The sequence below is a fragment of the Peromyscus californicus genome, unplaced genomic scaffold, assembly GCF_007827085.1.
Source record: "Peromyscus californicus insignis strain IS unplaced genomic scaffold, ASM782708v3 Scaffold_24__1_contigs__length_46423439, whole genome shotgun sequence".
Taxonomy (NCBI): Eukaryota; Metazoa; Chordata; class Mammalia; order Rodentia; family Cricetidae; genus Peromyscus; species Peromyscus californicus.
In genome coordinates, this window is record NW_026294535.1 from 2,378,296 (window position 1) to 2,450,384 (window position 72,089).

Here is a 72,089-nt window from a genome sequence, read left to right on the forward strand (position 1 = left end):
CAACGAGCTTTTCCTTGATATATAAAACCACCAGCAGATGTCATGACTGATCTGTTGTGACTCTGCTGGAATGGTTGTAAACTGTTCTTCATCATCTCCTATGAGCAAGGACAGGTATGATGTTTGTTTATTTATCCATGCAGTGAAGACCTATCATGTGTCTCATCTGTGCCCGGCCTTAAGGGAACAGAGATGAGAAAAATAGTGGCAGACCTTACTGTTACACTGAGGAAGGAAGCTTGTTCGGTGAGTAGCTACCAACACTTGTAAGTTGGGCAATGCTGTTTAGTGTCTATGACACTAGGCAGGTTGAGTAAAGGACACAGAGCACATGTAGTCTGAGGAGATAGGGGAGGTCTCAAGGAAAATGTTCTGGTAAATTCTGAAAGATTCTGAGTTATTTGGATTAAGAACCAAGGACGGTCTTTGTTCTTTTTTATTGAGAGAGCAAGAGGAGAACAACCCATTGCTCATGGAGGCTCTGAGCTTGTGAGGAGAGGACCATTGCCCGTGGAGGCTCTGAGCTAGTGAGGAGAGGACACATTCATTGCTCATGGAGGCTCTGAGCTGGGCTTCCTAGGCTAGGATCCTCACTCAGCTGTCTACTAGTTACTCCCCAGTCTCCCCACCTGCTCGTCGGGGAGGCTATCAGCACACGACCACAGGGACTTTCACCAGGGTCAAAGGAGTTAGTTCATGTGAGCATCTGTCTAGCACAGGCACTCAGCATGTGTTAAGCTTTATTGTTATTTACTGGAATATTCAGTGATGTTATTTGCCCTTCAATTCCTTTTCAAATTGAAAGATTTTCTGCCTATGAATTAGGATTTTGCTAAAAAATATATTTCAAACTCCCAAATTTCATTTAAAAAAAACACTTAAAAATTATTTATTTTATTTTCATGTGTATGAGTGTTTTACCTGCATGTATGTATGTGCTTATGTATGTGCACCACATGTATGCCTGGTGCCCAAAGGGGCCATCATATCTTTTGGAACTGGAGTCATAGATGGTTGTGAGTCACCATGTAGATGCTGGGAACTGAACCCTGGTCCTCTGCAGGAACAAGTACTCTTAATGACCGAGCCATCTCTGATGCTTTGGATTTCCTTTCTGAAGCACCGACTCCCTTTGGTCTTGATCGCTGTGTGTCTTGTGCAGCAGGTACGTGAAAGCCTGGCCAATTTCACAGGACAACAATAGGTAATGGATAATATATTGTATTTCATATATTGAAACATGTTTTTCTAATCCCTTAAGAGTTCTCATAGATTACATGACCACTTCAATAGAAGCCACGTCCTTGAGTCTTAATGGTAGACTCATTTTAATGTTATTGGAGCAGAAGATGGTTGTAGGGTATTATCGTTTTATATCCAATTAGTTTTAATTGCAATCTTTTATTCTCACTGGACAACAATACAGTCTCTTCAGTCTCAAGTCTCCACACCAGCCGCTGTCACTAACCTCCCTCGGCTGTTCAATGACGCTCTTAATGGTTACGTTTTGGGGATGCTTTGAAGTCCCTTTCCAATAATGGGGGAACTAAAAGAGAGGCACAGGACACAATTAAGTGATCTCAGGCTTCTTAGATATTAGGAGCAAATAAAAAGGACAGAAAGAAAAGCAAAGGAAGCCTCTCCCCAATATAAAACTGAAAAAGAATGAAATAGACCCGATAGAAAGGGCTGTGTGTCAGGGCAGTGGGAGTGCGGGGAGCAGACACCACCTTATAATTACAAATGGTTTTTATTTCTTGAAAGTATACTCTGGAATATAAGTGTGGGGGTGCAAAGATGTCACCCACCCCTCTCCTCAGGAAGGTCATGGCCCATATATCTATAACAAAAGACAAGTTAATAAAAATAAAGTGTAGTGAATTTACTTAAAATTTTATGTGACACGAGAGCCTTCAGAAATGAATCCTCTGGACTGGAGAGATGGCTCAGGGGTTAAAAGCACTTGGCCGCTCTTCCAGAGGGCCTGGGTCTGATTCAAGCACATGGCAGCTCACAAGTATCCCTGACTCTCCAGTGTAGGGATCTGACGTCCTCTTCGGGCCTCCTTGGGCAGGCTCACACTGCAAAGACATGCTCAGTCACCACCCCCCTCCCCCATAACACAACAGTGTTTATAAGCCAGGGAAAACCATTTTTATGCTCAATTGAAGTATAGAGTGTTTGTGTGGAAATGTGAGTGGACCAAGTTGTACTCCCGTGGTAACGGACTGTGGCAGACCCCAGCAAGGCCCGTCGGCTCAGATTCATCTAGTTCTCGCTGTAGCTTTCATCCTCTGCACAGCGCTTGGCCCTTTTGGAACCAGGCAAGGTAGGTCTGAGTTTATGCCCAGCTCTCAGAAGGGCAAGGGAAGGCTGTGACTCTCTTGCTTCCAAGGACTTCTCCCTCATCTTCAGTACCCCACCCCACCCGGGGTAGCATTTCCTGAGACTCAACACAGTCTAATGCCCATTTGAGTCTTGAGTATTGTGAGTTTCTACATTCTAACTTACTCATTATGTGAATCTCAGAATTCTTTGATTTTCAAAGTATTCCAGAACTTTCTTCAGGCCATTAAAAAAAATTACAGAGTCTATCCCATTTTTATTCACAGCTGTATACAAATATACACAAAAATACTGTTAAACAGGACTCACGGTTCTTTTTGACTTCTTGAATTAAGGGATGTTTTTGTCACTGCTGTTAGAGTTTCCTATATACAAATTTAGTTTTATATTTAAAATGTGTGTGTGTGCTGTTGATCCACCAAGGGGACCCAGAAAATTATTCCCAGGCCTAAGCAATTCCATCGGACACTACCAATCAGACAGGCTAACTTACTGGGGAATTCCTGTTTCATTATGCTTGGGCAAGGGCTAATATGTGGCATCTACAGTTGGGTTTTATGCAGTTCTTAAGGGATGGGCCCTTGCACTGACTTCTTACTGAGACTGCGTACTTCTCTGGAAAAGGAAATTCTACTGTGTATAAATGTGCCTGTCCCCAGTTGATGAAGCCAAGGAGTCAATAACTGCTGTTTTCAGAAGACAAGTCATAAATCTGATTTCTAGAAATCCCTTCTGTTCTAGATTGACCTGCTTTGAGTCGATTACAAGGTCATTTCCCCACTTGTCATTCTTATCAGTTTGAAATGTCCAAGGTGGTGATTAAAATACGATCCTTGGAGAATATTTGCTCATGTCCTAAGCAGCTCCTCCTTTTGCCTGAGTTCCACCCAATGAACAATTGCTCTGTAGGGAAGCCTGCATGTGCCAAACTTGTAGCTCCTTAGAGAGAGAGGCTGAGACAGAGCCCATAAGGAGCCCCCCATGGTGCCAACAGCATTCACATTCTGTGTTCCCGGACCTCATTTCAAACCAAACCTTTAGTAATGATCTAAAGGAGCCTTGTTCTTTAAGATATGCACATAGTTGTGACACTGCAAACGAAGGGAGACACTTAATGTAAAGTTTAGATTGGAATGCTTTCCTTGGGTTCCGTAGAATAATTGTGTTTATACGTCTAGTACTCAGAACTGTGAAGCCACTTCAAAAAACTCATGAGTGTTTTGCCTGCATGTATGTATGTATGTGTACCACGTGCATGCCTGCACAGGTCAGAAGAGGGCATTGGATCGCCTGAAACTGGAGTTAAAGACAGTAGTGAGCTGCCATGTGGATGCTGGGAACTGAACCTGGTTCCTCTGCAAGATCAGTAAGTGCTGTTAACCACTGATCCATTGCTTCAACCCCTGTATAGTCATTTTAAAAGCAACAAATCTTTGGTTACCATTGTGGTTTTATCTAGTAAATGAGGAGACTAAGGACCAAAGGGAACCAATGGACCAGCTATGAGTCACAGAGCTAGGACATGTGATGTTCCCAGAAAAAATGCTGCACCTGTGCTAAACGTTCTACAAGTCTGACTGATTCATTAAAACTTCAGTGATTGTAAAGAGTTGCAATGTTGCAGGTCCAGGGCCAAGCTTATCATGGCCTATCTTAGACCTCTTAATAGCCATCTACTGTCCATCTCTGTATGTGATCGAACACCCTTTATGACTGGAGGTTAAATCCCCAGGAACCCCAACAGACCCCCAGTTGCTACCAACCCAGGGCTAATGATGCCACTGAGTAGCATCTAAGGCCTTTGTAAATATTTCCCTGCTTTGCTATATAACCTGCCTACTGTGGTTCCCACCACCCTGTCGGTCAAATATCTTGACTTACAACTTTCTTTGTTCTGTAACATACATACAGTCTCATGTAATCACTTCCATGGTAGAACACGGCATTTGGGGTGACCCGAGTCTGTGTTCCTGGGCTACAGTCACTCCTACTTGGTTCCACAATGACCACCTCTTATTCCCTTTGAGGTAAGGGCAGGTTTTTGGAATCCATGGACAAAGTCTTCAGCCTTCTTATCTAACTCAATACCCTTTCTATCTCATTCTGGCCTTTGAACGTTCTTCAGTCGGTGTTGACTAGAGGAATATGACATTTGAGTCACTATGGCTAACGGTCACCACCGTGTTCTGAAGCCTCATAACACTCTCACTTGACAACCTACCAGGAAAGTGTTCGTATTATTCCAGTTTATGGTTGAGAAGATCAAACCACAGAGGATAAATAATTCCCCGCCTCTGCGTCTTAAAGGATGATGAGGCACAATTGAGATTTAAATCAGTTTTTTCTGATTTACTCACAATGCAAATGCTTACACTTAAGATCATATTCAAATACCCAGAGTCATCTTTTCTTGGCAGAGAGCAGATAACACCATCTTTTAAGGCTCTTGGCCTTAAACGATCTTGCTTGATAGGAATAATATTGTTACCAGGTCCCAGGATCTCAATTTCTTAGAATGCTCTTTCCCTGCCTGGTCCATAATGAAGTCAGATGTAATCCTTCTAATTCAATCCCTTCCCCACCCCTAAGTTACTAACCTCCTTATGCCTCTCACACAAAATTCTTCTATTGATTTGGGGGATGGGCTAGTAGCACTAAGGAATCTAAATAGTGATTTTCGGCACCCTGGAGGGGTAGCTGCTGAGGACATCATGTGACAAGCCAGAGACTGTTGGGCAAGACAAGAGTGTGGGGCCTGTCTGGGCTGCCCCCACTCCCAGATCCAGGCAGGCAAATCACCTCATAAATAATCTTCTCCACAGGCTTCGCTGCCGGCTCCAAACGGGCTCGGAGCGTATTTGGCTTGTTTTTAAAGAGGGTGTGAGTGAACGGCTGTCATTTAAAATTGCCCAGAACCCAGATTATGAGAACAGGTGGGCCTGAATTTGGAGCAAATTAAACGTGAGGCTGAATTTAAAAGCCAACACGATGGAGTGCTTGTTTGACTTTAGAAAGGATTCGGTTACTCTTGGGAGTCTTTAAAGCAGGATGTCCCTCACTGCAATTAAAATGTAAATATCTCCGTTCGGCTTTGGTTAGCACATGGGGTCCTTCAGGAGTTTGCTTGCCTTACCAAGTCAAGGCACTCACGTAAAGCAAAAGATAACTGAAAAGATCTGATTGTTTCTTATAAAAACTGATGCCCAGGAAGCTCTTCTTCCTATTTTTTAAATGGCAAAGCTGCTATAGCAACCCCCTTCCTGAGAGAGATCTTGTTTTTAAATACCATGCGATGCTCTTTTCTAAAGCTCACTCAAGTCAAGATGAGGTACTTTGTACAAGTCGGGTTAGCCACTGCTGGACAGCCCTGCACCAGTAGGTGGCGCTCTAAGAAAGAGATTCCCTTACCGTAAAAGCCAACACCTTGAGGCCTGGAAGCAAAATTACACCCTTTCTCCTGCCTCTTCCCGAAGGCAGGGGCTCTACTCTGCCTCCTCAGAGGGTCTCACTTTACCGGGCCTGACCCTCCAGGACTGTACTGTCGTTTGCGCACATTGGCAACCACAATGACATTTCTTTTAGAGCTGTGCGGGAGGGAGGCGAGGAAGAAGGTGTTATGTAAGACCTTAGCTCATAGCCTTTGGTTCCGGAGTCCCTGAATCTGTTAACCATCTCGTGGTGCTAATGAGGATGCCCAGATGAAACGGAGGACCCAGACTGCCCATCTCCTTGTTTCAGGTTTAATGTCTCCCAGCATTTGGGGGGTCAATGGTAGGGCTCGTGGAGAAGGAAGTGGTGGAAGTCATGTGTGGGGACAGAGTGGCCCGTTGTGAAAGGCCTCGGCTCAAGCAGGGCTCATTGGCTGTGAGTCGGGGGTGTTGAAGCCCTAGGACTTCCCTCCTCTGCTTTTCTAGGATTTTCTTTCTCTTCGTCCGGTCTTCTTCTATCCAGGCCCCTAGCAGAACAGATGACAAATGCCAGCTAGTGAGTCAGTCTCGGGTCTCATTTCTGCCAGGCCAACCACCATTTCCCTGCTCAGCCACACTTGGAAGCTTTGTAAGCCCTGTAGCATGGATTCCCGTGTGCTTGGGAGCATCCCAGGAGGAAGGGCATAGAACTAAACGGGGCGGACGAGACCTGGCTCTTAGGAAGGCCGGAGAAAATGAATCCACCACTTAGCACGTGAGTGATGAGGCCGAGGGAGGAAGAACAGCCGCGCAGAGTGAAGAGGGATCTAGAGTGTTCGGACGGACAGCCACTGAGGCAGGGGGAGGCTTATTAGAGAGCCAGTGAGGAAGCTTTGAACTTGAGGGACAGTAAGGAGACCAATAGAGTATTTCTAAATTCCTGTGTGCGTGTGCGTGTGCGTGCGTGCGTGCGTGCGTGCGTGCGTGCGTGCGTGCGTGCGTGTGTGTGTGTGTGTGTGTGTATGCGCACGCCAGTGCTCACGTGGAGGGCTCTGTCACTCTCTGCCTGGAGGCCAGTCCTCAAGCCCCAGATGTTTGTCTCGCCTTCCTGGGGAGATCCGTCCCTCTCCCATCCCCTTACTCTGTACCTTACTTCTGTGGTTATAAGGACTGTAGTTTGCTTGTCAAAGACTTAACAGCCAGCCTCCTCATTAAGTGAATGCATACCATATTTATCTTTCTGGGTTTCCTCACTCAGGATGATATTTCTCTAGTCCCATCCATTTACCTCTGAATTTCAAGATTTCATTTTTCAATGGCTGAGTAATACTCCATTGTGTAAATGTACCACATTTTCTTTATCCATTCTTCTGTTGAGGGACATCTAGGCTGTTTCCAATTTCTGGATATGACGAATAGAGCAGCAATAAGCACTGTTGAGGAAGTGTCTCTATCGTGGTATGAAGCATCCTTTGGGTACATGCCCAAGAGTGGAATAGCTGGATCTTGAGGTAGATCAATTCCCAGCTTCCCGAGGAACCGCCACACTGATTTCCGTAGTGGCTGCACAAGTTTGCACTCCCGCCAGCAATGGACGAGTGCTCTCTTGTCCTGCATCCTCACCAGCACAAGTTGTCGTCTGTTTTATTGATGTGGGCCACTCTGACTGGTGTAGGATGGAGTCTCAACGAAGTTTGCATTTGCTCTTTGCTGATAACTAAGACTGCCGACTGTTTCTTTAAGTGCTTCTGGGCCATTTGTGTTTCCCCTTTTGAGACTTCTGTTTAGTTCTGTCCCCCATTTTTAAATTGGGTTGTTTGTTTTCTTGATGTCCAGTCTTTTGAGTTCTTCATATGTTTTAGATACCAGTCCTCTATTGCATGTGTGGTTAGTAAACATCTTTTCCCATTCTGTAGCCTGCCACTTTATCTAAATGATGGTGTCCTTTGCCTTACAGAAGCTCCACAGGCCTGTTTTATGGAATCAGTTCTTCTCAGAATCCCAGGCCTTTTCAATGTAATGTCATTCTGAAGTTTAATTTTTCTCATTTTCTGCTCCCAACTATGCTATGCCATAACCACCCCCCCACGGCTCCCTCAATGATTGTTGGGTAGATTTAATAACTTTCTAGTTGCCTAGGTGATGTGTATAGTCCTGTTTCAGAGTCTGCATAGGCCCGCTCATTTCCATGACCCTGTTGTCAAACTTGATTGAGAGTTCTGTTCCTGGTCCCACACAGATGACTCTTGGTAGCCCTAGTGAGGTTGGAGTGGAGGGCCAGAGATGACCCTGAGGCAGCCTGTTCCTTCCTCTCCTGAGGATAGCAGGAAGGCTGGGCACAAGTGTTCTGAGACTACTCACAGTGTGGACTCCATCTCTCTTCTCTTCCATTCAGCCTGATTCTATTTGATGGTAGTGATGGTCTTCTTGCAAGCGATGCGCGTGTCTTTCTCTTCGTGTGGCCGGTCTCATCCTTCATCCTTGAGGACGGCTCTCCCAGTTAACACCTCTTTAGTTGGTCCACAGGCCCCCAGACCTGCGTATGGCTCCTGCTCTCCTGTTTGTGTTGGCATGGCTTGAGATCTCCGAATTATGTAAAGTGTTGTGTGTCACCCGGAGGCCACACACGGAGACTGGGATAAGCTTGCCCTAACTTCTTCCATGGTGCATTAGGGCCATTTTGTCCTCTGCTGTTCTACCAAGATGTTTGTCTTTCATCATAGCCAAGTAAACAGCATTCTTTTACCAAAGACCCTGAAATCCAAGGCTGCATCCACCAAAACCCCATTCTTTTTTTTCACAATAGAGAGAGAGAAATGAAAAGTTGATGTGCCATTTCTAGGTTCCTAGAACATTCTCTAAGAGATCTTGCTATATTATGCTTTGCCTTGATAGCAAGACCAACAGATATTAGAGATAAAAAACCAAGTCATTAGAAAAGGGGATGCTCTTCTTATTGGGATAACGTAACAAAATGCCTTAGTTGGGGCAGTTTAAACAGCAGATATTTAAGTTTCCCAGCTCTAGAAGTTGGAAGTCTGAGGCTGCTGTACCAGCATGTTTGGGGGTCCAGGAAGGTCACTTTCCAAATTACAGAATGCTGCCTATCTAAGCCATCTGGATCTCTCCCTCTTCTTGAAAGGACACAAATCCCATCAATAAGACCCAATCTTCATGACATCTTTTAAGCTCAATTATCTTCCAAAGGCCCCATCTCCAATACCACTGCATTAGAAGTCAGGGTGTAAACACAGGGCTTTGGGGGACACTGTTCGGTCTGTGTCACTTAATGTTACAAAAGAGTTTTCTGGCATACAGGAAGAGATGTTCTCTTACCACCAATACTGAACTAACTGACAATAATATTTTTCTTCCTACTTCTCATGGCTATATATCTGATGTGAGGGGGTGATGAGTTCTAGATGAGGTATGTGTGCCGGCTCTGGGCCCTTTCAGAAATCCCTGCATGGGTGTCAGTCACTGCAACATTTAGTAGCTTTTGGAAAGTTCCTTGGGCTTAAAAATTTGGCTGTCTAACGCCATTTGATTTCAGCTTTGGGCTTCAGCTCCAGAAAACAGCCACAGCAACCAATCCATCTTAGAGTCTACTTGCGTATTTGAAAATGCTTTCTGTAACAAATGAAGATTTTCATGCTTCTGCTGGGGCTAGGCAATGAGAAATAGCACAGTGAAAAAAATGAAATTTTCATAATCCTGGATTATGGAAATGAGCCAGTAAACAAATACATAATCTAGATAGAGAGGGGGAACCTGGGAAATGTCACAGTTTAGACTGAGTGCTCTGGGAAAGCCACCACTGAGGAGGTGAGGGTTGAGCTATGATGTGGATGACCATGTGGAGCCACAGTAGAGGACACAGCAGGGCAAATGTACTCAAGGGGAGGTAAGTGTGCTGAGTTCCATCCAGGAGGAGCAGCAGCTCTGTGTGGCCGGCCGAGGTTCAGGGAGACAAGAGGCGAGGTCGGGGTTGTGCAAGGTTTATTTATGGTAGGCTATTTCAAGAAGTGATTTTGTTTTGAAATACGAAGTGTGATGGTTATTCTTGGTTGTCAACTTGGTTGTCTGGAATGACCTACAATCCAGAAATGGAGGGCACACCTGTATGAGATTTTCTGTTTGGTTTGAAGTGGGCGAATCTACTTCTTGTCTGGACCTTTGAGGTGGGAAAACACACACCTTTGTTCTGCATCTTGAGGCATGGGAAGGCATGGGAAGACACACCTGTAACCTGGGCCACACCTTCTGCTGGAAGTCTACATAAGGACGTGGAAGATGGAAGCTTTTGCTCTTTGCCCGCTTGCCCTCGCCTTGCTAGCACATCCATCCCTTCACTGGCAGTGGAGTCGACTTCTTCAGGGTTCCAGAATATACAGAAGACCAGCTGAGACACTCAGCCTCGTGGGAGTGAGCAGCTACTAGATTCTTGGACTTTCCATTCACAGCTAGCCATTGTTGGATTAGCTGGACTGCAGCTAATATATGTATATATATATATACACACACACATATATATGTATATATATAATGTGTTATATATAGTTTCATTCCATACATTCTGTGACTCTAGAGAACCGTGACCAATACACAAAGGAAGCCCATCGCAACTTTTTCAGGTGCACAGGAATGCCACTGAGTGGCTTATTATATAAAAGGTCTCCCCCCAAGTAAGGAGAATGGGCTTTAAGGAGATACGATGGATTGTGGTGGCCTAGAAAGATATGCCTGCATTCTAATCCCTAGAAGCTATAAACGTGAACTTATTTTTCAAAAAGCTTCTTTGCAGACATAGATAAGAATTTCAAAATGAGATGACTCTGGATTAACTGATGGCTCCTGGATCCAGTGACAAGTGTCCTTAGGAAAGACAGAAGCAGAGGTGGCACTCAGAGGAGAGGGCACCATGAAGGTGAAGAAACAGGAAGGTGCAGCCACGAGCTGAGGAAGGCTTGAAACCACCAGAACTGATGGCTAGTTTTTGCCAGCTTATCACTAACCCAAGTCATCTAGGAAGAGGGAAGTTCAGTTGGGGAATTGCCTTCATTCAACTGGCCTGTGGACTCATCTGTTGGACATTATCATGGTTAATGATGACTGCAGGATGGCCCGCCCAACTGTGTGGAGAGCCACCCCACACAGTGGGCAGGAAGCCTGGGTTCTGTGAGAAAGCAGGTTGAGTAAGCCATGGAAAACAAGCCAGTGAGCAGTGTTCCTCCATGGCCTCTTTCTCAGTTCCCAGCTCTGAGTTCCTGCCTCAGTTTCTCTCAATGATGGACTGAAAAGTGTAAGATGAAACAAACCCCTTTCTCCTCAAGCTGCTTTGGTCCTGGTGTTTATCATAGTGACAGAGAGCGAGCCGGACTAGGACACGAAGAGACAAGACTCGGGGAATGGTTCTAGATCAGCGAGGGTCCTCCAGAAACAGGATTGATAGGTGTGTGTGCATGCACGTGGGTGCGTGTGCATGTGTGTTCACCTAGAGCAGTAGTTCTCAACCTTCCTAATGCTTCGACCTTTTAATCCAGTTCCTTATGCTGTGGTGACCCTCAATGATAAAATTATTTCATTGCTACTTCATAACAGTAATTTTGCTACTGTTATGAATCGTAATGTAAATATTTGATATGCAGAATATCTGATATGCAACCCTCAGAGGGTTGAGAACCACTGACCTGTAGGGAATCTGCTAAAGCCTTCAAATGTCACGCACTATTAGCCAATGATGTGTCGAACAGTGTTGGATCTTATGGATCACATGGAGCAAGGGGAAGGGCAGCTTCCACAGCCGCCTGGGCTTGCTTCAGTGCCTTCTTGGTTTGTGCTGTTAGGGTTACTCAGCAGGTGTGGGGGTGGAGGGGCACCCATTCTGAAGAGCAACCTGCTTTCTTCAAAGTTCATCAATTTAATTTTAATCTTATCCAAAAATCATTTCAGGCCCTTAGGGTTGGAACCCGTCGGTAGACTGTCGTAGAGGCAACCGGCCAAAGAGAAAATCCAGGAGAGAGTCAGGACACAAGACAACTGAGGTTTGTGGTCAGTGAGGGCTGCTGCTAACTCTGGTACCTCTGAGAAGTTGAGCTGTAGTTAGGAATGGCGACATAGTAACACTGTGTTCGGCTACTGGAGTGGTAAATGCTCCATCACTGTAGCAAACACCTGAGATGGTTATCAACTGAACAAGTTCGTCTTGGCTCCCTCCCTGTCTTGAAGGTTGAAGTTTATGATCAAGTTTATGATCTTTTGCTGTTGGGGCTCTGATAAGGCAACACATCACAGGGGGAGCCAATGCAGAGCCAAACTGCTTATTTAGTGGCCAGAAAGCAGAAGAGAAAGGGGCAGGGCTCCCTAATCTTCAAGGGTATCCTCAATGATCTAAAGACCTTCCACTAGAGACTGTCTTTAACACACAGGCTCTTTACTTCCTCTCATTATTGTCTTAAGCATTTTATGGTGCCTGAAGCTGGGTACCCCTCCTTGACACAGGTCATGAAAGGCTAAGAATGAGGATCAAAATACAACACATAAAAGCTGGCAGGACACTGATACCAGCACTTGAATGACCCTTCCATGCCCACTCCACTATTCTGGCAGTTCACGTAAATTAATTCTTACAAGCGACTTAGGAGAGAGGGCCTGCTCTTTCCATCTACTTTACTGATAAGAAATTGAAGAACTGGAGATACTGAACGCCTTTCTCAATGTCAGGCAGCTAATGAGTAGCAGGGCCAAGATTTAAGAGTAATATTTGATAAGAGCTTTTAAGTAATACCAATTCAAACAAGCAGGGGCGGACATCGCTGCATGGAGCACTGGGTCACACTGCCTGTCTAGATCAACAGATCCATGCCGGGTCCTTGTGCCGTTGTGAGGAGTTGCATCTTTTATAGACTATCTACATCCATGTTTCTTTGCATGAAAAATGTACCAGTATTTACTTGGATTGATTGCATGAGAAAAACTAACCTCTGTTTGTTTGGGTCTCTTTCATTTAGGTTTCCTACTAAATGCAGCTGAGTCTAGTGGGAACACCCAAGTTGTAGCATGGCTGATACCCCAAATTCCTTTTATGTGGTTGTGTAGCATATCACATTTCCCCCTTGTCAGAGTGTTAGTGCATGAAGAATAGGGGCTGCAACAATTCTGTCCAATGCGGTATCTTGCACAGTGCCTGGTGCACACTGAATGCTCAGTAAATGTTTGGAATCAATGAATAAGTTATGTCTGATTGATTGATTGACAGCTATGACTACAATGAATGTTGTCCCTTGGTCATTTTTTTTTTTTATCACATTTGCATTCTCTGTGCGTTGGCTGGCAAGGAGAAAAGACAGGAGCTCTGGGCCTTGTGGTCATGTCAGTCTAACCTGGCTTAAAAAAGACACTTACGAATGACTCACCAAGCCGAGGAACTGAGGAGAGGTGAATACATTTCCGAATTTTGTGGCTGTTCTTGCAGTCTGGTGTCTGCATTCGGTTTTGCTTTGGCCACCACTTTCCTCCTTTCCTTTAACTCTGTGCCTCCTCTGACACCACCCTACCATCTTGATTTATTCATCTCATATAGACTCTTCCCCTTTTCCTGTCCCTCCTTATTTCCCTGGACACTGTGCCCGGTCCTCTCTGCTCCGATGCAGTGATTCCTCTAACGTAGACAGGCCTGTTTGCTTCCCCTTAATACACCCTGCCTGCGCCCTCCACACCACTCATTTCAACTTCCTGCTGTGATTCATCCAGCAATCAGAACCCTCGTCCAAAATCGGCTCTGTGGCAAGGCTTAATACCCTTGTCTTAGCCCTTCAGGGACAGCTCCTGACGACCAACTAGGAAACTCCAGCCTCTTCTTTGCTGATCCTCCACCAGGGCCAACTCGGCCACATGAGCCATTTTGTTTAACACCAACCAAACTGAACCATTAATCCCCACAGTAATGAATGTGCAGCATGTGGAAAGAGGCGTGTCCCTCTCTGTCTGTGGGAGGGGATACCCTGCCTGTGATACTCCTGTGTTTTCTTCCCATGATGCTGTCGAGAAAGTGGTGGAAATAGATGAGCTGGGGCTGAGACTCACTTCTGCTCAACATCATTTTCCCAGTACCCAGATAGCTGAAGTTGGTGAACCTCAAGATGCCATCCTGCTCTAGAATTTATGATTTTATAAACTCAGAATGACAGGCTAACTTTGAGAAATGAACACAAAGGCAATCTGCTCATCTACCAGGAAACAAGTCTTAGACTTTTCCTGTAAACATTTATTATAAGGTTAATCAGATTCAGTCTCAGAGGTCAGATAGACAGACAGACAGACAGAAAGAGTCAAATAATAGATGACAACAACGAAGAATTCAGGAGCAAAGGACTCAAGCTCCACTGGTGACTTGGGTCGTGCACAGAGGGAGGGGCTGGAGAGATGTCTTGGTGGGCCCTTGCAGAACAGCTGGGTTCAGTTCCCAGCACCCACATGGCTGCTCACAACTGCTTGTAACTCCAGTTTGGGGGATCAGATGCCTTCATTTAGCCTCTGAGGGATCCTGAGTGCACATGGTGCACATACATGGATCAGGCATATATACATATGTATATATACATACGTGTATAAAAAATAAAATAAATATTAAAAACAACCCACAAAGGGAGCTTCTAAGAGGAGGGCTGCTTCTGGGCCATCACGGCTTTCTCATTTCCTGAGCCTTCCTCTTGTCTTTCCTTCTCTCCTCCGACAAGCATATGCTTTGTTTTTACTTAAAGCATCTTGTTCTTTTTCTTGTGTTCAAACCTATTTCTGTAGGAAATTCATATGATGATAAATCTAGCAAAGATTGAGTTCCCAGAACAAGAAAGGATTGTGCTGGCCAATGATGGTCACTGCTGCGTTAGGTGGTCACTTTCTTTCAAGAGTCCTCAGCCTTCTGGCCCAATCCCAGTAGACTGTGGACATGCCATGCCCTCAGTGTTGCATGAACTGGTTCTTCAGCATGCATTCCCCTTAACCCCCACCCCACACTTGTGGGTTCCTTATCTGTGGAAACGTCTGACTAGTGTGGATTTCAGTCATGAATCTTGCCCACAGAAAGCTCGGAAACAGATAGAAGCAGTCCTGGTTGGTTTTTTGCCAAGTTGACCCAAACTGGAGTCATCTGAGAAGAGGAAATCTCAACTGAGAAAGTGCTTGGTCAGACTGGCCTGTGGCAAATCTGTAGGGAATTTTCTTTGTCAGTGATTGACGTGGGAGAGCCAGCTCACTGTGGGTGGAGCCATCCCTGGGCTGGTGGCCCTGGGCTAGTGGCCCTGGGCTGGATAAGGAAGCAGGCCAAGCAAGTCATGACCAGTGGGTGCGCACAGTCCTCCATGGTCTCTGTTCAGTTCCTGCCTCCAAGTTCCTTCCTCGAGTTTCTGTCTCAACTTGGATGATGGACTTTCATGTGGAAATATAAGCTGGGACAAACTTTTTCCTTCCCAAATTGCTTTTGATCATGGTCTTCTATCCTAGAAATGGAAACCCTAATGAAGACAAAACCCAAAAGCTCTGGGCCCCGAACAAAGGGTCAGCCTGTAGAACATTACCCTGGTGAAGAACTTCACACTTGCTGCCTTCTATGGTCACACCAGCTGCTTCCAGCCACCGCCACAGCTGTGCAGAATACGTCAGGCTGCGATTCCATGCTCCTGGGCCCTGGCAAATACTTACCTTGCCTGGGTTAGAAGAGGGCCGGGGAGCCAGGTCCTCTTCCCTTTTTCCAAGTCCTCGAAATGCTCTGTGCTCCTTCTGGAGTAGTCATAAAGAGAGGGACTTTTTAGCTCTGCCTGGGGTCGTTCTCAATGACCTTCTCCCCAGATGGCGCTGTATGGTCTGGCGATAAACACATGATGCATTTGCCACTCTAGCATGTGCACATGCACCTGCATTTGGTCAAACTGCAGTTGCTCTTGGCTACCCTGCCTTCTGGTCATTAGGCTACAAACACTGTGCAGTGTCCGTTTTCACCCCTGTATTCTGCCTTGTCTCGTTTCTTAACAAGGTCTTTGTGTGTTGCACCCAAAGCCTTAGATTCATAGTCTGTGCTTACTCTCCCTGACCTCTCTCCCTCCTGTGATGTGCTTGATGCCTCCCTCTGATCAAGGCTGCTTCTTCCATGTTGCAGGAAACCCAGAAGTCTGTCACCTGACCATGCAGGGGTAGCTGCTGTTCAGATATGGACTTGAGCAACCAAGTGAATCATTGTGCTGTTTGACTAGACTGGAAAAGTAGAGAAATAATAAATTTTAGGAAAAATATTGGGACATAGGGGAAATTAAGAAACTCAGATAGTCTTGAGATGCCAAATGCAGAAATAGAGTAAGCAGTTTGATATGGGAGTTAGGGAAAACCCTGCACTGGAGATGAAACCAAACCATCAGTACATTGATGTGTCTAAAGTTCTGGGCAAGGTGATGTCACTAGGGAGTATAAAAAGAAAGGACTAAAGGTCAGAGGACTGAGTTCTGGGACACTGTGATATCCCTAAGTAGGGAGGATGGCAGGGAACCAGGATGTAAGAAGGCTAAGAAACAGTGAATGGGGTGGAGGGGGGGGCAGGTAGAAGACCAGGAAATATAAGAATTTCAACAACATGGAAACCTACATCAATGCTGCAGACAAGGTCTAGGCCAACGGATGAGGCAACATCAAAGTTGTTTTGTAGTGGCTTTGAAATGATCAATTTTGCTAAATTCTAGAAAATATGAGAGAGGAACGGCAAGTTTAGTCTTTTTCAGGAGTTTGATTAGAAAAGGGGAGAGACCATGGTGGACTCAGGAACGATGTGATCTCAGCAGGATGCTCTGCACAGCCTTGTAGAGCTCCACAGTTTACGCAGCCGGTCCTGTGGAAGAAGACATCTGATGTCTCCACCTGTGCTCCAACAAACATCTGCACCACTTCTGGTGCATTGGAGAAACCCAACTTGGGAAATAACTATTCATCTCTGTCCTAGTAAATGATGATTGACAAAGGGTGTAAGCGAGTCCGTTTTGGGTCCAGTTGGGTCAGGACTCCAGACTTCTTTCCATGGTGTCCAGGGGACTGTGATTGGTAAGAAGATGCCAGTGAAACCATGCGGGGTGAAAATTTGTACAAAGGTGGGTGTAGGTGGATCTGGTTCCGGATGGACTTCCAAGGTAGATTTCCACAGATTGCTACGATATTCTCTCCCATCAGTTGTGGTTTACCTTTCTGCTCATTTCTTAGGCTAAATTTTCAAGTCAAAAATCAGTGGATCAGGTAATATGAATATTTTTAAGGCTCTTGACAAGCTGTGTGCCACTCTATTTCTGCCTGCTGAATGTGAGGATATCATGCCATGAATTTTAAGTGATTACTACTAGAAAACATTTTTAGTGTTTGGAAAGTAGAAAATGGTTCCTCACTGTGGTTTTAATTTTTACTTTAAAAGTTATCAGAGAGCTTGAATACAAGCCAAAATAAGCACTGACCTGCACGTGCAATGAAAGGCCATTTATTGAGGCTGGCTTAATGAGGTAGAGCAGAGGCTCTGAGCTCCGGGGAGCCAGAGGTCTCAGAGGCGCTGCCCTTTCTAGAGCCTTCAGCTTGAGAGGAGAGGAAAAGAGGCTCATGAAGGAGGAGAGACTGAGAGCTTTCTCCAGGAGCTTGTCCTGGCGTACCAGGACGCCATTCCGACCTCGGTCTGGGATTTCCTGAGTGTCCTTCATTCCCCTCAGCGCCTCTGCTGTGAGAGCAAAGTGAGCATGCCCTGGAGCCAGAGAGCAGCGCTGACTGAGGAAACACAGGCCTTTCCCTTCTCCTTCTTCCAGGATGTCGTTCAGATGTCAGTATGATCCATGACTCCACTTTCCCATGCAGGCACCTCCAGCCCCAGCTCCTCAGTGCTTAGCGCACACTCCCTGTTCCCAGGCTAGCTGCTGCAAAGATTGAGTTCCTCAAGAGTGAAAAATGAGCCTGTGTTTCAAAGGTGGGAAAGGAGGAGGGAAGACAAAATTTCACCTTAAAAGTTTTGAAGTCCCAGGTCTGCATAATGCAGAAGCACTCTGCCCCTCTTCATCCAGAATCAAGAGGAGCGTCTGCCTTTGTTCGAGTGCCATTATTTTCACCCCTTAATTGCATTTGGGAAAGCCACGTGATCTCCCTGTTTCCCAGTTTGTAAAATAAAGGGAATAATTGAGTGACATTGTCTTTTTGGTACCTTAATGTCCAACGAATGGGAGTAGGTACGGTTTGCTTTTAACAGGAATACATTTTTTTTTTTTTTTTTTTTTGGTTTTTCGAGACAGGGTTTCTCTGTGTAGCTTTGGAGCCTGTCCTGGAACTCACTCTGTATCCCAGGCTGGCATCGAATTTACAGAGATCTGCCTGGCTCTGCCTCCCGAGTGCTGGGATTAAAGGTGTGTGCCATCACCGCCTGGCAGGAATACATCTTTTGAAATCCAAGATGTACAGCATGGCGTTCTGTGTTTTTTAGTTCTCTATTGAGTTGAAGAGCAAAGTGCAGGGCCTGGGGAGATGGGTAAGAGTGTTTGCTGGGTGTGGTAGTTGGGATGAAATTGGCCCCCATAGTCTCAGGGAGTGGCACTGTTAGGAAGTGTGGCTTTGTTGGAGTGGGTATTCCCTTTGTTGGAGGAAGTGTGTCACTGTGGGGGCAGGCTTTGAGGTTCCCTGTGTTCAGGATACCACCCAGTGTCTCAGTCGACTTCCTGTAGCCTGCAAACCAAGATGTAGTCAGCACCGTGTCTGCCTGCACGTCACCATGCTCCTTGCTTTGATGATAATGGACTGAACCTCTGAAACTGTGCGCTTTTCCTTATAAGAGTTGCCCCGGTCATGGTGCCTTTTCACAGCAACAGGAACCCTGGCTAAGACAGTGTGCAAGCTTGAGGACCCGAGGTCAAGACTCTAAAGCCCACTGAAGAAACTGGCCATGACTGCTCACACCTGAAACTCAACATTGGGTTACAGAGACAGGCAGATCCCTGAGCTCCTTGGCCAGCTGCTCTAAACAGCAAGCTTCCGGTTTAGTAAGAGACTCTGTCTTACAAGAGTAAGGTGGGAAGTGACAGAGGGAGACACCCGACATCCTCTTCTGGCCTCCTTCTGTTTACCAGTGCTTGCAACACACACACACACACACACACACACATGCACACGCACACACACACACACACATGCACACGCACACATGCACACATTTACAAACACACGCACACACACATGCATACATGCACAAACACACACACATACACTCAAAAAAGTGAGAGGTTTTGAAAAAAAAATGTCTCTCTTCACTATTTCCCAGATCTGGAGTGAAGCAAATGTTCATGTTCTAGGTATCTCAAGGCATCTGCATGAGGCAAATTCAGTAACCTTTTGTGATTTCAGTTTCTTCAATAAAATGGCGACGTGAGTTGTACCTACCTCAGGAAGTTGTTAGACTTAATACATGTAAAATGCTTGGCACATGGTAAGCGCTTGCTCCAGATTGACTTGTTATTAAAACTGTCATTAGTTAGATCTAGTTTCAATTTCAAGTCTCTTGTTTGTTTAACCTCTGTGCCCCAGATTTCCCTCATGGGGATGAGGCCAGTGCCATCTAAGTGCACAGCAGTATTCTAAGGACTAAATGAAACCATGTAAGTGAAGTGTGCAGTGATTTGCTTGCAGGGCTCTGCAAACAGTTGCTTAAGCAGTGGCCCTTCATGTGGGTCATAAGGCAGATAATGAAGTGGGTGAATGCGCCCCTCCATGGTCGGGTCTTGGTGCTAGAATCTGGGTTCTATCAGGAGCTGTCTTCCTCTATGGCCCTTTCTTCTCCAAATTTCATCCATGTCATGTCATGCTGCTTTTTCTCACAACACAGATGGACTCTGGGAAGAATTCTGAGCCCTCAGGGGTAACTCTCAAGGACACTGGATGTTTAAAATGACCATGACAGTACAGTAAGTCTTCGGCCACTATCCCAGGAACTTTGGCCACCAGCCACCCAGTAAAGCATTTTCTCCAAGGGCTTGCTCTTTCCAAGTGCTGTTGAGACTGCAGCAGTTTTGCTCTTGAGAAGGCCAGAGTTGAACAGAATCATAATTCAAAATCAGGTGTTTCAGATGACACAGCAGTTAGCACGCTAAATAATGGTGAGCCAACTACAATCCGGTAGGGCTTTGTTTTCTCGTGTAAAAGACCCCCTAGGAGGGCAGAGCTTGACTTGGGGGTACAGGCCTGTAATCCCAGCACTAGTGAGGCGGAGGCAGGAAGATCCGAAGTTCAAGGTCATTCTCAGCTAGACCATAAGTTCAAGGCCAGCCTAGGCTATGTGAGACCCTGTCTCGACAAAAAGTAAAACAAAAATAAGAACCAAAGGAGTCCTGTGGGCCACTATTTCAGAGAAGGCCAGGGAGCCAGGTCACTTTCTGCTCCGTCTTCATCAGTACATAGTCTGAGTCTCAATGTAGCTCCACTGGCCTCCTCTGGCTCCCAGCGATCTAGCTATGACATTGTCGTTCTGGAAAGGGAGAAAACCTAAGAATTCATCTTTTTTTAATGAAGCTCTCCTGAAAAGTATCGGAAGATTTGTACTTATATCCCTAGAAGCCAAAGAGGCTTCCCAGAATAAACCAGAGTTCTGTTACTGATTTTTTAGAAAAGGAAGAGACAGTAAAAGCTGTTAGACCAGTCAGATTCTCTTTCTCCCCTACCTTTGTCTCTCTGTCTCTCTCTGTGTCCGTGTCTCTCTCCAGGGCTGAACCCAAGGCCTCAGGCATGCCAGGCAAGTGCTGAACCACTAAAGCACACCCCCAGCCCGTGGATGGCATTTCTCTTAACCAGCTATGTTCATCATTTATTCAGGGATAAGGAGGTGATGTATCCCATGTATCACTTGGCACTTAGCCATCACCAAAATGAAATGGCGTCCCCGGCTGATTAGGCTTTCTTTTTGTCCTTCAAGATCGAAGGTCTGCATTAGAGGAGATTATATGGTATGCATATTTATATTATAATTTTCTTCTCAAATTCCTATTCATGGCTTAATGTCTACTTCCTTCTTGGTAGTTCTACTGCGTTTGATTTTAGACTCTACCACACTCTTCAAGTTCTCCCATGACGGTCTCCGGCCTGTCTTCCCAGCTGTTAGAGTCCAGAGGTTTTCTTGACCAGGTTACAGCTGTTGACACCAGCAACTGCTCCTTCCATCTCGAAATCATTTGTCTCTGTGGCTCCTGGCTCTTTCATCTCCCTCTTCACTGTGTCCTTCTTCAGTTTTCAGCCCCAGTGCTCTCTGAACCTCTACTTCTTCCAATCTGCGTTTTTTTCTTTTAAAAACTCTGTTTGGTTTCCTGAGGTGTTGTCTCATGTAGCACAGGTTGGCCTCCAACTCATCGTGAAGTAGAGGATGACCTTGAACTCGAATTCTCCTGTCTTCACTGTGGAAGGGCTGGGGGTAGCAAGCGTGTGTCTGCACATGAGGGATGCCTGTCATCTCAGTGACTACGTCTTAAAGATAACACATGTATGTTTCTATTCAAGACTTCTCTCCTGAGTGCCTGCCTTGCAAACCAGAGGCTTAGTAGGCCCCTCTTCTCTGAGGACCCACAGAGTTTGCTAAAATAAGTTCAAAATTAGACTCGTCCTCTATTTCCTCAAATTCATCCCCCCTCCTCCTTTTACACTGAGGAGTTCTTCCCACCCCAGATACATGGCTTGAGACTGGGAAACTAGCCCCTTCCTCATCCTTTTCCCCCACAACCGATGCATCTCAAAATCTCGCTGGTCCTGGTCTCTTCCTGGGTCTTGCATCTGTCTCCATCCCACTTTCCTGTTGTGCAGGTTCTGCCTAGCTTTGGCTTTCTCATGAAACTTTTTTTTAAAGTTGTGGTAAAATAACACAGTATAAAATCATGTTAAGTACAGCGTGGTATACATGTTAAACACCGAATGGGTCTACCACCCAACTGCCGTGCAACTCCTACCAGCATCCAGGCACAGAGCTGATGCCCATGTTGCAAAGCCCCAACTCCATCACTGTTAAACAATACTCCACTCTCCACTTCCCTCCAGGTCCTGCTCACCAGCGCTCGACCTGCTGTCTCTCTGCACTTGGCTTTTCTAGGTATCTTATGTAAGTGACAGCCTTATCAAGTAAAGTGTGTGATTTTGTAGTTTAATTTCACGAGCATGGGATCCTCAAGGCTCCTCTGTGTTGTAGCATTTGTCAGCATTCACTTCATTCTTAAGGCTGAATAGCATCCCACGTTATGTCCACACCTGCCACCTTCGGTTTAGACACCCATCCACTGATAGACACATGGCTTGTTTCTACCTTTTGGCCACTGCAGATGCTGCTGCTATGAACATGGGTATAGGACTGTCTCTCCACATCTCCACTTACAATTACTTTTATTTTAGATTTTTATACATATAAGCAATGTGTTTCTGATGTACTCAGCCCCCCCCACGTCCTTTCTTATCCCTGCCCCATGAGCCCCTTGCTGATTTCATGGCTATGTTTTTGTTGTTCATTTATTGTTATTGTTTTGGGTCCAATGCATTTCATAAGGGTTGTTTATAAGAGTGTGGGCACCTCACCAGAAGAACACCACCGAAGGAAATGTCTCTCCCTCCCCCACCAACCTTTATCTGTATAAATATCAGGGAGCAGCAGGACCTCAGGAGCCCCTTCCTCTCCCATGAAAGAGTGCAAAGACGCCCAGCCTTCTGCAGATGTGTGTAGGTAACCACAGCTTCTGTGAGTTCGAGAATCCACAGCCATACCATGCCAGGAAGTCAGTGTTCCATCCACTCCACTGTCCTACTTCCTCTGATTTTTACATTCTTCCTGGCCCTCTCTCCCCAAGACATGGAGGAGGCATTATAGATAGTCCATTAACAGCTAGACATGCAATAATCACTTATTCTTTTTACATTGAGTCCCTGTAGTCGCCACTGATCACCAAAGCTGACACCAGCACTCTTCTGTGGACACAAACATAGTTAATTAGGAGGCAATTTGACAGGCAGAGCATGTGTAGTCAGAAGTTTTCCTGTGTCCTGCCTATCCTGCAACCGCTTTAGCAAAACAACAGCCATAACTTTCCCACCAGCACCTAGGACGTCCCCAGCCATAGGCTTTAACCAGTTTACAGTGTCAAGGTGAATTTCCTTCAGCAGAGTGACATCAATCTGTTTATGATTCTTCTGTTATATACTCAGGGGCAGAATGGCTAGACCACATGGTAATTTGTGTGCGCGCGCGCGCGCGTGTGTGTGTGTGTGTGTGTGTGTGTGTGTGTGTGTGTGTGTATGTGTGTGCGCACGTGTGTGTGTGTGTGTGTGTGTGTGTGTGTATTGAACTCAGGGCTTCATAACTGCTCAGCATGTGCTCTACCAGTGAGTTATAGCTCCAAGCTGGGTAATTCTACTTTTAGATTTTTGTCTGCTATGGATGTATATAAAGCCTTCTCTCTGCCTTCTCGCACCTTCATATCAAAAGTATTTTCTCCATTGTCAGTCGGGCTTACTTTTTTAAATGCAAATACGATTTGTCACTTCCTTGATTAAAGCTCTTCTTTGGCTCCTGATGAGGCAGTGATGAAGTTCAAAGCTTTACCACAGCGCACAGAGGTCCTGGTGACACAATCCCTTCTCTTGTCTTGCTTCATCTCCAAACATCCTCTCCTGAGTGTTCTGCCTCAAAACCTGACACCCTGCCTTCATCAAATGGTTTAATTAACTCACCAAACTAGCATTTACTGACTGTTACTGTACCAAGGAGCAAAGTCCCCCTCTGTGTGGATTTTCCATGTTGGTGGGCAACAGTGGTGAAATCATGGCTTCAGGTGGTGCAAAGTAAACGCTAAGGGACATGGAGAGGGCCGAGAGAGCTGCGCTCCAGGTAGGGCGGCCAGAGAAGAGCTCTCTGATGGAGTGGCGTGTGGCCAGAGGTCTGAACAGAAGGATAACTCTCTGGAACCATCAGAGGTGGACCGGAGCAGAGGGGCAGCGGCTGCAAAGCTTTGCGAGAGTGACCACAGCAAGAGCGGCAGGGGGGTCAGTGCAGCTGGTGTAGAGCGGTTGATGATGGGGTCAGAGGATACGGAGGACCAGGCCCTGCAGATGGCGACGTCTCTCTTGTGGAAAGCTGTCTGGTGGGGAGGGGAAATGACAAGAGAAGGGGTGAACTATGATTTACTGTTTTAGAAGGACTACTCCCAGTGCACTGTGAAATCCACACCAACGTGGCCAAGAAATGAAGATGCCGGTAGGAAGAGCAGGAACATAATGTAGACAACAGACCGCGGTAGGTAGACAAGGATGGCTGTGGTGGAGACTGTGACGGTTAATTTTGACTGCCAACTTAACAGGACCTAGAATCACCGAAGACACGGACCTTCAGATGTATCCATGAGGAAGTTTCTAGAGTGGGTTAATTGAGGAGGAAAGACTGACCCTAAGTGTGGGGGACACTATTCCATGTGCTGGGGCCCTGAGCCGTACAAAGAGGAGAAAGCGAGCTGAGTGCCAGCATCCGGCCCTCTCTGTGGGCAGCTGTCTTGCTCTCCGGCTGCTGTGACTTTCCTGCTGGGACAGTCTGTACCCTTGAACTGTGAGCCACAGCAAACCCCACCGTCCTGAAGTTGCGTTTGTCAGATATTTGGTCCTAGCAATGTGAATAGTGACTGGTAGGGGCTGGTGAGATGCTGGGCTCGGGATATGATCTGAAGAATCAGGAGGGAGAGGAAGAGAAGAGTGAGTCTGAGTTTGTGACATTCCACCCAAATGGGACAGCCTGGCCCCTTCAGAATCATGATTGTGAAGATCTTCTGGAAATGCAGACCACTATTTATAACAAAACATTAAATCAAACAACAGAATTCAAGCCAGATGTGGTGGAGTATGTCTACAATCCTCGCACTTGGGGAACAGGGGCAGGAGAAATGCAGTGAGTTTGAGGCCAACCTGGACTATACAGTAAGACCCTGTTTCAAAACACAAAGCACAACTGCAAAAATAGAATTCAAATTAATATATCCCCAGTGATCACAAGCTTGCAAATTCCAGAAAACCCACCAAGGGGCCTAGATAGTATTAATTCTATGCTAATTAAAAATTAAATAATCAGCTTTAAACACTGGCAAAATATTACCAGGTTCTTTCAGAATTTGACCATCGTATAGCTCCACAAATTAGCATTCTGGGTCACAGTACATAAGAAAGACACACAGAATATAAACAAGGAACAGAGAGTGAGGAAGGGAGCTGAAATCCCCCACGTATTAAAGGGGTTCACAAAGTCACCCTGCTAGTTACAATGGAGATCAACCTGAAATGCAGCCTGCTGGCTTTTGATCCCTGAGTACAGGTAAATCCTTAAACATTTATTTATTTATTTGTTGTCCTTGCATCTGAAATTATTCTGGAAATGTGTTTCTTATTGCTTACTGAAGCCTCGGTTCTTGGTGATTTATTTAAAATCACCATACTCACATAGACTTGTTTGCATGCAGAGTACACCCTACTTCCAAAGTCGAGAAGATGGGAATGCCTTTTCCTCTTGCAGAGGCAAGCACAACGTGTGAATCCTAATATTAGACCTTCAGATGTGGGAACTTGGCAAATCCCACGTGTGCGTGGCAAATGCTTACTCCACAGTTTTTCAGGGTCTCTGATTTATTCAGCAGGGCGAGTTATTAATAACTCTGTAGTTCTGGGTGAGATACAGTTACCTGCCATGATAAATGTAAGTCCAGAAGTGAAGGGAGAAAAAAACCTGGGAAGTCCCTGCAGCCCTCCAAGATTTATGTTTATTAGACTCCTATCAATGTCATCTTCCTATTATGAAGGTATTTGAGTAAATACTGTAGAACTGGAGAGAAAATCCTCAACAGGGTTGTTGTAAATCTTTGTGGGAAGTTCAGATACTGCAGAGAGAGAACAGGGGCTGCGGGAAAATGCAGACTCACATGCTCCTGTCACTGGGTGCTTGACACAGAGGAAGAGGTAGGAAAGAAAACAGGTTGCAGGCTGGAATTCTGCACATTCAAACACAAGTCCTTGCCCTACAACCCTGGGAACCTTAGTTTTCCAGTCTCCAAATATTTTCATGATGTCCTAAGCTGCAGCAGGCACCAAGTAGCCAAATACCCACAGCCCATTCCCTGCTTCTAAATTTTATTTTCAGATGCAATGTGCTCAGTTAAGTACAGTTGGTTTGCTGTATTCATGGCTCCCATACCAGCAGATTCAATCAGATGCAGTTCAAAAGATCCAGAAAGGAATTCTAGAAAGTTCCGAAACACAAGATTTAGATTTGTCACACATTGAACTCTGTTCTGAATCCACATACGTGAAGGGATGTGTCATCCAGTTCTGTCTCCTCCATCACTTGTTTGAACAATCCCCTCACATCCTGTTCGTGTCCTAGCCCCACGACTGTGAACATGTATTGATTTTTGTCTTGTTCTCTAAGGGTCACCATATAATGCTATTTGCATAGTATTTATATTGTATTAGGTTTTCAAAGTTGCCTAGAGATGATGTAAAATACACAGGGCCATGCTCATAGAATCCATGCCACTGCTAGGCCATTTTATATGACGTCCTTAAGCGGCTGAAGGTGACTTTGGAACCCATTCCCACAGCTTCTGAGGAACAACTGTAGTGTCTTCCCCAGTCTCCCTTGCAGACAGAGGTGGTCATGTGATCCAATTTGGACTGAGAAGGTTCTGGGGGTTTACTTGTTGGGTGGAGACCCTGGGATGCAGGGTGGACTGGCTTGCTTCCCATGAGTAGTTCAGAGTTTGGTTCTGTCGCTGAGTTCTGTAATGGAGGAAGGGCGTCTCTCCAGCACACAAGGAGAGAAAACTTGGGAAGTCCGCTGGGGAAGGCGATGCTTGAACTGGGTCATGGAGAATCTCTGGACTCCTATTTTCTCATTTATGAAACAATTATTGAACCAGATCTCCCATTTATATCTTAAATGTAAAAAATAGCAATTAAGAAAAGCTTACTGATAAATATGAAGACAAAATGGAAAAAGCTACATCCTATCTGGAATTTTAAAACCTGAGAGCATTTAGTTATGGGGCTTTCCATGTGTATCTGAGTATGTAAATTCACCAACTTCAATATGCATCCACAGCCCAGATTCACTCTAAAGCATGGCCTTAAGAGGGACAGATTTTTTTTTGACCCACCTTTCTGAAGATTATTTGTTCCTGGGAAAATCTCAAATTGCAAAAGATTCCAGACAATGAAGAGAACTCCTTTCCTGGAGGTGAGAATGGGGAGGGAGGGAGTTGATCACGAGAGAAAATGAGGGGCTGGGATTAACGTGACACCACCCTGACCAGAGAGGCCCCCACAAGACACATGGGCCCGATTCCTTTTGAACAGAGATGAGAACACATTTTACCCAAGGCTTTCTGTGAACAAAATGTTTTCATGTCCTTTATCTCATTTGATCCTTACACCAACCTGACAGGGAAGCATTATTAATATCCGTGTTTGACAGAGGAGATGGGATCTGCTCAAGGTCAGACAGTGTAAGTGAGAGGTAAAACTTGGCCTGAAATTCTCCAAATTCTGCGTTTCTTCTCCTGTTCCCAAACTGCTTCAAACTGCAGCTAATCTGAAGAAACAAACAAGCAAAAACCAACTGCATGTCCTCAAACAACAGAACCGCCAGTGCGACCATCACACACAGGATGGCCGAGCAGCAACTAGTGTTTTATCCCAGTGACAATAACTCTTTCGGAGACAGGAGGATTGCAAGAAGTAAGTAGAGAGTAAAGGCCTTCCGCTGGTTTGGACAGGTAAACTGCTACAACAAAGCGCTAGCCACTCTTCACTGAATACAAATTTGCTTATCACTTTCAAAGTGCAGATATTCCTGAGTGGATTTCAGCTAAATGGTTATTCAGCAACGAGGGTCTTTTATTTATGACAACACTGTCTTTACACATAACTTACCTAGTTTGTAGTTATGGAAGGGAGGGTAGGTGTGAGACCCCGTGGATTGAGGTCCTCGATTCGTGAGTCCCACATCACTTTTTTTCTCACCCTATTAGACAGAACTAGTCACCTGACTGTGACATAAAGGAAACTAAGGTGGAAAATACAGGTTCCCCCTTCCCCGGGAACTTCTTCACAGGATCAAAGTTAAACAGTAGGAGCAGAGCATGAATGTCAGCGGCCTCTGCTGTAGGCCTGAGTATTGGGAATATGCTGCTTCCCGTCCCACAGAACCAGGGGAGGTCCACTGCAGCACTCTAGAAAAAGAGGTCTTTTTGTACCGCAGACAGAGTCAGACCACCAACATTGGCTCAGACTAAGACTTTCTATCGTTCTGAAGGAAACAGGTGTTTCGAGTCATGAAATACTTCAGGAACATCTGTGTTTTAAAGAAGTGAGCCTATGGCTTGGGGAGAGTTCTAGAAGCATAGCATAGTTGAAGCAGTTTGCCAGCTGTCTTCTGTGGATCCCCAGTACCCATGTTTACCTTGCTCTTCTCTCTGTCCAAGAAAGCTTCCTCATCTTTTCTGCACGGAATGGCTGCTATGTCCAGAGATCCCAGCCAGGATCAGTAAAGGATTTGGCTAGGGACCAAGAGAGGGAGGTCAATGATCAGGAGGTTACACAGGAGGTGGGAAGGGGGTTTCCACCACTACAGGTATCTGGAGGGTGGAGTGGGACTTTTGAAGTCATCCACACTCCTGTAAATAATTCCTCACCTGTGTTGTAAGTAAGCCTTATCAACTCATTGGCTGGACTTAGGTGGACTCATTCTTTAGTGCCTTATCTAGGATGAACACATTTGTTCATGCAGTTCCAGGCTTTCTACACCTTCCCCTGTGGTCCCTCTAGATCCATTCACACTGCTGCTCTTAGTTTCCTTTAAAAAAATCCCTTTTTATTCTATTATGCCATTTATTCCCATTTATTGGTGTTTCTTTTATTAATCTATTACCATTATGTTTTCAACTCCAAGCAGGTGGTCCTTCTGTTTGTTTGTTTGAGACAGCGTCTCAAACTCATGATCCTCCTGCCTCTACCTCTGGAGTGCTAGGATTACAGGCATGAACCACCATCCCAGCAAGAATCCTTCTTTGTTGTTCTCAGTAATATTTTTTATCAGCCTCCAAGATTTGGGGCTTTGCCGGGCGGTGGTGGCGCACGCCTTTAATCCCAGCACTCGGGAGGCAAAGCCAGGCGGATCTCTGTGAGTTCGAGGCCAGCCTGGTCTACCAAGTGAGTTCCAGGAAAGGTGCAAAGCTACACAGAGAAACCCTGTCTCGGGGGAAAAAAAAAGATTTGGGGCTTTAGCCTCTCAGGAATTATGACTCCAGGGCTTTTTGTTCATTTCTGATTATGTGTCTCGAGTTCCCTCTTCTTGTACATACCCTTTGAATATCTGATTTCTCATCACCATCCCCCAGTCACACGGCCTCTCTACTGCTCCCAGGATCTTCTAAAAGAAGAAATTGCTAACAAGGCAAGTGGAGGACTCATCAAATGTTTTGCTGTTCACAGAACGAGCATTTCCATCAGTGAGAAAAAAAAAAGCTGAATTATGAAGAATCTGGTGTAGGAAGTAGAACTTGTTTTGAGAGTTTCTGTGTGTCCAGAGGGATCCAGATGTTCCAGTTTCTGGTCGTTCTCTGCCCCGGTTCTCTCCCCACCCCAATTATATTAGAATTAGGTGTGTTGGCTTCACCTGTTTCTTCTATCTGAGCGTTGTGCTAAGTCGTCTCTCTTCTCCAGCTGTCTCCGTCCTTCAAGGAAGGTGGCGTCCTCCTCCAGTCCTTTCTGCTGGCTCTGCTTCTTTGATCATGCCTCGCCGAGAGGCAACCTTCTTCCCACATCCTCTCTTCCTGAATCCATTCATCCTTTCATCCTCCTCTTCTTTTTTCCTCCCAAGAGGCAGCAGAGGACAGTGGTAAATAATGGATTTTTTTTTTAATTAGGCAGAACAAGGCGTGAGTCCCAGCTCTGCTGCTCTCTAGACTGAATGGCTTTGGTGCAGGGACTGAACCTAATCTTCCACATTTTTAAACTTGTAAAATGGGTCAAAATGAAGACTCTCAGTTTGAGAACCAAAGGAGACCAAAATATACAATGTGTGGCACATAGCGAACATTAAATAACCTCTCGTCAATTATTATAACCCCGGCTATGTCACCCACATACTAGCTTTAAGCCGTTTTTTACAGTGGGACTTGAGGTCTTTGAGTCTCTTCTCAAAGACTTAAGCAAGAGTGTTTTGCTTACTTATTGTCCACTGCTGCCTGTCAATCTCTTCAGGTTACGACTCCAAACAGGTAAGAGTTGCTTCATATGTGTGTATATAAAGTCAGATCAACCTGATATTTATGGGGTAGTTTATAAAGAGAGTGGCAGGCAGTGCTCACAGATGTTTTACAAAAGAAAATGTTAATGCCAAACACAGAATCAGATACAGCAGTGAATAACTTTGATTTTAATTGGTATATATTCATTGCAGATGATATTGAGTTTCAGAAGGACATTTCTATTATTTAAGATTTATTTTATTTTTAATTACGTGTATAAATGTGTGTCTCTGTGTGACTTATGTGATTGCAGTACCCATGGAATCCAGAAGAGGATGTCAGATCCCCTGGAGCTGAAGTTATAAGCAGTTATGAATCACCTGACATAAGAACCTAAACTTGGGTCTTCTGCAAGAGCAACACACACTCTCAAACCCTGAGCCATCTCTCCAGCCCTCGCAAAGACATTTTTATACTAGTATGTAAAAGTACTTTGAGCACATTCCACTTCTATGCTTGGGATCTGTAGTGGTTTGAATGTGAGTGGCCCTATAGGTCCATCTGTTTGCATAGTTGGCCTCCAGTTAGGAACTGTTTGGAAAGGATCAGGAGGTGTGGCCTTGTTGGAGGAGGTGTGTTACTGGGGGTGGGCTTTGAGGTTTCAGAAGTCCACATCACTCCTAGCTGGTTCTCTCTGTCTCCTACTTATGGATAAGGGTGTAAGATCTCAGTGCTGCTCCAGGGCCATGCCTGCCTGCTTGCCTGCTGCCATATTCCCTGACATGATGGTCATGGGCTTACCCTCTACACTGTAAGTCCCAGATAAACTCTTTCATCTCTAAGTTGCCTTGGTCATGACATCTTATCAGAGCAGTAAAGAAGTAGTTAATGCTATTCCATTTGTGTCCTTCACAATCTTCGATTCTATTCTTATTTAAATTCCAATTTGTTCTCATCATCAGACCACAGGCTGTCTCTTCTAGAAAGACGGCAGTTACAAAATAAGTAACCATCAGCACTTAAAATTTAGATACTAAGGATGGCTTGAAAGCATGGCATTAGAACTCTCTCACTTATCAAAACCTAGTGCTTACTTCAAATGAGTATAATTTCAAAAGACGTATTTTATAGTCACTTTTTATGGTAAAGATGCACATTTGTGTCCAATTGTGTCCCCAAGACTTGAGCCACTAGCTGGCTTCCCTTCTCCCCAGGGACCTGGCCCAATTTCCTGTTTCTGTGGACATTCCAATTTGCATTTAAGCTCTTTATGATATGCTTGTCACCCGGTTGATGTATCTGGATTTAGCTACTTTCAATTGTTTCCCTCAACATTAAAATTTTCCTGTCCTTTATGATTCAAGAAGAGTTGCTCCCACCCGTTTGAAGTGTTATTTAAGACGGACAGTTTTGGAGTGGGAAGACCTCTGAAAGACATCTGTTTTGTTTCAGTTTGGAATATTCTTGGCTGCAAGTAACATGTGCAAAGTCCAGAGGCTTAAATACAACACTGTTCTTCTTTCATGCAGTGTTAAGAATGGAAATAGTTTGGCTTGGGGTTATTTCAAGGGCTCAGCCACTTCAGTGAGGACCCAGCTCAGCCATGGCGGTGAGGACCCGGCTCTTCCTATCTGTCCAAGCTCCGTCTTTGGTGTGTTGGCGATATGTCCTGCAGGGCTGAGAAGCGCAGCCTCACATTCCAGCATTTGTCATAGGATGAAGAGGATAGAATCAAAAGAACCTAGTTCTCTTTCAACAAAGAGAACCAACTTTTCTGAAGGCCTCTGGCAGACTTCTCCTTAACCCCACTGCCCACGCACCTGCTCGCAAACCCCTCTTTAGACTGAGAAGTATGAGAAAGGAAAGGGCTGCCACCTTTGCCTTAAATGATCATAAATGTCCCCTGGTGATGAGCACATCACTACCTACAAGCAGTTGGGTGGGGTTCTATTAGTCAGGAAGTGAAAAGACTGTTGGATGGGCCCCTGGCCCCTGGCTGGTCTCTGTGCGCCTTCCCACCACCCTTTCCAGATGAAGAAGCTGGGTTCCATTAAGGTTAAGGACCACACATCCAAAACTGTTAAAGTCAAGACAACCCCTTATGATCTAGAAATGTCTGTGTCTTAATGTTCTAGAAAGTATTCCATAATTCAGTGCTCTTCAAAGTGAGCTTTAGTTACACAAGACGTGGGGCAAAATGGAAATCAATGGGAGCCAGAGCCAGGGAAATTCCTTTTTCTGTTTTTATGTCTCAGACTTACTGAGTGAAATACTTGCCATGTTCAAAATTGTGAAGTTAGTTTATTTGTTTATTCCAACAGTTATCGCCTTCCCTACAATATACTGAGGAGAATGTTAGATGCTAGGAAAATAGCTCATGTGTATAAATCTTTCACATAGGTGTCTCTTCAAGTATTAAGTAAAAATATGGTGGTAGAATTATAAAAATCACTGGTGACAAAGATAACATATTTTTCAAAGCCCGAGTTATTTTTTTCCTTCTTGGTCACAGCCTCCTTTGAAATTGCATCATACCATGTGACTAGTATTTGGCCAATCTGTGGGCAGAAGTAATATATGCTATTTCCCGGTCTGCCTACGAAACCCTGTAAACCAGTGGTTTTCATCCTTCCTAATGCTGCAACCCTTTAATACAGTTCCTCATGTTGTGGTGACCCCCAACCATAAAATTACGTTCATTACTAATTCTTAACTGTAATTATGATTCTGCTATGAATCGTAATGTAAATATCTGTGTTTTCTGATGGTCTTAGGTGATCCCTATGAAAGGGTCATTTGATCACCACGGGGTCACAACCCACAGGTTGAGAAACACAACTGTAAGCTCTTCCCAGAGAGCAGTACCCTCCCCACTAGTCTTTTTTTCCTGCTGTATAGGTCATCAATCATCCTGCCTTTTTTTTCCTTAATCTTTTTATGCATTAGAAAATAAATATTGAGCCGGGCGGTGGTGGCGCACGCCTTTAATCCCAGCACTCGGGAGGCAGAGCCAGGTGGATCTCTGTGAGTTCGAGGCCAGCCTGGTCTACAGCGCGAGATCCAGGAAAGGCGCAAAGCTACACAGAGAAACCCTGTCTCGAAAAACTAAAAAAAAAAAAAAAAAAAAAAAAAAAAGAAAATAAATATTGTTGTATAGCAATATTTGTATATTGATACAAATGTAAATTTATATCTGTCATACTTTATGTATGTTCTACTTCTGTTTAGGATATCGGTATATTGATATATATTTAAGATTAGTGTCATATTGCATATCGCACTATATATTCCTACCTCTGTTATAAATATCTTGTGTATTGTTACAATTTTAAAGTCATCATTCTTTACCATACATTTGCTTATAGACTGTTTACCTTGTTTACATGAAGCCTTAGTCCTTAGGTTATTTCGGTAGATAAGACTTATAGATTCATAGTCACCTATGCTTGTCATCTCTATAGTTATGTTAGTTAGGTTATCCAGATTTACAGATACATAGGTCAGATGGACAGGTAATCTTCAAACACTTCATAGACCTAGAGAATATGGCATTTAAATAACTTAGAATTCTGTTGACATGAGACACAATTGCTCCTGGCAGCACCAATTTGATCCCGAGAGAATGTTGAGCTTCTAAGACATTTCCATTTGGAAGTTTGTCTTCTTTACACAAAATGGCCTATTGGGCAAAGAACTGCCCTTGCCTCGACTGCTGACAGTACAAATGCAATGCTGTCCTTTCTGGACAAGCGGGACACAGGAAAGCGACCACTGTACTCTGCCAGGACAGGGTAAGATGGTCTTTCAGAATTCCTGCTTCTAAAAATGGTCTGTCAGATACTCTAGGCCTGTAGCCAATTTGAATGCACCAACAATGCTGAGAAACATTAGGTGACTGTCCAGGCTGCCAGCTGTCTCGGTCTACTCTTACAAGATTCTCGAAAGTTGCTTGCATCCATCTACCATTTCTCAGGTACCATTATATTCCTTCTCAGGTCTTTGATGGGATTGAAGACTAGCAGCTATAGTTACAACTTAGTATATATATATCTTATCTTATATATATATCAATATATATAAGCATATAGTATATATATCTTATATATATCTATATAAGTATATATCTTAGTATATATATATCTTATCTTATATATATCTATCTTAGATAGAACATATTAAGTATTAGATTCAGGTTCTTTAGGATAGGACACCTTTTGGAATGATCTTTGTAACATGCCATTTACCTATGCTCTATACTTCTCTGGATTTTAGTATGTGTTTCTTGCTTGATATTGTTTGCATTGGTTGTAGTTCCATCTTATCTAGGTCATTATCCCTCATTATTCCTGGACAATATTTGATAACCATTCCTTTGTATATACTCTTGTATTAGGTTACAACCTTCTTTTTTTTTTTTTTTGGTTTTTCGAGACAGGGTTTCTCTGTGTAGCTTTGCGCCTTTCCTGGGACTCACTTGGCAGCCCAGGCTGGCCTCGAACTCACAGAGATCCACCTGGCTCTGCCTCCCGAGTGCTGGGATTAAAGGCGTGCGCCACCACCGCCCGGCTACAACCTTCTTATTTAGACAAAAAGGGGGAGATGTAGTGGGTAGCCATTCCAGCTTTGATCTGGAAGTTCCAACCCCCATTGAGGCTTCGGCAACTGTCACGCCTACAAGGCAGGGCCAAGGGAGGACCCCTGGAGACCCAAGATCCGGATGGGCCAGTGCTCTCTCTGTTCCCGGACCCTGGAGAGTGGAGGTTGACCGAGCAGAGCTCCAGAGAACACCACTGGACTGCGATACACCTTCCCCAGACCCCGTGACCTACCTATCCCTTCATTTGTAAGTTATCAACTAAATAAATCTTCCTTTTAACTACGTGGAATGGCCTTAATAATTTCACCAATAGGAAATCTTGACTTCTCATAGTCTTTTAAAACTATTTCCCATGGATTCTTTCTAGTAAATGGCTTTGTATAGTTTTTTCAACTTCCTGAAAATGAGGAGAGGTTTTCCGTCTTAATACAGAATTCAACTTTTCTGCACAGAAAGAAGGGTCTAAAAAAAACAACCCTGTTGTTCAAGTCTAGTTAGCGAGAATGGAAACAACGTTAAGCCTCATATCAAGGGTGGTCCTTGGCTTCCAGTCTCAAGGTTCTGTGTTCTCGAGCATTCCTTTTGGTTCTGCTCTTCAGTGGGGAAAAGGAAGTAGGAATATGGAAGAAGAATAAAGCTCTTTAAACAGCTAAGCCTCTCACCTGTAAAAGTAGGCCACCAAACCTAACTGTGTTGGGTTCTTAGAAGATGCTGTAAAATTAAGTAAAACAATAAGATGGTTTAACCCCGAGGCCTAGCACATGTTACAAACTCAAAATAATGTTCCTTCACTGCTCTGTTGTAATAATTTAAAAGACAGCACAGCCCAGTGGTCAAGAATCTGGATGTTGAAGCTAAATTGCCTTTATTTAAATTTGTGCTCATTCATTATTTGTGGGTTGTTCGTAGGACTCAGTTTCATACACCCCTTTGTCCCCATTTGTAAAATGCCAGCAATAATGCTAGCCGCTTCATAATGCTGCCGTCAGGACTGAGTTACCGCACTTAAAATGCTCAGAGAGGTACTTGGCATAAACATTTCAAAAGTTAGGTTTTCTGTTTTCCTGTCTTATTTTATCTCCTTCTCAATAAAAACAGCATGGCACCAAGCAGCCACCATGACTTATAAGCCAAGCAACACTAAGTCTTTTAAGCTCTCAATGATAGAAGATGGCTCTTTTTCTAAGAGCAAGTTATTCTTGGCACAAGTCATTACTGTCCATTGCTCTATATACCCATAGCCAAACCAAACTGATAGAAATGAAAATTGATTAAATTCTATGGCCACTCTTTCTGATTTTGTATAAACACATCTACATACACATGAACATACACACAAGCACACATGAACACACATACACACAATTTATATTGGATGTGAAATATTTGGTTTTGTGACTGTTTCACATGTTCTAGGATCCAAAAGTGTGGATTTATTTCTTAAGCACCTAGTGCTGTGAATGTTAGTTTTAATAAAAACTACATTTCTGTAAAAATCAAGACAAGAGAAAAGCAACATGTAAGCATGTGAAATTTTAATGTAGTGGGAGATGCCTGAAGTTTTTGCTTCTCTTGAGCTGATGCTGTGCTTTTCTGAATTGGTGTCTCAGCATTAGCTACTGGCTACATATAAAACATTTCATAAACAAACACTAGAAACTGAATAACAGTCTTGATCAATATGTCATTAAAAAGCATGGAAACATTGAAAAGGTAATAAAAATAGCCAATGACCTATCCACTTCTAGGCCATTCATACCAATTTGAACATAAATGAAATATAACAACTTTTGATTTTTTTTTGACCAGACACTAGAAATCAATTCCTCAGGTCTTTGCAATTTATCCTAAAAATGCATTATCACATGAGCAAGCTGACCTGTGCACATTTCATTAAAGATGACCTATCTGTAGGGGATATTAAAACCAGGGATGGGAACCGTGATAGATGGATTCCTCAGCCCAACCGAAGCCAAGCCCCATGGGATGGCTAGGTCAGTGAGGGTCCCTCTGAAGCCACTTATTCATAGGCCCTTGTGTCACTCCTGTTTGTCCTGTAGTGTGTCCTCCAAGCATTTCCTCAGAGTACCCATGACCCCTTGCTATAGGACCCGGAGATTGGGCCTATTGACAACTAACATTACCTCACAGAAGAAGGAGGTGGGAAGGGTCATTGGACCCTGGCCTGATCTCAGTCCCCCTCTCCTGTGTCTCCCATCTAGCTGTAAATCTTTCAGCCTTCTGGTCTCAGGAGGTGCTAGGTTACATAGACTGTAGAAGGTTAACTGAAGCTGCGTAACTAGATACGCAGCTATGCATAGTTGGATTGCTTTGGGGTCATCTGTGCTCATAGAAATAATGCTTCACTCACTCACGCATGCTTTGTAAGTAAGCCCAATAAGCCCGTTGATTCCTCAAGCTGGGCTTTAGTGGAGTGGTACATTGGTTTTCTACTGATGTCCTATTAGAAGGGAGTTGATATTTATTTACATCTCCCCAGGGAAAGAGTTCCTGCAAGAAGCCAGGATTGGTGGTTCTAATACAATGTGGCTTTTGGAAGTTGTATGGTGATGTGGCTTTAAGATCAAACTGAATCTGTGTCTCAGCCCTGCCTCTATCATTTCCTGCCTGGGTGACCACAGAGTGCCACATTTTTGTCATCTGTAAAATGACAATACCGATAGTTCCTCCTTCTGTGAGAAACTGAGAATTCTGATGTGCTTTGCAATGTGTCTGGCACATAGTAAATGAAATGTAAGTGTGTGCATTATTATAATTAGGCTTGATTATAGTGGATGTTAGGCAAGTCATTCAGCTGCTGGCCCTTTGTTTACCTTGTCAAAAGGAGTGGGGCTATTTATATTCATTTGAGGCTATGGAACTGTGTTAGATGGGTTTCTTCCCCAGATAGTGTCCTGTGACTCCAGTGTGTGTGTGTGTGTGTGTGTGTGTGTGTGTGTGTGTGTGTGTGTGTGTGTGTGTATGTAAGTATGTGTGTGAGTGTGTGTGTGTGTAAGTGTGTGTGTGTGTGTGTGTGTGTGTGTGTGTGTGTAATTTATACCTTTATCTGGACAAGAGCATAGGAGTAGAGCTGGCCCATGATAATGAGCCAAGACATTGGTTTGTGGGCAAAGCAAAGCCAATCTTAGGGTGGAGTCACTTTGACGTGGCTCTTTTCCTCACATCCCATAGTGAGTATATTATTCATTAAGCAAATACATAATAAATATGTATTGATCGACAGTTATATATCAGACATTTTATTAGAAACTGTGCCAGAACAATCAAAAGGGAACTTGGAGAAAACAAAACTCAAATACTTTCTCTCTTGCAACCAATTTCTAACTGTCAGAAATGGATGAGTGAATGAGTGCCACGTGAGCTGTGCCTGCAGAGGAGAGCTTAAAATGACCAGGGTCACGTCTCTCCTGACACCTCTGAACAAATCACTCTCATTTCTGGCTGTGGTTGTATGAACCAGCCTCCCAACTTCTTCCTTGTACTCCTTCCTCATCCTCTAATGATTTTGTCTCCTGGCAGCACACGGCTAACAGACCACACTCAAAAACCATGCTTCCCATCACACTTAAAACAAAACCCAACCTCTTTAATGTTTTCTTTCTTCTTTTAAAATTTATTTTCAGTCTTTAAAATGTGTATGTGTAAGTGCCTGCATGTAGGTGTGTGTATCATGAGGGTTTCTATTACCCACAGAGCCCAGAAGAGGGTGTTGGATCCACTTGAATTGGAGATTCAGGTGGTTGTGAGTTGCCCACTGTGGGTGCTGGGAACTGAACCCAGGTCTTTTGCAAGAACACCAAGTGTTCTTAACCACTGACCCATGTCTTCAGACCCTCTTTAACATTTTATTATGACTCTCTTCTTCTCCAGGCCAGCCACATTCATCATCTTTTTCTCCCTTGCTTTAAAAAGTGCTTTCTCTTATATTTTTGGTTGTAAAGCACTCGGGAGGCAGAGGCAGGCCTGGGCTACAGAGTGAGTTCTAAGCTACACAGAAAAACCCTGTCTCGAAAAACCAAAAAAAAAAAAAAAAAAAAAAGTGCTTTCTCTAGCCTCTGCCTGGGCACCCTTCCTGTGGGGCTTTCTCCTCCATCTCATCTGTGAGTCAGCTCCTTGGGGAGATCTTCACTCTTTAAAAATGGACCCTAAAAATCCACCTTGAGCCAGGCGTGGCATTGTACACCTATAACCCCAGTACTTGGAAGCCTGGGGTGGGGGGACTGATTATGAGTTTGCAGTCAGTCTGGGCCGTGAAGGTATTCAAGGCTGGCCTGGACAAGACCTTTAAGTGAAAGGGCAAAAACCAAGTGAAAACAAAAGAAATGAAAAACCCTAACTAAATAACAACACCACCCACCTTGCTCTGTAGCCCAGTGTCTTGCTTTCTTTCACTCTAGCTTACCAGGTGCTTACTAGAATCTGGTGCATGTCTTTAATGTGCGGTGCGTTCCTTAATCCAACTTCAGGAGATGAAAATGATGTCACCCTTTTTCAGATGCACGAACTAAGGCCAGTGTATCGATGCAGGTAATGGAGGTTACCTGGGGGTGAGGGTGTTGGGTGGACCAAGCTGTCCAACAGTCTGTCATTCTGTGTGCGATGCTGTTGGCAGGGAGTTCTCTTTTAGGATAACTGCTTTGGTGCTCAGACACTGCTCTACTCTCTTTTAGTCTTCTCTGTCTTGGAATGCTCATTCCGACATACCCATCTTGCCCATCACTTTGAAACTAGAGTTCAAGCCTTGATTTTGCCTCTCCACCATGGACCAGTCTGCCAAAGTGTTAAGTAGTCAATAGTTGGCTGTGCTGATCTCTATTAAAACCTGCTCAAGGCTGGGAGGGGTGTTCTAGGCAGAGTGTGGCCTCCACCATTTCTGTCTCTCCCCTTTCTCTCCGTCAACCTCCTTCATGTCCTGCCAATGCCACACTGCTCGGAAGTCCCAGGACATGCATTTAAAAACAACTTTGGCCCAGCTCTCATCTGTGAGCAGTGTTCAGAGTGGCAGCGGGCAGGTGTCGAGGACTTATTGACCGGTTAGTTGAACTAGAAAGCGGGCACACATGGCGTGTGCACACAGACACACATGTATTTCTTTCTTATACAAAGAGAGACAAAACAAGAGCGTTTTCACATGTCTCCCACTCTAACCACAGCACATTGCTTCAGTTTGCCGGACTGAGTGATTATCCACTCTGCGGAAAATTACTATTTTGGTTTTTTGTTAAAGGGTGGTGTGTTCTGCAGTGGAGAAGTACAAAGACACTACGTTTTCAAAGGGATATTTTTGTTATGAAGTGAAGCACCCGGGAAGAAGAGGGCTGGCTCAGAGGTCAGGAGTCCCTGTGTTTAGACCTCTTTCCGCCCTGGACAAATTGTTGGCTTGGGAAAGGCTCTTTCTGAGTTTGAGCCTTTCCTGGGATGTTTGCTGGTCTACAAAGGAAGATTTCTTTGTCCTCCATTTCCTGCTCTTGAAGCTCACTGAAGACCACACTTGGAAACTGAAGGTCCGGAAGTCAGGTACACCTGGGTCAAGGTCAATTTTCTGACCGTAGGCTGGAGACTCAGCCTTGGGAAATTCCCATTCTTCTCCTCTGGAGTGGTAATGGCAGTCGTTGCATTAGAAGGTGGGTGTGGAACTCATGAAGACAGTACATGTGGACACTTGGTTTGCTTGGTATTTGCTGCGTAGCATGTCATGGGGAAGAACGAATTATAAGAATCGGAATGGGCTGCAGACATGGCTTAGCTGGTGAAGTACTCAAGGACCTGAGTTCAATCCTCAGAACCCACATAAAAAAAGCCAAGTGTTGTGGGCACGTAGTTCTAATCCCAGCTTTAGCAGGACGGAGGAGATGGTAGGAGATAGGCCACCAAGACTCACTGGCCAGTCACCCTAGCCTACTTGGTGAGTGACAGGCTAGTAAGTGATCTTGTCTCAAAAAAACAAAAAACAAACCACAAACAACAACAACAACAAAAACTGGGCAGTGTTGAGGAATGACATCTGAGGTTGTCTTTGGTTTCCATATATATGTGCATGTGTGCCTTCAAACATATGTGTGCCCCCTACACACACACACACATACACACACACACACACACGCACACGCACAGAGACAGACAGACAGACACATGCATGCACATACACAGTAAAAATAATAATTGCCGGGCGGTGGTGGCGCACGCCTTTAATCCCAGCACTCGGGAGGCAGAGCCAGGAGGATCTCTGTGAGTTCGAGGCCAGCCTGGGCTACCAAGTGAGTTCCAGGAAAAGGCACAAAGCTACACAGAGAAACTCTGTCTCGAAAAACCAAAAAAAAAAAAAAATAATAATAATTATCAAATCAAGGACAGAGAAGATAGAGAAGGAAAAAAAATTGAGTCGAGGCAGAGGATATGGTCCCTGACTTCAAGGAGATAAAATGTATAAAACATCACAACAGAAAAGATGATATGAATTGGATGCCAGGGAGGGACAGAGAGCAGCAGTGTGAGCTTTCTTAGGGGTCTGAGAACGTTGCAAGCTGACAAGGGTCGTCAGAGACTTCCCAGAAGAAGAGGGAACCGGTCCTGCTGTGTTTGAGTGGCAGGATGTGGCGGGGTTTCTGGGGAGGGCTGTGAAGGCCGGCTTTCAGATGGCGCAGAGGGTTTTTAATAAAATATAAGAGGAGCAAGGGTTTGTTTAGTCTTTCTCGGGGAGTACAAATCAATAGTCATTGTTTTCTTTCTATACAAAATCCTAAATCCGAACTTTACTTCAGCAAAGAGCTGTGTTGGCGCTGGGGACTGCATCCTCCCATGACAGGTCACTTCCGGTTCTGTCCTGGACTGACTGAGGCAGTGAATGTGTTCACAATGCCAACTCTCCAGTGGTGCCGGACCTCCAGGCGCAGGGGAGTTTGGCTGAAGAGCCCTGGGAGGAAGGCCTCTCTGTGGTGTGTGTTATTTATGATTTAAGTCCACACTGCTGTCAGCTCAGCAGCACACTTGTCCTGAAGCCTGTTGAAAAGCTCCTAAGAACATGTGCCAAGCCTCACAGTTTGCTGAGATTCCATAATGGGTAAATTATTAAGAAAGAGAAAGCCACAAAAAACTTAAGTTTTTCCAACTCTCTTTGCAGGTGATAAAGCTGAGTTTAGACTTCCATTTCTCCTTTAGGCTTTACTTCCTCCCTCTCCCCTCTTCTTCTCCTCCCTCCTCTTCTTCCTCCTCCTCCTCCTCCTCCTCATCATCATCATCATCACCATCATCTTATTTTTTTTGAGATCGGGTCTTACTCTGTGGACCCAAGACTATTTTCGAACTCACTGCATATATCAGTCTGGTCTCGAACCCACGGTTCTCCTAACCCCAGCCTCCCAAGAGCCTGGATTATAGGGATGAGCCGTCGTGCTTGGCTTCAATTCGAGGCTTCTAAAGATTCCCTGGGAGAAACTGATGAAGGGAAGAACTTTGGGTTAGGGAAGGTGGGAGTGATCACCCCAGCCCAGAGAGAACTACAGAGGTGAGTATGAGAGCTTGAGGCCCTAGAGGACAGATGGACGCAGTATGCCATGTCCATGTACTGCTGAGACACTCCATGACGTGTCTGAGCCTTCTCCAGGAGCAGTGTCTGTGAGATGGATGACGGATACCCATGTTCAACAGACACAATACACAAGGACAGGACTGAGGCTGATAATTACTGGGACGGAGACTTGCCTTCTTCCCCAGGTTTCTGGCATCATGAATCCAAGAATTTTTGAATTAGTTAACTGGGAGGGATGGAGGAGTCCTTTCTTCACTCCTAATTACTGAATCCCCAAAATGTCTCCCAGCAGCTAGGAGAAAGTTGGGCAGCTTAGAGCAGATTACATTTGGGATTGCCTGAGACATGTTCACAGGACAAAAGGCTCACTTTGGTTAACGGTTGATGCCCATGGTAAGCCTGCTCCATCATTTCTAGGCCACAGTCAAGCAGGACAGGAGGGAAGGTGAGGAGAACCAGTATTTATGGCTTGCAGGGTGGGTGGGGGGAGCTCCAGAGCAGCAGGAGGAACTGCCTGGACTGGTAGATCCTGTTTTTCCACCCAGGCCCCCAGCTTACAAGATGGTGCCACTCACATTGGGGCAAGGCCTTCTGCTCACCTGACTCCATATGAGCCTGATGTTTTAAGGCTCTCAGAAATAGCATCTATGCCATACTAAAGAAATACCATGTATGTGTCCTCACTGTTCCTCTTCTACCACTAAGCAATAGTTAACATACTTTTAGGCTTATTCCAAAAAGTCACTTCTAAACTAGTGACTGTAATGGACACTGAAGCCGTTGGAAAGTTGATTTTCAGGGTGGTATTTCTGTTTCTTTTTTTTTTTTTTTTTTTTTTTTTTTTTCGAGACAGGGTTTCTCTGTGTAGCTTTGCGCCTTTCCTGGAACTCACTTTGGAGACCAGGCTGGCCTTGAACTCACAGAGATCTGCCTGGCTCTGCCTCCCGAGTGCTGGGATTAAAGGTGTGCGCCACCACCGCCCGGCGGTATTTCTGTTTCTTAAACTGAGCCCTTCATGTTCTCCACAAATTTGAAACTACTGTGTGTGTTTTCCATGATAAACATGAGAACATTATTGGCCAGAAAGGGGAGGATACAAGTTTCTTGGTGTGTGGTGATTTGCAACTCAAAGTCGTTCAACAAAAGGCTTCAGTGTCTCCTGTTAAGTGACTCTTTGGTGGGGGCGGGGTGATGGTGGTGGTGGTGGTGGTGGTGGTGGTGGTGGTGGTGGTGGTGGTGGTGGTGGTGGTGTTGATGGTGGTGTTGATGGTGGTGCTGGTAGTGGAGGTGGTGATGGTGGTGGTGGTGGTGGTGGTGGTGGTGGCAGGGTGGTGGTGGTGACTTCTTTCCTTTGTGAAAAGGTGCCTATATTCTTCCTGGAGGAGAGTTCCTGTTCGTTGGCTAGAACCAGGTCTCCATTTGGACACCTATGCCCTTTGTCTTCTAGATACAGGGATTGTCTTCACTTTATCCATCTTTCATTTCATCAGGAAACTGATGACAACACCCAGCTCTCTCTCTACGGATCAGGGGAGCGTGATAAAGTCTCAATCTGTAATCTTCCAGCCAATCTTCGTGGTTCACCAGAGCAAGGGCTGAGGGACTAGTATTTCCTTGTTGCTAATGACCAACTTCATTATGCTGCCGCCCTGAGCTAAGATTTTGTTTTTGGCTTATAATGGGAGTCATTAGATTCTAGAAAATCTTCTCTGTGTCTTGTTTCTAAATTTGATTTTCCCAGAATCAGAGAGAATACAAATTCTCCAGAGCTTTGTGTATAATGAGTGAATGTGTGGAGAAGCCAGAGCCTCCTTCACCTAAGTACCTGTGGCCCGGCCTCTGACCCCAAGTCTGGTTCCAGATGGGCTGTAGGGAAAGCCCGAGAGTGCAGCATGCTTAGAGTTTTCTGTAGGAAATTAACTAAATAACACCAGTTTTCTCTCGCTCCTCTCTTTCCACTCTTCACTTCCCTTCATAATGAAACAGCTTAAGCTCAGCTCTTTAACTCTCTCATGGTGGGCGGCAGGTAAAAGTGTTTGACAGTTACATTCTCTTGTGACCCTTGGTTCAGAAACAAAGCCTCTTCTCTCTCTCTCACTTGCTTATTTCAAAAAAGCACTTCTCTTCACTGCTGTTGTATTCCACCCAAGATGCGACTTTCTGAAGCAGGATACCCCAAAATGTTAGCTGAAAGACGCGGCCTATAAGGATGGCAAAGTGGCACTTCAAAAAGAACTAATCATGTTAGAAGTGGATTTGATTCTGCATTCGGCAGAATCATTGTGGCACAGTCAAATAACAGGTTGCTAATACTGTAGATGGAAAATTATCCCCTGAGTTGAATGAGGGTCACATCTTCCCCATGTGGTCATTCTCTTGCTTAATGTGTATGTTCTTTCTTCATAATGAACTCAGTAATGGGAGTTTAAGTGGAGATGCTTAGTGCTAATCAAAGACATTGATGGAGGGCTTTGCAGGTGCACAGCAGTTACCTCCCATTTTAGAAGCACAGATCTCAAGAAATGTGTGATCCGTGATGCTCAGAGGGCTGTGATAGGTGGTGTGGATCATAGACAGGTAGTCTCTGGCCTCAGACAGCTTCTAATCAAGAGGGGAAGAGAAGCAAGCCTAGAATCAACTAGAACACAGATAACCACCCAGGTTATGTGAGCTGCTGCGGGCCAGGCACTTTGCTAAGATAGACAAGTCAGTCGCTATTGCTGGGGAGATGCTCTGTCTGTAAAGCACTTGCTGCACAAGCGCGAGGATTTGTGTAAAATCAGAATTCTCTCTTACCCACCCACCCACTCAGGGCCACGTGTTCTACTCAGTCTACCATTTAAAACGTTAACGCCACCCAGCCTGGCAGTGGTGGCACACGCCTTTAGTCCCAGCACTCGGGAGGCAGAGCCAGGCAGATCTCTGTGAGTTGAGGCCAGCCTGGTCTACAGAGCAAGATTCAGATCAGGCACCAAAACAACATAGAGAAACCCTGTCTCGAAAAATCAAAAAAATAAAAAAATAAAATGTTAACACCATGCACAATGATCTTCACAGAAAAGCACAACATAATCTTTGACCAAAAATCGGGGTACTCCACAGTCCAGTTAAGTTGACACATTAAATTGTGACCGTTGGGGCATACCAAGCCTTTTAAAAACCACCTTTGGCTCTTAGCAGCCAATCTATGCACTATACATCCCAACCAAACCGGACTTCTCATCATGCCTGGCATTTTCCACCACTCTGTCCTGATGCAGACAGGTGTTTGCTGCTTTTCTGTTGGCCCAAGTCCTAGCTGCCCTGTTGGGAGTTACCCAGGTATCACCCTCTCTACCCATTGTTCCCCACTTTCCTCACAGAGAGGTTATCTCACCTCTCCATGTTCTTGGAGACTCCTTCCAAGATTTTACTAATTCCCTCCCTCCCTCCCTCCTTCCCTCCCTCTCTTCTTCCCTCCCTCCCTCCCTTCATTCCTTCCTTCCTTGCTTCCCATGTGATATATGCATGTGTGTCTGCAGGCATGCATGCAGGTGCATGAATCTGTGGAGACTAGAAGGTGACATCAGGGATCCCTCTGCACTGTTCTGCGCTGCCCCCCTCCTTTTGAACCAGTCTTTCACTGAACATGAAGCTCACTGATTGGCTAGGCTAACTAATGAGGGAGCACCCAGTTCAGCTTGTCTGTGCTTCTCAGTGCTGGATTAAAGGCCTGTGTAGATGTAACCAACCTTCTTATTAAATAAGAAACACAGAACCAATGCAAAGAAGAAAGCCAAGAGGTCAGAGCTAAGAGCTAAAACCTTACCCTTCCTCCTGCGGTGGTCCTACCTCTCCGAACCAGAGCTACCCCTGTGTTAAAGTCTTTATATAGAGTTCCTGTCCTGCCTTCTCATTGGTTGTAAACCCAACCACATGACCGCCTCCTCACGGCCTGTCTGTATAGACCTCCAGGTTTTCCATGATTGGTATTGAGATTAAAGGCATGTGTATCCAATAATGGCTGTATCCCTGAACACACAGAGACTTACCCAGCTCTGCCTACCAAGTGCTGGGATTACAAGAGTACGCCACCACTGCCCTGCTTTCCTATGGCTTGCTAATAGCTCTGACCCCCAGGCAACTTTATTTATTAACATACAAATAACATTTTAATACAAATAAAATATCACCATATTTCCCCTTTTCTATTTTAATAAAAAGAAAAAAAGAAAAAGGTTATAACTAACAAAAGAAAAACTATATACAAAAGTACAATAACTATATACAATATATACAAGTAATAAATACTTAGATAATGTCTAGTCCATTTGTATTTGACAAATTCAGAGAAAATAATTTCATATCTATCCTATTTTGGTAAGTCCAAAATGTATCTAATTCACTTTCTATCCTAATTAATCTTCAACTATAACTAACTAACCTTCAACTATAATTAATCTTCAACTATAACTAACTAATCTTCAACTCCCTCAGAGACCCAAGAAGGAAATAATACTTAACAAAAATAAAAACAGGAAGTGCATGCAAGCAACTTCCAAAAAATTTGTGAGTTGACAGAAACAGCCAGCTGTCTGAACAGTCACCTGAGGTTTCTCCGCAGTGCTGGGGCATCATCTTTAGCCTATAGGCTTAGCATATCTGATAGACTCATTTGTGAAGTACGATGTACACAAGGTCAACAGTTCAACCTCACATTGAGTGAGAGCAATCCATGTACCAGAAACACCTGAATTCCACTAGTGTTATGTCATGATTCAGGATTTTAAATTCTGGAAATTGTTGATGGTTTTTTAATTCAGCTGTCCATTCTTCTTGGCTGTGTTTATATGGCTTCATCTCAGCATCCCGTTCTTCTCCACATCCCTCTATCAAATGCCAGTCTACTATTGAGAGGCGTGAGCTTAGTTACTCTTCAAGAATAACTGTTTCAGCTGCTGTTCCATTGCACATCAGAAGCCATCGGCCCACTGCCTGTTCAGCTGCCTTTGAAGAAAAGGGCACTGTACCTTTTCCGAATTGCGAAGGCCACTTCAGGGATGGTGCCATATTGTCCTGGCCTCAGAAGATGCCTTTTGATAAAGCCATAACCACACTTGTTTTGGCAAGAATCAGTAGTCCTTTGTTTCATGTCCTGTCTGTCCATTTTGTCAGCAGTTGATTTGAGGATACTTTGTTGTCCAGTGGCTAACTTTTGCCACAATGAAAGTTAACTCCATATGCAGTTTCTTCAATGCCCATATTTTCTCTGAAGTAGATTGGTACTGCCAGGAGCCAACATGTCTCAAAAAAGAAAAATTTTCTAAGTTATTAAAACATTTTAAATGCCATATTCTGTAGATCTCTGAAGGGTGTGAAGATGACCTGTCTAAAATATATCTGCTCAATTTTTAAAACATATCTAATATAACTACAAGTTCTATTGTAATGTCTAACTACTAACCTTCATTTCTTTATATCCTAATAGTTGGTAATAATAACATTCAAGGATCAGAAAATTGCATTACATTGTTAAATGAATGGTACAATTAGAAATATACATAAAGCATTTTCTAACAATATCATTTTCAATATATATAATTTGTATACAATATAAAACAATCCAATCCAATGTAAAATATTTAAAACTAGTAATTGTCTTTTTCTTCTTCTTTCTTTCTTTTTTTTTTAAACAAGAACCTTAAATCTAATCTCCTTTGCTTAGCCTTTTTCCTAACCCTTGACAACAACTTGTAACCAACCCGCCTAATCAATGAAAATTATCCCAGACCCAAAACCCGTTAAAAGACCAAAACCCAAAAAAAACCGCCCGTCCCACACCACCTCTTTGGGAATGTGGGCATTGTATTCTTGAAATTGCTTCCTGCTGGGTATGGGCGAAGGTATCTTTATCCTGAAAAGAAAAATTTTAGGTTAATTGTCAAATTCTAGGAAAGGTAAATATATCCTTCGTTATCCAGTCTGTGTACAATGCCAAAGTTCAGGGTTTATCTCAAGTCCTTATTCAAGTAGTCTTTGAGACTGGATCATCTCAGCTAGCCATCTCAAAATTGCTCTGAGCACCTTGTAGTTCAAAGCTGATCTGTAGATGATGTTTGTCAGCTTAGTGATATTATTATTGTCCACGTGGAATTGTTGTTGTTGTGGGGCCCCATCTTCTTCCTGGAGACTTCACTTGATGTTAGGCCTGACTGTGATTTCCTGCAAAAAACTGAAAACTTTGTGACTCGAACACAAAGACTATATATGCGACTTTTTAGAATTAGTTAGTACTCTATATGACCATATATATCTTAACAAAGTTTAAAATGTATATATATCTATATATATTAATCTTGTAAATTTTGATATAAAATTTATACTTTAAGAAAAGTTTAAAGAATCAGAATAGAATCAAAGAGTTGAGATTAGTAATAGAATAGTCCCTTAATTAATTTGGCTTTTCTCCTGTCCCATAGCAGAAGATGGCTCTTTTCTTCTGGCATGATACAGGGAGTTTGCATTTTCCTTTTAACAACATGCTTGAGTTTAAAGAAGGAGAGGGCCATTCTCCAACTCCAAAGTCAGCTTTAAATTTTAATTGAACTGGGACTATTAGAAGACCAATAGTGTTAAATCTTTAAAGAAAAACAGAAACGAACATTTAGGAAGACATAAAATTTTTTAGATAACATACCCATACGCTATTTCACTCTGTTTCTTAGGATAGACGATTTGTCCCTTTTCTTCAGTTGTCTCATTTGTACAGTGTTCTTCAAATTCCTTAACCTTCATTCTCCTAAAAAACAAAAACAAAAACCTTTCCCCAAGGTTTTTTGGGGATGTTCCTTTTTGACAAGTTATCTGATTAAATGAAAAGGCATGTGTTACTGGTGTAAGTTAGTTTAAATTGGATGTTCATGATAGTTGATGAACTATCACCTCCTCTAATTAAGAGGTCTCTCTTGTTCAAATCGAACCTTTATCAATTTTGATGGTACCCACAGCTTATCTTCTCCTGTAGAAATAAAAGTAAAACCTCGTCCCCAATGTAACACATATCCTGGTTTCCATTCTGAGGTCAGCACATCCTTAAGGTATATAGGTTGATTTAATTCTGCAGTTTTTTCTATTATCCAATGTCTCTCTGCAGCTGTTGTTCCTTTCTCATTGGCATTGAGAAAATTCAAAGTTAATAGAGCATTATGTAGTCTATTTCTGGGGGTTTTTGTTACTCCTTTTTGTTTATTTAGCATATCCTTTAGAGTTCTGTTTGATCTTTCTATAACTGCTTGACCTGTAGGATTATGTGGTATACCTGTAACATGGTTTATACTATAATAAGCAAAAAACTGTTTCATTTTGACAGAGACATATGATGGAGCATTATCAGTTTTGATTTGTGCAGGTATACCCATAATGGCCATAACTTCTAGCAAATGAGTGATTACAGAATCAGCTTTTTCAGAACTCAAAGCAGTTGCCCATTGAAATCCTGAATAAGTATCAATAGTGTGATGTACATATTTCAATTTTCCAAATTCTGCCAAGTGAAACATGTCCATCTGCCAGATTTCCTTCCTCTGAGTACCCTTTGGGTTACATCCTGCTGGTAATGGTGTTTGATTGTAGAAGGAACAAGTAGGACATTTCTTTACTATTTCTTTGGCTTGTTGCCAGGTTATGGAAAAATCCTTTTTTAAACCTTTACTATTTACATGATGTTTTTTATGAAATTCTGAGGCCTCCAGCACATTTCCTATCAATAATTTATCAATTTCATCATTGCCTTGTGCTAGAGGGCCTGGCAGACCAGTATGGGATCGAATGTGAGTTACATATAAAGGATGACTCCTTTTTCTGATTGTATCTTGTAATTGAATAAATAATGAAGTTAGTTCTGAAGCATCGTGGATAAATTCTGAAGTCTCAATATGTAATACTACTCTTTCAGCATACTGAGAGTCAGTTACTATATTGAGAGGTTCTGAAAAATCCATTAATACCAACAGAATAGCATACAATTCTGATTTTTGAACTGAAGTATAAGGACTTTGAACCACTTTACTTAAATTTTCTTATTTGTAACCTGCCTCTCCTTGTTTGTTGGCATCTGTATAAAATGTACGAACTCCAGATACGGGTTTTTTCCTCACAATTCGAGGCAAGATCCAATCAGCTCTCTTTATAAGATCAATTCTATTGCTTTTGGGATATTTGCTGTTAATTTCTCCCAAAAAATTACTACAAGCTTTTTGCCAAGCTTCATTTTCTATCCATAATTTTTCAATGTCCTCCCTAGTTAAAGGTACCACAATTTCTGCTGGGTCTATTCCTACTAATTGACGAAGTCTCAATTTTCCTTTCCAAATCAAGTCAGAGATTTTTCCACATAAGTTTTTAATTTTTTATTTGGTTTATTTGGTAAAAATATGCATTCCAATATAATATCTTCCCTCTGCATTAATATTCCTGTTGGGGAATGCCTAGAAGGTAAAATAACCAAAATGCAATCCAGCTTTGGATCAATACAATCTACGTGCCCTTCATGTACTTTCTTTTCTACCAAGGCCAATTCTTTCTCAGCTTCAGGTGATAATTCTCTTGGACTATTCAAGTCCTTATCACCTTCTAAGGTTTTAAACAAATTATTCAGTTCATCATTTTTTACCCCAACAATAGTTCTTAGATGAGAAATGTCTCCAAATAACCCTTGAAAGTCATTAAGAGTCTGTAGTCGATCTCTCCTAATTTGCACCTTATGAGGTCTAATTTTTTGAAGTTCTATTTTATATGCTAAATAATTAATAGAATCTCCCCTTTGTATCTTTTCAGGGGCAATTTGTAATCCCCAGCAAGGCAAAATTTTCTTTACTTCTTCAAACATTCTTTCTAAAGTATCTGCATTTGAGTCAGCTAATAAAATATCATCCATATGATAAATTATAGATTTAGGAAATTTTTTACGTACCACTTCTAATGGCTGTTTTACAAAATATTGGCACAAAGTTGGGCTATTCAACATTCCCTGTGGGAGAACCCTCCATTGAAATCTTTTAACCGGTTGAGAATTATTATAAGTAGGCACTGTGAAAGCAAATCTTTCTCTGTCTTTTTCTTGTAAGGGTATTGAAAAGAAACAGTCTTTTAAATCAATAACTATGAGAGGCCATCCTTTTGGTAACAGAGTAGGCAAAGGAATTCCAGATTGTAGAGAGCCCATTGGCTGAATTACTTTGTTAATTGCTCTAAGGTCTGTTACCATTCTCCATTTACCAGATTTCTTTTTAATAACAAATACAGGAGAATTCCAAGGACTGGTTGATTCTTCAATATGATGAGCATTTAACTGTTCTTCCACCAACTCTTCTAAAGCCTGGAGTTTCTCTGTTGTTAAAGGCCATTGCTGAACCCATACAGGCTTGTCTGTTGACCATTTTAAAGGTAGAGCTGTTGGTGTTTTTGGAAAATTATCAGTTGTTGTGCCCTGTTCTTGTATGACATGGATGGCTGGTGAGCACTCATTAGAATAATATCTTTTAATATTTCTCTCAGAAACATGTACTAATTTATGATTTGTTTCTGAGATTGGAGGGATATTAATCTGAGTATTCCATTGTTGTAACAAGTCTCGACCCCATAGGTTCATAGCTATGTTAGCCATATTTGGTTTTAATTTTCCTTTCTGTCCTTCTGGACCTATACATTCAAGCCATCTTGCACTTTGTTTCATTTGAGATAATGTCCCAATTCCTAACAGTTGAACGTTTACCTCCTGAAGAGGCCAAGTTGGATGCCAAAATTCTGGTGCAATTATGGTAATGTCAACACCTGTGTCTACCAGACCAGACAACAAAACACCATTTATCTTTATTATTAGTTTTGGTCTTTGTTCATTAATAGAAGTTTGCCAAAAAATTTTCTTTATGTTTTTTCCTGAATTTCCTATTTTCTCTGTTTCATCATCTCGACTAACATGATTTATTCCAATAGACATTTGGTTATTTGGTTGCTTTGAGTAAGGGTTTCCTCTACAACTGCAGGAAAGGTTTGAACTGGATTTACTGTGGGGGCCTGCCTGAGGCCCCTCTGGGAGTTTCCCGAAGCTCGAGGATTACCCTGTCTGTCCCTTGTTGATCTACATTCGTTGGTGCAATGTTTTCCCTTACCACACCTTCTGCATACTCCAGAAGGAAGGGGCATTCTGTTGCTAGTGTTCCTTGAAGAAACATTATTTCTAGGAATGACCTGTTTACAATCCCTTTTCAAATGTCCTTGCTTTCCACATCCAAAACTTCTAACATTCCTCAAACCTTTTGAAATTTCTTCTCCTACCCACATATCATCATGGTCATGAGCCTCAACATTAACCGTGTCTCTAATCCAATCTTCCAAAGGTGCAGATCTTGCCTTTAATGGCCTGATTATTCTTTTGCACGCTGCATTTGCATTCTCAAAGGCCAAAGATTCAATTATTATCTGACTAGCCTTCTGAATTCGGGACCATTTTCTGTACTGCTGAAGTCAATCTTTGTAAGAAATCTGTGAAAGATTCTTTTGAGCCCTGTATAACCTTTGTAAATGACTCAGTTTTTTTTCCTGGTTCTTCAACTCTGTCCCATGCATTCAAAGCTGCCGTTTGACATAGAACTAGGGTTTGGACATCATATAAACATTGTGTTTGTACTGAAGCATATTGGTCTTCTCCAATAAGCTGATCCTGGCAGACTTGTATTCCGCTATCCCTCCATTGTTTTTCTATATTTTTAGCCTCATTATTGAACCACATTTTCCACTGGAGATTTTGTCCGGGTTCAAGAACAGCCTCTGCCAATTCCCACCAGTCCATTGGTATAATCCTATTACAAGTTGACCAGGTGTTTAACATTTGCTTTACATATGGGGAGTGCATGCCATAAGATGCTATTGCCTCCTTAAATCTTCGTAAGTCTAACATTTTAACTGGAGCCCAAGTATTTTGTTCATTTTCTTCATCAGGTAGCTGCTGTACGGCTACCAGATGAATTAAGGGTGATTGTGTGAAAACTGGCTTTCTTTCTGTAACCTTGTGATCCAGTTTTGAAACAACTTCACTATTTATTTCTTCTGTTTGAATTTGAATTTCTCTATAATTCATCTTTACTGGTTTAACAGGTTTTTCTAAGACTGTTATCCTGGCACTTAAGTTGACTATCTTTTAAATAGTAAAATGAGGATAAGAAAAGTAATAAACTGAATAATTCGATCAATATTAATCTTTTCATATAGTTGTTCCATTGTCAGAGTGCCTAAAATTTCAAACAAAGCCCAATTTTCTTCCAATGTACACATAAAGCCCATTTTTTTTAATGTAGAAAAAAATTCTCTTTTAAATAGATATGTTAATTGACTTACCAAGTCTGTGTAGAACAGTAGAATTCCAGGGAATTTCAAAACATCCACCTGGTGTTTGAGGTGTGAATCCAGAGAGAGAGAGAGAGAGAGAGAGAGAGAGAGAGAGAGAGAGAGAGAGAGAGAAAGCGTAGCCGCTTGAGCCGAGGAGTCAAGCTTTGGCTTTACAGGCAGGGGCCCTATTCGGCAGGGCAGGCCTGAGTTGTTTGTAGCAGTTGCAAGTAGCTCCAGCTGTGGGTCAGTCAGGCCTGGGCCCGAGCTAGGCAGCCGGGCCGCCCAGGCCGGAAACCGGACCTGCCGCCAAGCCAAGCCAAGCCAAGCCAAGCAGTTTTTAATGCATTCTTGTCACGTTGGGCACCAAATGTAGATGTAACCAACCTTCTTATTAAATAAGAAACACAGAACCAATGCAAAGAAGAAAGCCAAGAGGTCAGAGCTAAGAGCTAAAACCTTACCCTTCCTCCTGCGGTGGTCCTACCTCTCCGAACCAGAGCTACCCCTGTGTTAAAGTCTTTATATAGAGTTCCTGTCCTGCCTTCTCATTGGTTGTAAACCCAACCACATGACCGCCTCCTCACGGCCTGTCTGTACAGGCCTCCAGGTTTTCCATGATTGGTATTGAGATTAAAGGCATGTGTATCCAATAATGGCTGTATCCCTGAACACACAGAGACTTACCCAGCTCTGCCTACCAAGTGCTGGGATTACAAGAGTACGCCACCACTGCCCTGCTTTCCTATGGCTTGCTAATAGCTCTGACCCCCAGGCAACTTTATTTATTAACATACAAATAACATTTTAATACAAATAAAATATCACCATAGGCCTGCATCACCTTTCCAGTTCTTTATTTGGTTGCTGAGGCTGTGAAATTCTTCACACCTTCACAGCAAGAACTTTACCCACTGAGCCATCTCCTCAGCCCAGTGAAGTTTCCTTATAGGAAGAGGTCTTGCTGACTGACTCTCATGTCCTCATCTGGAAAGTGAGAAAGATACTAATTCCTGCTCCGTAGATTGTCACGCAGGTTCAATGAGACGAGATGGCTCACTCAAAGTGCTCAACCCTGACTATGGTGAAGAGCAAGCCCTTCTCAGTGCCCCGCACGGCTCTTCACTCTCTTCGTGGAGGCAGCGGGTCGACCAGATGTCCGGGTAGCCACTGCTGGGCCTGCTGAGAGAAGCCTCCCTCAGAGAAGGAGACAGGCAGCACCCACAGTTCTGAGGGGAGCTCCTTACAGCAGGGTGGAGCGGGGAGCCATGACACAGTTGCCTGGAAGTATGCATTGGGAAACACACTTGCTTAAGATTCACCAGGAACTGGTCTTCCCCTCCATGTTCCCGAGGGAAAGACGGCTCTGGATATGACAGAGTGATGCTGAAATGACTCCAATAAGCTTTCCCAGGACATTGGGGTGGGGGTGGGGTGAGGTGTGACAAAGAGTTGAGAAAGACATTGATGGGTTGAGAAAGAGACTGATGGAACTGAAGATTTGGGAAGACTGACTTCCTTGGGCAGCCCAGCTAGGGGGAAGGAGAGAGTGAAGCTGGAGACCCTCTGAGGGTCCCACAGCCTAGTGCTACCATGGAGCTGGGCTGGGCCCTGGTGGCAGTGCCTTGAAGTGAGACAAAAACTCTGGCAGATCTCTCTCAACTCTATATGTATGTATTTTTTCACTTTATTTATTCTAGACAAATATTCTTAAGATACATATAGAAATTTAAAAAATTCAAAATGTAGCATTCGGTGAACTTGCACAACCCACACACGTGGTTGCCTCAAGAAATAGACTGTAACTGTAACTCAGAAGCACTTCCTGTTACCCCATCGTGACCCCACCTACATCCTGAGTGGCAACCACAAGCTTGTGTTCTAGCAACAGGATAAACATTGCCTTTCTTCATCTGCATGGAATTACATAGCATGTCTTCCTTACACAGTGTCTGGCTTCCTTTGCTCGAAACGTTTTTGTGAAACTCACACATTAATAGTGTACAGGATCATTTCATCCATTCTCATTCCTATCCTTCAATGCTCATGTGTCTGCGCTTACTTTTCTACACAATTTAAAGATGTTTGAGGGTTGACATATATTTTATGTATTCAAGTGAATACAGAATGCATTGATTAAGTCAGAGCACTTAGCATTTCCCCCTCACTGTTTCTTTACGTTTGGGTCCTTTGAACTGTCTACCTCTAGTTCTTTATAGATATAGAATAAGTAATAGGTTAGTGTGAATCAGTGTCATCTCTGTGTCGTGGAATGCCAGAACCTACCGGTTTCACCAGCTGTGCCCGGGCCCTCGTTATCTACCTCCTCTGTCTCTTCCTGCCTTCTAATTCATGTATCTATCAAGTGAATACTAAGAAGTTACCTTCTTGGCACTTAGGGCACACTCACAGAGCCAGTTTTAACAGTGAAGTGGTTGTGCTGGTTTACACACCCACACAGAGTGTGCCCACACTGGTTTGATCACATTTCTTTGCATCATCGCCAGAGTTAGGGTTAAAAGAGTTCTTAGGTATCGCATCAGTTATGTGGTAGGATGTCCAGCCTCTGGTGATACCCAACTGTGGTAGTGGAAGTCAGGGGTCTGACCCATTGTTTTTATGGTCTCCCAATGAGAAGTGATTTCCCAAGAGGCCACAACACAGATCAAGAAGGAAGGGAAGAAAGAAGCTTCTATTTATATGAATTAAAACAAAACAGCTTTAGAGCTGGGGTGGTGGCGCATGCCTTTAATCCCAGCACCTGGGAGGTAGAGGCAGCAGATCTCTGTGAGTTCAAGGCCAGCCTGGTCTACAGAATGAGTTCCAGGACAGCCAGGGTTATGTAGAGGGACCCAGTCTCAAAAACCAAATCAGTCAAACAGACATCCCCCCCAAACCCAAAACCAAACCAAAAGAGAACAGCTTTACTGCAATATAATGCACACAATACATAATTCACAAACTTATTGTGCACAATTCAGTGAGTTTGAATGTAATCGTGAATATGTACAACCATCAGAACTGCCAAATTTTAGAGCATTTTTTCCCATTAAAAGGAAACCCTGTATCCTTAACTGCAGGCCTCCTATCAGCTAGGATCTCTCGCTAGCCCTAAGAAGCAAGCAATGTTTCTTCCTATGGAGTCCCTTGTTCTGGACTTTCATGGAAATGGAACTACATTTTATATGATCTTTTATGACTATTACTTTCAGTTAGCATTGATGTTTTCAGGATTGCTTCACCTACAATATGTGGAATATATAGGCACTTCATTCCATTTTACAGCCCAACAGTTTTATTTAAATATGCCAAATTCTGCTTCCTCGTTCACTGATGGACTTGAATCACGTCACAGTGTTACCCTCTTCAGTGTTTCATGACATAACTGCATATTAGTATATAACCTAATAGGCAAATATGAAAGGTTTCTCATGGGTGCCTTATAACTACACACACACACACACACACACACACACACACACACATTCATATACAGGCTGCACAGACATGAATCTCAGGGAGACTTTCCTGACCGAGTTAGTGCTCAGTGATGTTGAAGGTGCCTGTGTTGGAACTAACTCACTTTCCTGACGTGTCTTCTTGAAGGATCTAGTACCCAAATCCAGCTGCTTCTTCTGGGATACCCTTTCTGCTGTGCACCTACCTGACAGATGCTTGGGGCCAGCCCAGCCTCCTGTAGTAACGGTCTTAGCTAGGGCTCTTGGATGCAGGTGGCAGAACTCACTCTGACATAGGGTTCTCCATGGAGGTGCGTCCCCTCCCCCCAGGGACAAGTGGTGTAATCTGGAGATATTTCTGATGATTGCTCTAGGCATCAGGGATGTTGTTAAAGATATTATGGTGCATAGGACAGTCTTCCACAACAAAGACTAATCCAGATTCAAACATTAATAGTGTACACCTAGTATAAGAAGAAAAGGGGCCTTACCAGGAGACACCAGGCAAGACCTGGGATGGCAAGAACACACACACACACACACACACACACACACACACACACACACACACACACAAACCCCTTATATTTATATGTAGTACTAGAGTATAGCATGTTTTTGCATCTCTCTGAGATGGAGTCTATTCTCTATTAACAAAACAGTTACTATTTCTCTAGGAAAGCAGAAGATAATGATGTCTTTGGGCACAATCCTGCCTGGGTCCTCATGGCCCAGGTGGGTGGAAGACACCCACAGGTTCACCTAGGTCCTCACGTCCTGGGGTAGCTGAAGACATGTCTAGGTCCATGGCCCTACAGCAGACAGCGTCTGTGTTGATGTCCATGGCTTCAGCTACCACTGAAGGCCATGCAGATGCCCAGGGTTTTGGCTGCCATCTGGGGCCATGTTGGTGTCTGAGGGCCATACTGCCTCTGGGGCCATGCCAATCTGAATGGCCTGCACTGTCACCTGGGGCCATGTTATGACATTTGGGCCCAGACTGCTGCTGAGGACCATGACTGGGTCTGTGGCCCTACCATAGCCAGGATCTGTGTTGATGTCTGTGGCCCTTGTTGCCACCAAAGGCCACATGGATGCCACCTACGGCCATATTGGTGTCTGAGGGCCATGCTGCTGCTGGGGCATGCCAATCTAAGCAGCTCGTGCTGCGACCAGGGGCCATGGTGTTGTCCAGGGCCGAGCTGTGCCAAGGACCATGTCTGGTTCTATGGCTCTCTGCCAACCAGGGTCTGAGTTGATGTTCTGTGGCTCCTGTCACCACCTAAGGCTGTGAGGATAACCAGGGTCTGGTCTGCCAGCTGAGACCATGTTGGTGTCTGAGGGCCAGGCTGCTGCCCGGGCCAGGCTGATCTGGGTGGTCTACACTGCCACCTGGGGCCATGATGATGTCTGGGCCCAAGCTACTCTCAAGGGCCATGTCTGGGTCTTTGATCCTACTGCAGCCAGAGTCTGTGTTGATCTCCATGGCTCCTGTTACCACCAAAGACTGTGAAGATGCCTGGGGTCAGGTCAGCCACCTGAGGCTGTGTTGGTGTCCAAGGGCCATGCTGCAACTGGGGCCATACTGATCTGGGTGGCCTGTGTTGTCACTTGGGACCATGGTGATGTCCCAGCCTGAGCTACAGCTACAGCAGAGGGTCATGTCTGGGTCTGTGGTCCTGCTGCTGCTGGGGTCTGTGTTGGTTTCCATGGCCCATGCTACTACAGGGGGCCATAGGAACCATGAGTGTTGAAATCTGAGGGCCATGTTGAGCTAGCCCTTTTTGGCCTTGGGAGAGCTGGTTCTGCCCCTTGCTGGCCACTGCAGCAGAAGAGCTGGCCCACCCCTTACCTGAAGGGGGTGGTCCTAGTGGCCCAGACTGACCAAATCAGCTACCACCCAGGCCCACATCCATAGCTTTGAGTTGGCTCATCCCAACATCTACCCCATCTATGACCTGCTGGTGTCCATAAAGGGACTGGTTCTGCAGAACCATAGCTGCAGGGTCTCCATGACTTGGGACAACAGCAGGATATCCTAGAGGAGTTTTGGTGAAGGTCCAGTATTGATGGTGTACCAGAAACCAGAGGTCTTGAACCTGACCAACAACTCATTACCCAACGAACATTTGCAAGTAAAGCTGTTTGGACAAAAGGGTCTACTGTGTGACACACCGCAGCTCCCAAGGCCACTGGGACAAGTGAAGAGCTGATGGAGAGGAGGGAAAGATGAAGCAGTAAAGGTTTTTTGTTTGTTTGGTTGGTTGATTTTTGTCTTTAATATTTTTTTTATTTTTTTGTAGGGGGGATGCTACAGAGGTGAGGGTCAGATATGGAGGGACTGGGAAATGAGCAGGATTGGGGGTGCATGATGTGAAATTCCCAATGAATCAATAACAAATTATGTTTACAAAATCACCATCTTTTGTTCACGTGGTCATCACAGACACCTACGGATCACAATTCCCAAAGAGAGAGGTCGTGTCACTCAGCTTGAAAGAACTGCCCACCTCTCACCATCCATTTTGCTGAGTGGCAACATTGCTGCTGCTTACCGTTGCTGGATCCTGTTTCTGAGGACCACAGGGAATAATGCCCAGAGAGATGGATGCCCAGGTTGAATGCACTCTCTCACTGCACCTATCAGGCTTCCTGGAAATCTCTTGCTGTGTGCTTGTGCTATCTACGGACCTTGAACCCTACTGGGCTCCAGGATCAAGAAAACCATCTGATAATACAGAACACAACAAAGCCTCACCCCCCCTCCCAAGGAATTTGCTTTTACACAGTAATGATAATGGAAACCTCACTTTACAGACCTCTCAATAAAATCCAACCAAACAGATCAAACAGAGCAAGTGTTTCCAAAACAGTAAGGAGTATCCCCCACCACCACCACCTCCAGCCACCACCAGTGAGCATCTGAGGCACATCCTGGGATTATTGAAAGGAGAAAGAAAAGACCTGAGAAATGCTTGCTGGATGTTACTGAGAGTAACACTTTCCTTCTAAAGCAGTCAACTCTACATGTGAAAATGCTGGTGAGAAGCTTCACTATGGAAGACATTTAAAACTCTGCGTGGGACCCCATCTATGTCCTAAAACCAGAACTTCTTTGCAAACAAACCAAACCCAGGTCAATGGAGACAGGGAGCTGCTGTGCTGTGGAGGCTTCCAATGACCACGGCACACAGCACTGGCCTGGGCTGCTTTTGCTGGGCTCAGTATTAGTCTCTGAAACCTATTTGTATGAAAGTCCACCGTGGTGAGGACAGAGTTCCACATAAATTAAAGTAAAAATGACATGAATTTACTGGAATGGGCAGAAGTATAGCCCTTCCCCCAAAACTCATGTTGGACTTAAAACACCCCCACACCCCCTATACCTTATCAGGAGCTTGGAATATGACTGCATTTGGAGACAGTGGATTTAAAGGTTAGTTCAAGTTAAAAGGAGACCATTAACATGGTCCTAACCCAATTGGACCCATGTCCTTCTAAAAAAAGTGGTTCAGGTTCACAAAGGACACCAGGAACACGGAACACAGGAGCGGGAAGGCCACGTGGGTATGGGGAGACAGTGGCTGTCTGCAGAGGAAGAGGAAAGGCTTCAGAGCAAACTACCTGACCCTGGACTTGGTCATCTAGAGTGTCTGCTGCCCCCACTTCCAACTCCCTCCTGCTTGGATGTCTTGTTCCCAATGCCCCCCAAACTAATGTCGTTATTTCCTTTGGTACCTTCCCACCTTCATTTCCAGTCTGAAGACTTTTTATTTCTTTTATTATGGCTCTTAGACATACCTGTCGAAACTAGCAACAGGGAGGTAAAGAAAACTTAACAGCTTTACAAGACAGTCCCAGGAGAAGGCCTGAAGAAACAAGGAACATGCCTCAGAATTTTGCCTACCTGTTTTTCTAGTACAAGATTCCCCCAGTTCACCTCCAAATGCTGTTCTTTTTCCTGGCAGTGGCCTCAGCACCAAGCCTCTGGCAGTGTTTGGAATCTGCTCTGGGACCCTCAAGGGCCTTCCAACATGGAACTCAAGGCAGATAACATTATGGTCTTCCCGGTGGAATACACAGACTGTAACCATGGCTGTCATTCCCACTGCGCCAAGGGTTGTAGTCAGTGTTCTATCGCTGTGAAGAGACACCATGACCGCAGCAACTCTTGTAAGAGAAAGTGTTTAACTGGGGCTTGCTTACATTCAGAGGTTTAGCCCAGTATTATGGCGGGAAGCATGGCGGCACCCAGGCAGACATGGTGCTGAAGAGGTAGCTGAGAGTTCTATATCTGGATCCACAAGCAGCAGCAAGAGAGAGTCACTGGGCCTGGCTTGAGCATTTGAAACCCCAAAGCCCACTCCCAGTGACACACTTCCTCCAACAAGACCACACCTACTCCAACAAAGCCACACCTCCCAATCCCTAGCATTCAGATGGATGAGCCTATGGGGCCATTCCTATTCAAGCCACCACGCCAAGGTTCCCGGCCTTTATGGAGAGGGGGTTGTAAACTCCCGTGATGTTGGCAGTTCTCCCACTAAGAGCCTTTTGTTTAGACCTAATGCTGAGAACGAAAGGGTGAAAGATTTACAACTGTACACAAAAATGTGAGTGATTACAAATAACACCGCAGAGCGAAAGAAGAAAAACTGACTGGTGTGCTCTGTATGATTCCAGTCATATAAAGTAAAACATGGGCAACACTCCCGTTTCACAGGGTTGGAGGCAGAATAACTGCATTAGGTCCCTGTAGGTGCCGGAACACATTATTGCACACTGGGTGACTTCGAACAATAGCTGTTTCTTCTCTCACAGACCTGGAAGCTAGAAGCTCATTGGCAACTCTAGGGGAGGTGTTTTCTTGCCTCTCTGGCCTTCTGGTAGCTGCCTGCAATCATTGCCGTCCCTAAGTACTCCACATATCATGTGATCATATCTGTGTGTCTCTCTCGGTCTTCTCGGGGTGGGGGTGGGGGGCTACTTCCTGGGTGCTGTCTTTCTTTCCTGTGTTTATGAGGCTATCAGATATTGGATTAGAGTCTACCCGTATCCAGTATGACCTTGTGTCAATTTGATTGAAAGGAAAACACCACATCCTAGTTCCAAACAAGGTCACATTCACTCACAGGTACCAAGTGTTAGGATGTGAGCATGTCAATTGTGCCCACTACAAATGGCTGCCCTTTCGGGGAAAGATTTTGGAAAGCATGAGGAACATTCAGGAGTCAGATGGTCTCCTGCTTCTGGACCCAGATGCTAACAGTGTGGTAATTTCATCTTACGAAATTCACCCTCCAACTCACTCACGGTTTGTGGTGTGCATTATCCTCTGAACTACGCTTCGAGAAAAACTCAAGCTGCCTTTATTTAGAATTTATACTCATTTACTCCTTTGATTTATGTTTCCCTAAAATATTATAGAGAAGCAAATCTATCAGTGTCTCAAAATAAGGGAAAAGGAGACTGTAATTAGATACATCAGCAGGAGCTGGGGTTTCTCCCCTGAATTCGTGATGGAGAAACTGTAAGTGAAAGTAATAATGTGTTCAATGTTTCATACATCTATTTCCCAGAAGCATCTACACACATTTGATATTTGGATGACTATGTCTCAGGCATTATACGTTTGTATACGGATTCTGTTTGCCTGATGTAGAGATTCCCAGGCATCCTGGAGTTGTTCCATGGCCCTTGTGTAGTTACAGGTTGGGGATCCCTTTGCGACAGCCCTTTAGGGGACAATACAAGGTGGAGAAGAACACAGAATTGGGGTTCAGGCCAAGTTAGAATCACAGACATTGAAATTTTCGTTATATTAATTTCTGCCTCGGTTCCTTTGCCTGTAAATTTGAATGATGTGACAGATTCTAATTCATAGAATTTGTGAGAAATATGAAACACTTAGAAACTGCAGGTCTCAGTCAGACAGTATTCAGGACAGATTATATAAGTGTTAGCTACTATTAATTATTGCTACTGTTCTGCTTATCATTAGATTCTTCAAGTCTGTGATTGTTGCCAGAGTGAGGGTCAAGGCTGATCATGTCCTGATTCTGATGGGAGCAGGTGGGTGTCAGGATACAGGTGACTGGGGCAATCTTACCTGCAAAGCAATGCTTTATTGTTGCTGTTGTTTTTTTCTCAGAAAGATGTTCTGCAAATTGTGGTGTGTCTCCTGTAAAACTTCAGAACCACAAAGCATCATATTGAGGCCCCCAGGGTCACAAGGTAGAGTCATGATGGGCACCACGATGAGCAGAGAACTTCAAGAATCACCTCCCATGAACTGAAGACATGAAATTCCTTATCAATACAAGCAAAGGTTGTGCTGCTTCCTCTCACCCATGCAGCCCAGCTTGGCTTTTCATCCTGCAGGACTCAGGCTTTCGCAGGAAATAAACGGAAATGCTGCACGCCGCTGCTGTGGTTGCTTTTCACTTGCATTGTTTATTTCACATGTTGGAGTGGTTTTGTCTGTGCACCATGTGTGTGCAGTCCTGCAGAAGCCAGAAGAGGGCATTCGGTCCCCTGGAACAGTAATCACGGTTATGAACTGCCATGTGATTGCTGGAAATTAAACCCAGGTCCTCTGGAAGAGCAGCTAGTGTTCTTCTTAACTGAAGATCCATGTCTCCAGCCCTGCACACCTCTTTCCTAAGGTCAGTCAGACCAATCTGAGAGGATGCCCAAGTCCTGAGAAGGTCCCATTACACCGTGAATAGCAGCTATGTATGTGAGTGGCAAGTCTGTTCTGTACCTCTGCCTTAGTCCATTTTCTGTTGCTGTAACAAAATGTAATAGATGAATAACTTATAAAGAACAGAAGTTTATTTAGCTCACACTTCTTGGAAGACCAAGAGCATGGTGCTGGCATCTGGTAAGGGCTTTCCTTCTGCATTATAATGGGAGAGGATGTCTCATGGTGAGAAGACTGAGTGTTCAAGTTCTAGTCTCTCTTCTTCTAATAAAGCCACTAATGCCATCGTGGGGGTACATCCTCATGGCTCCATATAACCTCAATTATCTCCTAAATGCCCTATCTTGAGACATGACTAATGTATGAATTAGGGGTTAAATTTATAATATATGAACTTTTGAAGGCCACAGATTCCACAAGAACCAATTGAGGAGGGTGAAGTTTGGGTCAACATCCTCTGTGATCTAGTATCTGCCCAGGAAACTCAGTTTATTGTTCGCATTGTTCTCAAAACATCCCAAGACCTAAGACAGGGAAGTATCTAACCTCTACAACATTTCTGCACCTTTAAAAGCTTGGCTTCCCTTGTTCCTGCAGTGAAATGATGGTTGATGGGGTTTGCTCTTATCAGAACAGAGTGCTCACAATACTCCCTTGATATTCGTATCAATGATATCCATTCTATTGTTCCACTTCTCATGACTATATTTATTAAATTTTGTATCTATTGATATATAATAGATAGGTGGATTATAGATGAATGGATAAATAGATGAATGGATAGATAGATATTGAGGATAAATAAATGATGGATTAATAGATGATGGATGGATAGATCATGGATGGATATATGGGTATCCAGTTTTGCTGGGGAAATTGATTAATATAATAGCCCTTGTGGGTGTGAAGGTGTCATTCATATCTTAGTACGTATTATAAATAAATACATTGTGTGCAGACTGCATACTAAACTGTGGTTGAGCCTTGCTGCACGCCAGGCCCTGCTCTACGTCTGCCACCTATGTTAGCTCATGTGGTGCACACAACAACCACACAAAGCAGGAATGGTTAGGACCCCTGGTTTGCAGATGAGAAAATCAGCACGGAAAGGTTAAGAAGTCCTTGCCCAAAGTCGTGCATCTGCTCTGTGATAGTTTGAAGTCAGCAGTCTGCTTCCAGAATCCTCGTGTTTGCCAATGATGCTCAGCTACCTTCTGTTCTGATGGCCTCACCTCATTCCAGCTATTTTGGTGGGTTTATGCTGTGGGTTTTCCCTGTTGTGATATGGTACTTTTCATTTTCACCCATGGCTCCAGGCTCCTTACTCCCATATCCTTTTGAATCCCTTAAATGGCCAGAGTCACTGGGCGGACTTCAAGCCTCAGAAGCAGGCTTCAGGAGGCAGTGTCCCTCATTGACCCACTTTTCTTTCCTAGTTCATTTTTCTCCCCAAGGCAGGACACAGAAGCCAGAATGTCTTGTCCCCAAGATTGATCACAGAAACTAAAATCCTCTGCTGTGGATATTGCTCTGTATGCTGTGAATGTGTTGCTCTGATTGGTTAATAAATAAAGTGCTGATTGGCCAGTAGCCAGGTAGGAAGTATAGGAGGGACAAGCAGAGAAGAGAATGCTGGGAAGAGGAAGGCTGAGAGGAGTCACCAGCCAAACACAGAGGAAGCAAGATGTGAAGGCAGAACTGAGAAAAGGTACCAAGCCACGTGGTTAAACATAAATAAGAAGTATGGGTTAGTTTAAATATAAGAGCTAGTCAGTGGTAGGCCTGAGCTAATGGCTGGACAGTTTTAATTAATATAAGCTTCTGAGTGATTATTTTATAAGTGGCTGTGGGGTCTGTGGGGCTAGGCAGGACCGGAGAAAACTCCAGCTACAATCCTCTCCATCTTTCTCATTCTTCTTGAAGAGGAGCTGCCATAAGGAAACTCTCTGAGGCTGGACATACAGCTCAGATGGTACAGCACTTGCCTAGCAAGCGTGAGAACCCACATAAAAATGTTGGGCAAGTGGTACATGCTTGTAATTCCTGTGCTGGGAATGGAGAGGTGGGGGACCTCTGGGACCTGCTAGCTGGTTAGTCTAGTGTAACTGGTGAGCTCCAGGCCAATGACAGTCCTTGTCTCAAAGGAGGTGAACTCCACTTAAGGACGCCCTGAGGTTGTCTTCTTTGGATTTGATATAACTCTTCCAATTAGTAACTCACAATGATGTTAGTCACCTGCACTGGGCCCACACAAGATCATCCCTATCAACAAGAAAGGGAGGGTCTCCTGGGGCCTTACCCTTTACGTCTGAACTATCGGCTAAAGATTGACTCAGTGAAATGGGAGCCTCTGTCTTTAGTTGCCCGAAGACTGTTGATCCCATCAGGCTCCAACAGATAACCATGACCACAGACAGCCCTGGTTCATCTCAGTGGGTCACAAAACAAGACAGGCAAACGTGTGAGAGAGATTTGTGGGTAGGAGAAGTACTGGCCGGGTGGTAGGACGGTATGGAGTAAAAGTGGTTAGTGTGTATTTCGTACATGAGGGAAATTGTCTATAAATTTTAATTAATCAAAAAATTAAAAATAAAAGACATTCTCTAATTACTACTTCCCTATTACAGAAGGGGTCCTGGTCTATGCTAATGAGGAAGGAATGGGGCACAGAAGAGCGAAGAAGGATCCAGAAGATCCTTGCTAAGTTTAATCACTGGGTGGATCAGCATTGGAGGTTATCCTTCCATGACCCAGGTGCTCATGTTTTGACCATGGATGTGCTGTAGTGTGTCCTAATACACTGGGCTCAGGAGCTCCGAGACACTGAGTGTGTGGAGGCTTGCAGGAAGGCAAGGACCCAGCCATATGCCAAGAGGGTGGCAGTTTCAGCTCTCCAGCTCTACGGACACACATATTCAAGTACTCCGGATTCTTGCAGACCTCACCCTATAGAGCCCCTGTCCGGATGCTTGTTTGTATCTTTAAAAGTATCATTTCTATTCAACAAGTAAATGTAGCTACAGTATTTCCCTGAGTTCTGTGAGCTCCTTGACCAGGCAAATTAATTGAGCCTCAATTCCTAGCTGGTCATTCAGAAGTTAAGGAGGCCGTGACTTGTGGGTGGGGTTGACATGAGGACAGTCTCGGGGACTGAACCCTCAGCATGTGGGATCTGACACTGTCTCAGGTAGCTAGCTCCAGACCTGAGGTCACTGTGAGGACAGGCAGCCAGTGCCTGCTGCAGAGCTGCTCACTGCTGTGGAGAAATCTCTACATCTTTCCAGGTCACAGAAGTCTAAGCTTTATTTTTCCCAGCACACCTTGCATCATCTCCTGTTCCTAAGAGTCTCTCTTTTCCTTGGAAGTCCATCAAAGCTGCTTGCTGCACTCTTCCCTACGGTGACACAGGGTTTGGAAAGGGAGGAGCAACGGTTTGTGGTCCTCACAGAATCCCGAGAATGTGCCCTTGAGAAAGAATATTAGTAACTTATATTCTTGGCAACAGAGAGGGAAAATTAGATTATTCCCGAGATGTATTTCAGTCAAATAATGAAAGCACATTCACCTGCTATTCCACTTCGAGATGTTCCTTGATTTGGGGGGTTTTCCTTATGGAGGGCTAAATGAGGACAAGCTTCTCAAGGCAGGCTTGAATTCAATTTCAAGAAAAACCTCACAAGGCTGGTTAAACAAAAATCCCCATGCAAAATAATTGCCCGGCCAACCAATTAAGTTCCCTTTAGAAGTTAGTAACTTTCAGCTGACCTTGGTGGAAGCTGGAGCCACAGTTATAACTCTGGTGTTTGATTTTGTTTTTTTAAAGATCAAACTCCTACAGGGTAAGAAAGCAATTCCTTCTGGAGACCTGAGAAACACCTTCTAGTTGGGCCTCTCTTTAGAATTGCTGCAAATATCTTCACATCTGATTGACCTGACTGGGTCCTGTCTTTCAAATACAAAGCCTGGATAATTTAATCAAAGCGGTTTGCTCTGGTCTTGATCGACTGTTCAGAATAGCTGCCTCCGGCTTCTACAATGTGTCTTGGAAATCTGGACTTTCACACGCTGCCGAGCACTGAGTACTGTCTGTAGCAGGAGGCAGTTTAGCAGGGTGAGCCACACCTCACATGGCTTAATGTTCCAATCTGTAAAGCCCAAAGATGCCATGGGAAGCCCCAAGGGATTTTACAGTTCAGCCAGGGAGTTAGGAAGAGGAAGTCCTGCTCATCGTCTGGCCGCTCTGCGTTGACATCAGTTTTTAGAAATCATTATGTTTTGTTATTTTAAAGACTTGCATATTACAAAATGAAATATCCATTGTAAATGAGCCCAGTGAGAGGAGAGACATGAGCAGAGCTCTGTTGTTGAGTTTTCTTATCAATTCTGTGGATTATATAAAGCAAAGAAATAGAGACAGTTATCGGTGGAAACAATACTCCCAGCCCAACAAGATGAATCCAACATGGGGAAAAAGTCAGAACCACTCTTAGCCAAAGATCTTAGCAAAACTCCCCAATAGCTTGAGGATATGGGGCAGCTGACAAAAGCTGGCTGATGCCAATCACCATATGAGTCTGTAGATGGCCAGCAGATGTTTAAAACTCTAAGTTCGGATACAGTACAATCACATTGTGCAAGTCAATGGATACATCTGGATGGACATAACATTGTTCACGGTCATTGTATCTGAATGGAACTAGGAAACAGAGGGCTGGTTTCTAACTTTATGCAGTCTGCAGAGTGCGGCTTATTTTACAATGAGCATTTCATTCTGTAATAAGCAAATTTTAAAAAAATACAGTGATTCATAAAAACCAGTGTCAAAGAAGAGTATTCCCACGAAGAGCAAGAACAGTTGCCCAGCCCTCCAGTGTGAGCTTTGGAGCTGGTCTTCACACACAGTGCTTTAGTCATGCCATAGTTTGTAGCTAGAATCTGCTCACTCTTGATTGGCCAGTGCCTACGGCAGCTCAGGGGTTAAAGACATTAACACTGCCTGCTGTCCCTATAAGACATGGGCTGTGTGTGGCAGTTTCCTGTGAGCCTGTCTGTTATTAGGCCATGAACCCCTTGAGGTCAAGCCTGAATCCAGGTCCCCAGGACTTAGTAGAAGGTCTAGTACCTTTTCCCCACAACCACCTAGAACTCTGAGAGGAATGAATTCATGGGTTTTAAATATTTGTGATCTCAATTTTAACAGACAGTTAACGTTCAGATTCACTGAGTAGGTGTTTCCATTGTGTTTAGAAACTTCAGTTAAGAGGTCAGCCTGGTCTACAAAGCGAGTTCCAGGAAAGGCGCAAAGCTACACAGAGAAACCCTGTCTCAAAAAAACCAAAAAAAAAAAAAAAAAGAAACTTCAGTTAAAATTGACACAATATAAAATGGTATTAATCCTTCCTCCCTCCCTCCCTCGCTCCCTCGCTCCCTCGCTCCCTCTCTCTCTTCCTTTCCTGTTTGACACAGTCTGGCTATATAGCTCCAGGTGACCTGAAACTCACAATTCCTCTGCCCCTTCCTGAGTGCTGGGGTCACAGGCTAGACCTCTATACCTACTACAGTACTTAATATTTTAGATGTCTTTGGCGGTATTTCAAGACTATGCATGGTTGATGTAGGTAGCCTTCCAAAGAGGTAGCAACATCCATGATCACAGATCTCAGACAGCATATGAAGTCCAGCAGATGGAGTCTGCTGTGGAACATAGTTCAGTTTAAGAGTCTGACAGATATGAGTTTGAATTCTGTCTATGCCAAGAGTTAGCCATGTGACCTTGAATAAGTCATTACTGTGTCTGCAAGCCTCCATATGCTTGTCTGTAGAAGGGGTACTTTCTCAGAAACCTCTCTTAGAAGAATTCTACAAGATCCTGTATAGAAAGCATGGAGGTTGAGTACCCAGCAATCACTCAATAAAGCAGGTATTATTTCTTATAAACATTTTAAATTGATTCTTTGATAATTTCATATATGTATGCAATGGATTTTGATAATCTCCACCCCCACTCCAACTCTTCTCACACTTCTGACCACATCCCTTTCCCAACCTCATGTCCTCTTGAACCCACTGAGCTCAAGTAGTGCTATGCGTGTGCACATGTGGATAAGGCCATCACTGGAACATGGGCGGTCTATTGGGGCCACGTGCCCAAAGAAAACTGACTTCTCCCAACAGTCCTCAGCTGCCAACAACTCAGCTCAGGGTGGGGCCTGTGAGCCCCTCCCCTCTGCATGCTGCTAAGTTGATGGCTTGATCATGTGCAGGCGACCACAGCTGCTGTGACTTCAGGAGGGCAACGACCTTGTCGTAGTCAGGAGACAGTGTCTCACAGCAGTCCCCCAAGTTGAAAGCAGGTGCTACTGTTGCTGAGATTGGCAGCTGCAGAAACCAGTGCTGGACTCATCAACAACCACTGTCTTCTGTTGCTTCCCCTGGTGACACACACACACACAGACACAGACAGACAGACAGACAGACACACACACACACACACCTGGTTCCTAAAAGGCAGCAGAAGATGATGGGTCCTCCGCAGACATGGATTTCAATGTTTAGGGCCTTAGGGGTCCAAGAGCAGACCCTCCACCTCCATGGTTTCGTGTCCGACATTGCAGTTTGACCTGTAAATCCAGTAACAAACTGACTTGAACACTGTGTATTAAGCCCCTTACATGAGCAAAGCACTGTGACTGGAACTTACTCAAACCCAAATTAAGGTGTAACTCAGAAGAAAGAAAATCACCTTTTTAAAAGTCCCAAGCTCCAAGGGGAGAGAAAACAGGCCAAGCTCCTCTGGACAAACTGCGAGCAGGCAGCTGCTGCTTCCTTCAACTTTGGTCACTGGCCCCAGCACAGAAATCAATCCATTTGTGCCAACACTGATTATTTCACCGCTTCTGAAGGAAGTCAGCGTTGATCATTGTCGAGAACTCAGGATACCACAGAATGAACCATTCTCACATAAGGCTGAAATTAGGCTCTTACCTGTGGGATCTTGCCATTCCTCAACCTTCCCAAGGCTCAGTCCCATTTTCCAGTGTCTAAAATGGAGATAATGGTGTAACTTGGACAATCCCTTAAACTATGATGCTGTTTTTTTCCAGACCATATAACAGGGCCAATAACCTTAGAGTTTGTTGTGAAAACAACTGAGGAATACATGTACATATGCAATTATATACCTTCATCATATTATATCCTATGCAGCCTATAATAATGAGTTTATACTAATTACTAACATATACCATATAGACAACAGTACACACTAATATATATTCACCATTTTTTCTGTGTGTGTGCTCCTGTTGTCCATGGGGTTGCTGCAAGAACAAAAGAAACTGCAGAACACAGCATATCATAAAGCATGTTCTAATTACAAAATGTTATTTTGGGAGTTTTATGACAGGTGTGGGTTATAATAATTAGTTAACATGAGATAACGTAAGGATTTTTGATAACGAGATGCTAGTGATACTGTGTTGAGGGTAGCCTGCTGCTGTGTGTCTTTTAAATTGAGCATTTTGTGGACAAATTTGCTTATTGAAGTGAAAATTTAAACAAATCACTATCTTCTTGCTGATAGGTCTCATACCTCCCCAACAGAACTTACCTTCAGTAACTGTATTTTCTTTCCCCATAAATACCCATATTTTATAAAAATTCTGAGGTGCAAGTAAGCAAAGACAGAAGTAGAGTTATCATTTGGGTGTGATTTTTTAAATTTTATTTTATAATTTAATTTCATTTTACATATCAGCCACGGATTCCCTTGTCCTCCCCCCCCCCACCCCCGGGTGTGATTTTGATGTACGTTTTCCCAGACTCGTTAAATGACTTGTCCTGTATATTATTTCATAATCTTACTATTTCGTTTAATAGAACATCTTGAGTACCTTTCATTGCTTTTCTGTAACATTTAAAATATGTAGTATTTTGTAGTATTTGTTACACAATGTTTATATCTAAAGGTCTACATTTTATTTAGTCATCCCACCATGTTGAGACATCTAACTTATTTCAAACTGATTACTATTTGTGCATAACGTGATAAACATTTTCAGAACAGGAACTGAATCATACCAACAGTTATGACTGCAAAAATATATAGAACTGGGATAATAGATTCCAAAATACACACGCTTTTTTACTGGCCTAATTGATGTATAGTTTACATACCGCAGAAATCTCCCAAAGGGCACAGTTCATTGGTTTTTGAAAAATCAAATTTATAGTTAGGAAGTCATCACTGTGCTTATTTTTAGAATGCCCCCCCCCCAATTTCTATCACTCAAATTTGCAGTCACTCATCTCCAGGCAACCACTGATCAGCTCCATAGCATTGTCTTTTCTGGAAATTTCATCCAAAA

General features: G+C 43.9%; 1 long non-coding RNA gene across 1 annotated transcript; it reads left to right on the top strand.

The window, feature by feature from the left end:
• Positions 1-5,936: 5,936 nt before the first annotated feature.
• Positions 5,937-33,074, top strand: LOC128119596 (uncharacterized). The gene is made up of 3 exons (XR_008221585.1): positions 5,937-6,084; positions 30,369-30,533; positions 31,585-33,074. It is a non-coding gene; the product is annotated as an uncharacterized LOC128119596 (long non-coding RNA).
• Positions 33,075-72,089: the final 39,015 nt, after the last annotated feature.